Source organism: Pleurodeles waltl, chromosome 3_1 (assembly GCF_031143425.1).
Source record: "Pleurodeles waltl isolate 20211129_DDA chromosome 3_1, aPleWal1.hap1.20221129, whole genome shotgun sequence".
NCBI lineage: Eukaryota > Metazoa > Chordata > Amphibia > Caudata > Salamandridae > Pleurodeles > Pleurodeles waltl.
Window position 1 is genome coordinate 1,840,573,965 of NC_090440.1, and position 72,089 is coordinate 1,840,646,053.

General features: G+C 46.8%; 1 long non-coding RNA gene across 1 annotated transcript; it reads right to left on the bottom strand.

Moving 5' to 3' along the window:
- Positions 1-21,129: 21,129 nt before the first annotated feature.
- Positions 21,130-55,254, bottom strand: LOC138285671 (uncharacterized). The gene is made up of 3 exons (XR_011201626.1): positions 55,208-55,254; positions 24,088-24,147; positions 21,130-22,166 (listed from the first exon to the last, which is right to left on the bottom strand). It is a non-coding gene; the product is annotated as an uncharacterized lncRNA (long non-coding RNA).
- Positions 55,255-72,089: the final 16,835 nt, after the last annotated feature.

Consider the following 72,089-nt stretch of genomic DNA (forward strand, 5'->3'; position numbering starts at 1 on the left):
CTCTTCGGACCTCATGTGAGGAATGACATGAAGTTAAGACTTTATCCACAGGCTTAAAGGAGCGTTCAGGGAGGTAAGGGCCATTTATAAGTAAAAAGAAAACAGTCACAAAACCAATCTATAGAAACAATGCAAATAGTTCCATCGGTGAATTAAATAGTTATGTTTAAGCCATAGGTACAGCTTACGTGTCTTTGATACATTTTCAATTACTGGAGTGGATGTGTCTGAAGAAAAGTCATCAATTTAGATAAAATAACCAGAAGCAGTCGCTGCAAACGCAGGAACAGGTGCATTACTGATGGAGGCTCATAGTCAATGGTGCCGTCAGTCTGTGTAGTGTTGGTGTAGAAAACAGCCAAATCTTCTACAGGTGTTGTCGTTGAAGTGGTAACTGGAATCAGCAAGAGCTAATTTCTTGCCATCCCCACGGTGGTAGCACTGGCGGATGATATATCATCATGAAATTGCTGAAGCTCTTGTAAGACAGTGAGACGTTCATTTATGTCAAAAGGTGTCTCTGCTGCCACCAAACCAGAGCCATCAAGATCTGGGACAAACATAGGTATCCCAGAATGAACCTCACAGGGGGTGCATCCCCTCAAGGGCCGTCTTGGCAGAATATTCAATGCTGTCTGGACCCCATATAGGTGATAGAGACAACTGCGGCTAGAACCTAATACTCTAGCTATTAAGGACTGCTTAAGATCATGGTTCCTCCTCTCCACAACCGAATTTCCCTCGGGATGGTTTGGTGAGGAGTAATGGAGTTCAACACCCATCGTCCCCATGGTGTTCCTGAATGTTTTAGAGGCAAACGCAGGGCCCTGGTCCGAATGGAATGCTGCAACTGCATATGTACCGATAAAGATCAGCAAGTCTTTTATAGCAGTTCGAGCGTCACCCGACCGGTGAGCCCATACCCACAGGAATCTAGAACAAGAATCTACAGCGACTAAGATGTATTTCTATGCACCATCAGGTTGGAGTGGACCACAGTGGTGGCCTGCTGGAAACTAAGAGGGATGTCTGCAGTGGAAGTTTGATATTAGAGCCCTTAATTTGCTGGCAAATGTCACAACGAAGGACGTACTGTTTTGTCTGTTAGTATAGACCTGGCCACCAGAAACATTTCTGTAAGTGAGTTACTGTGGGCGAAATACCTGCAAGAGCAGAAGCCACACCCTCATACCCTACTTTTATTAGATTTACTCTCTGGTCTTGATTGGGGATCGCTCGATCTCCTAGTTAAATAGCTCAAATCCCGGTAACAATACGCTGAGAAAGGCTATTTTAGTATTTCTAAAATTAAATTTGTATCCAAGGGCTGCGAATCCTAAAACGATCCGATCGACCCTGGCAAAATGAATATTGAGGTCGTCATCTGTGAGATAGATGTCATTCACATAGGACAATGCCTCAGAATCAATATCTTACAGTATTGATGTTACACGGGCTGAGAACAGCCCTGGGCTGTTCTTGTAGCCTTGGGGCAAAAGGAAGAAGCGTTTTTGTGAGCCAAATGAGAATGACCTCAGGTCTCGGCTTTCATGTGCTAAGTTCTGGCAGAAGAAACCGTTGCAAATATCCAACGTTGTTTTGTATTTATATTGCATATATGTACGTGTATGACTCTTTAAGTGTCTGTAATCCAAGACTAATCTGTAGGATTGGCCTGATTTTGTAATGGGGAATAACGGGTTATTCATTGCAGAGACACAGGGCTCAGTTATTCCCTGGTATGCGAGCTGAGTAAGGATCTTTTTCATCTGAGCTTTTGCTTCATGTTTAACAGGATATCGTGGCTGAGGCTGGGGTGTAGACCTAATAGTTATTACATGACAAGGAGAGTCCTTGTCCCAACCTCCATGATTACGGTACAACGCAGGTGACTGCGCTAAAGCCCAATTGACAGCATAGGCTTGTTTTACCGCTTCTGGAACAAGATCAGAGAAAGAAGTCAAAATGACATCTTCATCTGTGGGAGCTTACGGATGTGCTCGGGAGGCTAGTCCCTTTCGGCCAGTAAGATATTACAACTAAATTCATCCCAGAATATCACACCAATGGTGCGCTCTACGTCTCCCTCAATTTGGATATTTAGATTATAAACCCTGTTGGGTGGGTAGACACGCCCGTCCGCAGTCTCAACTGCAATATAATCGTTAGGTGCTGTTGAATCCAGCTGATCTTTCAGACTCTGGCGACATATCTTAACCTCTGCTGCGCTGTCTAACAGTGTCACTGCCCACGTCTTATTCTTCAGCAATGTTCTCAAGTGCACTGGCATTTTTAATTGACAATGCTGCCACCTTTTTCTTTTTAAAATGTGGGTTTTATTGTGGGGACTTATCTTCTTTTTTGTCTGTAGACAGTAGTGAGTCTTTATTCTCTTTCACGTATTCAGGACGTCGATCATGACAGCCCCCTCTCTTGCTACATCTATCCAGTGCGTCCTGGAAAGAACAAGAGGGACGTGAATCAGTATATCTGCTAGGAGTGTTTATATTTTCTCTATTTCTGGGAGTGTGTCTCCTATCGGAGTTCTCTAGATGTGGAGAATATGCTCTCTCATTTCGTCTATCTTCAAATTGTTTTTGTTTATCCCAGCGCTTCTTAGAACCCTCCTGTGCTTATTAAGTACCTTCCTCAGGGGTGGTACTCTGTAATTGAAGCTTCTTCGGCTTGGCTTCCAAACTATCCCATCCTATACTGGTATAGGTGTCAGAAATAATTTTCGGTAGCTGTTTCTCCTGGTCCAAGTGTTGAATCTCTCAGAGACGCTGGTGTATAGCCAGTGCTACCGCTTCCCCTTTAATGTTACTGAGTATGACTGAGGAGACACCGTCGAAGTTACGCACTAATTTCATCCCCAAATCTAGGGCTGATGCAGTCCTGTGCTCATTCTGTATTTGTTTTAACACTTCCAGTAAATTGGCAAGTGTTAGGTTACCATGTGTGGTAGTATAAATTGCAGCGTAGACTGTACCTCATGTGGCACAGTCATCTACCGAGGGAACCACCCTGAAGAGCAAGTACGTCGGGAGAATTCTATGTTTTTCCTGAGGTCACGTATGCGGGAACACAGCTTCCAGCTGATTTGTTTTTTGTGCTATCGCAAGGGGGTCGCAAATTGCAACCCACCTCATTAATATTAATGAGGTTGGTCTTTGCGACCCCCTTGCGATTCGCAGATGGTGTCAGAGACACCATCCTACATATGGGTTTGCGACTCGCAAATTGCGAGTCGCTCTGACTCTCAATTTGCGAGTCGCAAACCCGTACTTACCTACATCTGGCCCCTAAACTCACTGCTTGTATTACGTGTGGTAGGGCACCATTAAACCAGTTCTGATGTTCTTGATAAGTAATCGTTATTTCAAGATAGATACTGGTATGCTTGGTACAGTTGAGGTACGTTTGCAATTCAGTATGTGTGGAATGTGAATGATCTTTGATCTTCCTCAGGAAAGGTGACCCAAGAATAGAATGTATCGGTTTGGTAAGCTTCACTTGCTTCTACTATGAATGTGACATCTCCCCCCACATCTGTTAAGCCATCTGCTACTAGGTGTAATGTTAATGCATGACTAGCTTTCTCAGGCATGTCTATGGCGTGAGACATTTTGTAAAATGGGTAAAAGAGATAGAACACTAAATGGGGGGCAAAGTCAAGAGTTCGAGCTAGAACAACCTACAGCCTAATTAGGTGCTCCCTGTTGAGCTCTAGAGGACCTTCCCCAAGACCACGGATGTCTCTGTATAATTCTTAGGCCCTCATTATGACATTGGCGGTAAGTCCCACTTACCGCCATGCTGACTGCCGCCAACATACCCATATTATGACACACACAGAGCAATCTGTCACTATACAGCCACACACCCAAGTCCGCCAGCCCAAAGGTCTGTGATAAACTGGCGGTATCCAAACTTACACCGTTACGCCAACAGAACTACGCCCACAGCATTATGGCCCATGAATCACTGTGGCTGACATTCAATAATGCTAAACCATCGCCGGTACATACCACTGCGCTCAAAATACACACAACCTAAGAAAACAACACTACATTGGACAATTCAAACTACACACACCTGACACACATACACACACCACACCTACACACCAACACCAATATAAAACACACAAACACCCTACCCACAACCCTTTATGACTAAAAACAATTGACAACAGAGAGAGAGAGACACCAAGAGCACCCACAGAACCAGAGCCACAGAACACCATCACCCATACACCATCCACGCACCTTACAGCACACACCCCAACAAATCACCCCACACACCCTCACACCCACCACACACATGTCACCACAAAGACACCCCAGATTCTTTGAGGAAGAGCTAAGGGTCATGGTGGAGGAAATCATCCGGGTAGTGCCACAGCTATTCGGATCACAGGTGCAGCAGACATCCATTGCTAGGAAGATGGAGCTATGGCGGAGAATCGTGGACAGAGTCAACGTCATGGGACAGCACCCCAGAACAAGGGATGACATCAGGAAGAGGTGGAATGACCTACGGGGGAAGGTGCGTTCCGTAGTAGCAAGACACCAGATGGCTGTACAGAGGACTGGCGGTGGACCCCTAACTCCTCCCCAGCAACTAACAACATGGGAGGAGCAAGTCTTGGCAGTACTGTATCCTGAGAGCCTGGTAGGAGTAGCAGGAGGACTGGACTCTGGTAAGTCAACTCTTTACTACTTTAACTCCCCCACCAGCATGCCATCACATACCCCCACCCCTACCTTCACCCCATCATTCCACTACCTCACATACACCACACTATCACAACCCACCCATCCCAATACCAAGCCCTGTACATAACACCAATGCACGGACCCCAATCACAGACTGCATGGACACACATCACTAAAGCATGCACATTAGAGAGAATCACCTAGCCCACAAAATCACTACTCACACAAGGCAAAGCTGACAGGGCAATCACAACCATAGAGGCCAAGACACCCATGCACAAGATGTCACATGCAGAAACAATAACACTTCATTTACATCCCCACAGATCCCCCAAACAACATCACCGGAGAGGAGGTGCCAGCAACATCCAGTCCCCCATCTGAAGAGGCCCATAGTGATGATAGCAGCTCTGGACACCTGGATCTGGATGACCAACCTCGCCCATCAGGGATCTCTGGACAGTCAGTTACCCATACCACCACAGAGCCTCCCCCCTCAGGAAACACCGTCACAGCACCCACCCAACCCAACGGGCCCATGCCCCTGTCCCCAGGACACGTCAATCAGCAGTGTGTCCAACACTACAGGGACCCCAGGCAACCCCATAAACACAGGACGGTCAGGGACCTGGGGTCAGTGGCAGTGGGCACATGGTTCAGGGGACAGAGGCACAGGACAACAGGGAAACTGGGAGGACTGCTGTGCGTCAGGGGGAGGACACGCCCAGGGAACCCACTCTGTCACCCTGTCCACCTTGAACTGCCATTACTCCCCTTCCTATGACCCATTGGACAATGCACCTGTGATACCGAGAGACTGGACTCTAACTGGACATTCCTCCACCATCACCCCAGCCCATTGCACATCCACCTCTACGTATGAGCACTTAAATAAACACCCTTGGAACAAATAAAAATCTTGAGTCTGTCAAATGATTTAAATATGCATTAGTACAACAGTCTGAAAACATTGCAAGTCATATGTACGGTAATATATACATTGGTATGACCTTTAGTGGGCAGCGGTAAACCTACCAGGAGCCAGAGTGGGGCACAGATATCTGAAAATAGAGATGCCAAAGGGTACAGTAAGTTGCTATAGACATAAGGAAATCAGGCTGCCATGTACAATGTCCAACAGAAAACTGAAATGTAAAGAGAAGTTACAGTGTCTTACCTGTGTCTCACTGGAAGTACTGCTGTATTATATTACTTCTGTTGTCCACATCTTATTTCTCTGCCTCCTCTTCCTCACTGTCCACAGGCTCCACCGCTGCTACAAGACCATCTCCAGGCTCATCCTCCTGCAGAAAAGGCACATGGCGTCTCAAGGCCAGGTTGTGCAACTTGCAACATGCAACAATGATCTGGCACGCCTTCTTGGGTGAGTAGTACAGGGATCCACCTGTCAGATGGAGGCACTGGAACCTGGCCTTCAGGAGGCCGAAGGTTCTTTCAATTATCCTTTTTGTTCGCCCATGTGCCTCATTGTAACATTCCTCTGCCCTTGTCCTGGCATTCCTCACTGGGGTCAGTAGCCATGTGAGTTTGGGGTAACCAGAGTCACCTGAAAATATCGACGGATAACTGTTAGACACACACTAACCCTTAGGGACAACCCCATACCCAGACACCAACTTATACAGGGTGGGGACCTTGGGCTCACCTATTAGCCACACCAGGGGCCTCTGGAGTTGGCCCATCACATATGGTATGCTGCTATTCCTCAAGACGAAGGAGTCATGCACAGAGCCAGGATACTTGGCATTCGCATGGGAGATGTACTTGTCCAGCAAACACACCATCTGCACATTCATAGAGTGATAGCTTTTTCTATTCCTGAACACTTGTTCATTTCTCCGGGGGGGGGACAAATGCCACATGTGTACCATCAATGGCACCAGTAATGTTAGGGATATGTCCCAGGGCATAAAAGTCAGCTTTCACTGTGGCCAAATCCTCCACCTGGGCTGGTGACTATCTTAGTAACTGGTAGTGCCTGGTCTAGTGCATAGGGCTGCTCCCTGTGTGTTGTGTACGCCAACGGTAGTGGTGTTGCTGGCATTGACCAAGTGTATCCTCTGTCTCCCCCCCACTTTTTGTTTTGTCACCCTATCCATGTGTGCATTAGCATCATCTGGCAGGGGAGCAGAGGCACTGGCGACGGAGGGAGCTGCATCCCACATGGCCCAGGAGGCCGAATCCACCGACGGTGGGGGCACCAGTGGGACGGAGGGTGAGGGGGAGCACCACAACGGAGACAGGATGGGACACCACAGACAGAGACTCCTCCTCTGATGGAAGCACCCAGGCGGTGGCGGACACCTCTGTGCCCACCCCAACAACAGGTACAGCCACCACCCCCCCTACCAGCACCGCCCTCCCAGCAGCCCATCAGTGTGTTTCCTGCACCCGCTCACCCAGGAAGGTGGCCATCTCCTTTGCCCTGCTGCCCTCAGTGAGGAGGCTATTGACTTCCTGAGATCCCTCACTGTTGGGCAGTCAACCATTCTGAATGCCATCCAGGGTGTCGAGAGGCATTTGCAACAAGCAAATGCATACCTGTAAGGCATTCACTTTGACGTGGTGGCCCAACAGAGAGCATTTCAGGCTCTGTCCTCGGCACTGATGGCAGCCATTGTCCCTATCTCTAGCATCCCCCTCCAACTTCCTCTACCCAGTCCCAATCACCTCAACCCCAGCCTATCCCAAGCACACCTTCAGACCAGCATTCACACAAATCAACACACAAAAGTGGCTCAGGCACTCACACAAGCACCATCCTCATGCAGACACACCAACATCCACTATGTCCCCCTCCTCCTTGTCATCCAGCTCTCTCCCAGTAGCGTTTCCACTCACACCTGCATGCACTACATCCTTATCCACTACCTCCATCACCAGCATACCCATCACAACACACCCCTCACTGGCAGTCACCACCCCCACATCCATGCACACGTCCCCTGTGTCCTCTCCCAGTGTGTCTGTGACCCCCTCCTCCCAAAGTAGACAAACGCAAGCACCCACCTCCCAACAGCATCCAGCCCATGCAGCTGCACCCAAACTCAGCAGACAGACTCCTCCTACAACCACTCCTTCTTCCTCCACTCCCAAACCCTATCCCTCTTCGCGCCCCAGTGTCCGTAAGATGTTTTTCCTGGCAAACATTGACCCCTTCGCTACCCCTCCCCCATCCTTCCCTTCAGGCCAGGGTGGCCAGAACCCAGCCCAGCACCTCAGCCACCAAGTCGACGTCCGCTGTGGTTCCTGCAGATATCGGAGACTCAAAGGGAGCACCCGTCAGCCCAGGCAGTGTGCCACCACCCCTGCCAAGGGCAAAGCAATCCCGCCACCTGGCAAGGTGAAGAGGGGGACAGCATCCAGCAAGGGCAAGGAGCCACAACCACCCAGCAAAGCCACCTCAAATACTCCAGCTGCCAGACCCAAGGTCACACCACCATCTGCCAAGGCAAAGAAGTGGCAGAAAACACCAGGCAAGGCACTTCAGCCATCCGAGGCTGTAGGTAAAGGCCTGGTGGCTACCAGCACAACCGCCAGCACCACCACCTGCACTGCGGCCAGCACCGCCAGCAGCTCTGCCGCTAGCACCGCCGCAAGCACCGCCACCTGCACCGCCACCTGCACTACCGCAAGCACCACTACTGTCAGCAGCAGCAGCCCCAGTGGGCAGCCGTCCGAGGCTGCAGGAGAAGGGCTGGAGTCTCCCTTCACCACTGGCAGCACCCCCACCAGCACCGCCACTACCACAAGTTTGCAGCCGTAGCCGCCACCGGATGGAGCCTATCCCTGCCTATCATGCAATCTGGTCCCTGCAAATCTCGTGCCTCAGACACCCAGGTGTTGCATCACTGGGCACAAAGCCCCCTCCAGAACCAGTGGAGAAAGGCATCCACTCACCCTACCCTTGACAGGATGAAGCACACTCGGCACAAAGCACCCTCCAGAACCAGTGGAGAACGGAATCCACTCACCCTATCCTTGGCAGGATGAAGCACACTGGGCACAAAGCCCCCTCCAGAACCAGTGGAGAATGGCATCCACTCACCCTATCCTTGGCAGGATGAAGCACACTGGGCACAAAGCCCCCTCCAGAACTAGTGGAAGAAGCCACCCACTTGAGAGACTGTGGCTTTGCACTCCCCAGACCAAGCAGTGGCAAATCACCCACTTGAGAGACTGTGGCTTTGCACTCCCCAGGACATCGCTGTGGGCATGGAGCCCCCTCAAGGAGCAGTGGCGTTATTACATCTTTCGGCTGAGGTGCCCCACCGACCCACGCCCACCTGGGGGTGCCTGTGTGTTTTAGACCTGATGCCCCAGCAGTGTTCTCTCCATATTGAGGCAGGAGTCAAGTGTGGGCTTGGCCTATGACTTTTGGCCCAGTGGTCCAAGGATATTTTGAGTGGACAATGTACCGCCTTATGTACATATTGTATATTTTTGTAAATACTGTTTTTTAAAATTATTATGTATATCTGAATATTTCTAAAATATCAGTGATTTGACTCTATTCCTTTTGTCCTTGCGTTCTTCCAGGAGTTTACGGGGTGTAAATGTAGTGTTGTTACATGTGTTTGTGTCTATGGTGTTGGGTTGAGGGTGGGGGTGTTGCGTTTTGCGTGTGTGTGTCACTCTCTTTTTCCTCCCCCCCTCCCCTATGTACTAGGTGCAGTACTCACTGTGGTCTTCGCCACCGCCGTTCGTACTCCTGGTAGATGAGGAGGTAGACAAGCATGGGGAGGACTTGCAGCTCGGGCTCCATGGCATCCTGGTTCTTCGTTGAGTGTCGAAAGGTGAGTGGTTCCCCTTCTGGGTACTGTTTCCGCCGTGCTTTTGATGGCATTGGTACCGCCCTGGAAAAGCTGGCGGATGGGCGGGTTGTGATGGGGTGGGCGGTACATTGACTTCTGCCTCTCTGTTGGCGGTTGCTACCGCCATGGCAGTCAGAGTGTTAAAGTGGCTGTATGTGTTGGAGGTTTCCACCGTGGTTGTGATCCCATTTTTTTAACCGCCGGCCTGTTGGCGCCACTTTAACACCGATCGCCAGGGTTGTAATGAGGGCCTTAATGTGCTACCTAGGGTATGTTCATCTTAAACAAGCCCAAAGGTTCATTGGCCCTTAAGGACATGTCTGCCTAATAGTTTTTATAACTAATTGTTTTTGCTGTTGGTTTATATATCATGACAATACCCAGATAGTGACTGAGAGGCCTGATTATGAAGTTGGTGGTCTGTCTGCCCGACTGCCAACACGATCGTGGGGAGGCAGCCACGAAGTTGGCGGCCTCCCCAACACAGTATTAGGATGTTTCTGCCAGGCTGGCCAGTGGAAACTGCAATGGCATTGACCTTGGCTCTCACAGAGAGCTGAGGCCAATGCTGCCACACACAGCACACTCAGAATGTGCACTGATTGTGGAGGTCAGGGCATCAAGGTTCCGGCAGCCCATCCGTCACCATGGTTACCTCGGTTCATGGACCACTGTACCTGTAATCAGGCATTGAGTTTTTACATAGCATCAAGAAACAACTAACATATCAAAACAACATGTTGAATGAACAATGTATACATGATTCTAGGAAATGTGAACTATATATGTACAATAATGAACATTGGCAAGTCAATAGGTCTAGCTAGTAACGTAGGCTGTTTGTGATAATGAAACTCTATATATAGAGGTGACATGAAGCAAGGAACTTGTGTAACTTGTTTCTATTTGCCTGAAAATTTGAAAAAAGAATGGAGAAGTTCAGGAAAAATAGAGGTAGCATGTTAAGAAAGAAAAGTTTTAAACTGTTGTAGTATACAAAACATTAAAGATGTATGCTTGTAGATATTCGACTAAAAGACCTATTTTTAGATTTTGAAAACCAGATCCATATGCAATCCAGAGTCTCTGTTGATAATTAGAGCAGTCAGCAGTGGGAAAAAAATCAGATGACACGTTGAAGTAATGATGACAGGTGAAGAAATATTTTTAAATACATGGAAGTCTCTGCTACTAAGGGCCACAATATATGCAAATGTAATGGAGGGCATATAACAATACAACAAAATGGCAATAACACAGGAACATAGGCAAAATGCCAGCTCTGGATGCATTTCTCAGAGATCTAATGTATGTGTACAACTAGTTGTAGCTCCTAAGTATGTTTTTCACTACTGTGAGGCCTATCCCTCCCATAATATAACACAGAGTTGCCTTAGTACCTTTATTAAGTGCTAATATTTGATCGGGAGCAGGTAAAAATATTATGTTTGGTGTCTAAGAAAGTTTAATTTGAAATGCTCTTAAATGTTAAAGTTGTGTTTTAAGTCACAATTTTGAACATGCCACCCTACGTAGTTTGTGCCTGCCACCTGTTCCTGGGTCATTTGCCTGGGTGTAGTTATAAGCTGGATTTTTTTTTCCCTCCATACAGGCCCACAATAGAGAGATTAGGTTGCCTGGATAGGCCATCACCAGCAGGATGGGGAGGTGGAGCTGAGCACAGCCCCACTTACAAGTCAATGAAGTGTGACCTGCATTCACACAAAGGACTTCAAACTACCTCATTTTCATGCAGACAAGCTGGGGCCAGGGCATGGAAGACAGCAAAGTAAATGCACTTCAAAGGTAATTCTCTAGAAACCACTCCTACATCAAAGAATGCACCATGTAAAAAAATAGGACCCATATTCCCGCTCTTCAGTTTACTTTAAGGACCTCTTGGTACAGAGGCCATCTGTGTACTTTAGAGTTCTGCTTTGCTGCAACTGGAAGGACTGTTCTGCTGCCGGAAGCCGTCTTTGATCTCTCAAAGGCCTACCCTGCTGCTTGAATCCTGTTCCATCTTTTCAACCTAGGACTACCAGCGTGATTGCAAGGGCTAGCTGGCTGGATTACCGATCAGGCCCTCAGGAACCAAAAAGGCTCCAACCATCTTAAACATACACGTGGACGTAGCCTGAGTCAGTTTTGACCCTTAAAGTGGTGTCCCTCCAGTACTGGACCCTTGAAAGTGGTGGCAAATGGGACTAGATAGACAACATCCAAAACATGGGACTTGGAATATTCTTGGCTAAAAACTGCTTTGGGACCTGAGAGAAGAGCAGGACCAACCCGCCCGTCTGTCTGCCAAAGATATATACCCTCTCTGCCTGACTTATTGGCAGCTCTTGCTTCATTCTTCTCCGCAGCAGAAAATCCTGTTCAGAGGTCCTTCACATAAGGGTTAGGCAGCCTTGTGGACCCCTCATTGGCTACATCCTCCTACCTCGTCCCACTGGAGTTTTGTCAACTCCCAAAAAAGAGACTAAGGCCCTCATCACGACTTTCGTTGTGTTTTCCAAGACCGCGGGCGCTGAAATACTGTCGGTTCTGGCTGTCTTAAGACCACCGTAATACGACTGATCTATGACTTCCACCCGAAATCCGGTGGAATTCCGAGACCAGTCATGCTGGAGGTCGGCGGTGCAGAGGTGGTACCGCCACTGGTACCATCACTCCACAAATAGACCACACAGCGTATTACACCCCGTAATACAATGTGGGGGTGTTCAGGTGGCGAGGCGCTGTTGGCGGTGGAAGTGTCAGACCCATCCCCTCCCGGATGACCTTGACAAATGAGGTAAGTGGATCCGACAGGGAAGGGTGTGTGTGTGTATGTATGTGTGAGTGTGTGTATGAATGTCGTGAAAGCAGGGCTAAAGGGGAGTGTTTGTGGGTGTGTGTCTGCGTGTGTGAGTGATTGTGTGTGGACGGCGGAGGGGTGAGTGTTTGTGTGCGTGGATGGGGAGAGCGGGTCAGTGCATGTATGCGATGCAGGGTGTATGTGTGTGAATGTATGTATGCGCATGAGGGAGTGGGAGTGAAGCCGTGCGTTTATGCAGTTCGCAGGGTGTGTGTGAATGCATGTATGCACATGGGGGAGTGAGTGCGTGCATGTATGTGGTGCAGGGGGTGTGAGTGAGAATGTATGTCTGCGCATGAGGGGAGAGGGGAGTGAGTGCAGTGTTTGCGTTTGTCAGAGTGAATGCGTGTGTATGTTGCGTTTGCGTGGGTGAGTGGGGATGTGTTTGTGTGTAGAAGTGTGTGAGTGCATGTGTGCAGGTATGTGGACGTGTGGGCAAGTATATCCTGGCGACAGGAATGATTATTTCTGTCGCCTGGGTGCAAGACCGCCAGCTTTTTCTGGCAATGCAACTGCCAGAAAAATGCTGTCGGTCTCCTGCCTCGTGATACCACTAGCGGTGCTCACCTCCAGCCCGGCAGAATTTGGTAATGTGTCAGGACGGGTAGAGACTCATCGGTTTGGCTTCGGTCGAACTGCCAAACTCCTAATTTGGTGGTATTCACCGCTGGCCTGTCAGCAGTAACAACGCCAATGTGGCCCTGGAGGTCTTCGGTCCGCCAGGGTCGTGATTATGGCCTAAGTCCAAACATGTCCAAACATGGAAATCTTCACTGCCACTTGGTCCAGTAGCTCCCAGACGATGAAGCCTCCTCTTCAGACACCAGCTGCAGCTTTCTCAGGCTGAACTTCTACATTAGTCTGAAGGTATGTGTCAAACAGGCTCAATCCATTTCTTTTATCCGACTCACACTCCACTGTGGTCGGCAACAGTTTTTTTACTTTGACTTTAATTTAAATTAAAAATACATAACTCCAGTACTGATCAGATTTTTGTCATTTTGGTGTCAAACAAATTATTTAAAATTAGTCTACTTTTCTAAGTTGGTGTAGGATTTATTTTTGCAATATGTTTTTACTTTATTGGTGTTTGTGTGCTGCAGAAATGCACATTACCTCTAAGTGAAGTGTTAGACTTTTCATTTTCATGGCGTGGTCTCCCTTAACTTTTTGCCTCTGTTCCCCAGGTTATTGATGTGTGCTGGACTCTGATTTTGCTGTTTTTATTACTCTGGGCACTTTACCACTGCTAACCAGTGCTAAAGTGCAAGTGCTCCTGTTTAAAATGTGTATGTAATTGGTTCTCCATGATTGGCATATTTGTTTTACTGTTAAGTCCCTAGTAAAGTGCACTAGAGGTGCCCAGGGTCTGTAAATCAAATGTTACTAGTGGGCCTGCAGCACTGGTTGTGCCACCCACACAAGTAACCCTGTAATCATGTCTCAGACCTGCCACTGCAGTGTCTGTGTGTGTAAATTTGCACTGTAAATTCGACTTGGTAAGTGCACCCACTTGCCAGGCCTAAACCTTCCCTTTTCTTACATGTAAGGCACCCCTAAGGTATGCCCTAGGTAGTCCCAAGGGCAGGGTGCAGTGTATGGTTAAGGTAGGACATATAGTAATGTGTTTTATATGTCCTGACAGTGAAATATTGCTAAATTCATTTTTCACTGTTGCAAGGCCTGTCCCTCTCATAGGTTAACGTGGGGTCTACCTTTAAATCTGATTAAAGTGTAGATTCCCTTTGGGAGCGGATGGACATGTGGAGTTTGGGGTCTCTGAGCTCACAATTTAAAAATACATCTTTTAGTAAAGTTGATTTTGAGATTGTGCGTTTGAAAATGCCACTTTTAGAAAGTGAGCATTTTCTTGCTTATACCATTTCTGTGACTCTGCCTGTTTGTGGATTCCCTGTCTGGGTTAGTTTGACAGTTGAGCTGGTTGCACCTCACACTAGACAGTGACGCAAAAGGAGCTGGGGTGTAGTCTGCATTTCCTGACGAGCCATCTGTGCTAGGAGGGAGGGGAGGAGTGGTCACTTACACCTGAAAGGGCTGTGCCTGTCCTCACACAATGCAGTCTCCAACCCTGGTGAGTGTCTGGGGCCTGGCCTGGGCAAGCAGGATTTCACATTCAGAAGAGACTTTACTTTGAAGTAGGCCTACTTCAAAGGAGAAATTGGGTATAAGAAGGGCACCCAAAACCACAGACTTTAGAAACACTTCTGGAACCAAGAGGAACCTCTGCCTGGAGAAGATCTGAATAGCTGAGGAAGAAGTGCTGCCCAGCCTGTGACTGTGCTTTGTGGAGCTTTCCTGCAGTGCTGCTTCTGCCAGAGTAAGAGGGCAAAGACTGGACTTTGTGTGCCTTCCATCTTGTGAAGAAATCTCCAAGGGCTTGATTTAGAGCTTGCCTCCTGTTGTTTGAAGTCTCAGGAACAGCAAAGACTTTTCTCTGCCAGCACCTGGACTTTCTGGAGAGACTCCTGCTCCGACAAGTGGTGCCCTATCCAGGCCCTGGGCCCTTGAAAGGAAAGCTGGTGGAAATCCAAGGAAATCGACTTCGGACGACTTCGGACCGACGCCGCTGCTGAATCCGGTGACACTGCCTGCACCCAACGCCGTGACCTTCGCTGGAACGCAACGCTCTTCGCAGGCCCGACACCGCTGCACCCTCACTGAAGTTCGCGACTCCGTGGAAGTCGCTGCACCACGTCGTGACCGACGCCGCTCGAAGTGCGTGGATTCAACGTTTCGCACAGACGCTGCGATCCCAGACTTCGCGCATCGCCTTGTTTTCACTCTTCACCAAAGGTACTGTACTTGGGGGTCTACGCGACTCCGTGCCCGGCGCCGCTGGTGTTGGCGTATTGGGAACGACTCCGTCACGACGCCGTGTTAACACCTCATTGAAGCATTTTTGTTTCTAAGCGCTATTTTTTTATTTAATCTTTAAAAATTCATAACTTGACTTGTGTATGTTGGATTTTTGTCATTTTGGTTTTGTTTTGTTTACATAAATATTTACTATTTTGCTGAACTGGTGTTGTGTCATTTTGTAGTGTTTTCATTAAGTTACTGTGTGTGTTGGTACAAATACTTTACACCTAGCACTCTGAAGTTAAGCCTACTGCTCTGCCAAGCTACCAAGGGGGTAAGCAGGGGTTAGCTGAGGGTGATTCTCTTTTACCCTGACTAGAGTGAGGGTCCTTGCTTGAACAGGGGGTAACCTAACTGTCAACCAAAGACCCAATTTCTAACATGAAGCCTGACTGATTTTGTGTCAAGCTACCAGAGCGTTAGGCAAAGGTTAATTTAGTGACTTTAATATTCACCCTGACAGGGATTGTGGCTGTGCTTAAGCATGGTTAACACCCTACTCAAGCAACAACCCAATTTCTCACAATTGGCATTTTGAAAAGGACATTGGGCCAGTTGTCAGCACTTTGTGCCCTTCTCCTCCCACATGCCCTTGCAGGAGAACGAAGACTGTAAAAGTTGATAGTTGTCATGTTGCGATTTGCAATTGTGAACTGGAAAGTGGGCCAGCTTCCATTCCCTGTCCATGAGCTAGATTGTGGGTATTTCAGTGGGGCCCTTGGGCCTCATGGAAGGCCTAAAAGGGTAGGGAGAATCCCTACTTTGTGCTTTGGCCAAGGTTGGAGGCATTGCATGTTCAGAGTTGTGCAGGGTGAGCCTACCCTCCAAAGACCCTGGGCAAGGCCAAGGGGAAATAATATTTGGGGGGATGTGAGGTTCAGGACAGGACTGAGTGGCTCATAGGGAAGGCAAGTATGGTGTTAAATTAGGATGAATACAGGATACCAAACGGGGTAGGACAGGTAGGATTTCCTTGCCCTTTGAGCAAAGATGGGGGAATTCTGTTTGGGGAGAGTGAGTCTATACATCCCTACTGGGCCACTTGAGAAGGCTTGCAAGAATTGGATTACATTCCTTGGTCATTTGCCAAGGGTGGACTGATTTAGGTACACCCTTTGATCCTAGCCAAGCCAGAAGAGATTAGGGTGAAGTACTTTGACCCATATTTATACTTTTTGACGCAAAACTGCACAAACACAGTTTTGCGCCAAAAAGTTTAGCACTGGCTTGCATAATTTTTTAGCACCATCTGGACGTCATATTTATACTATGACGCACAATGGCACTAAAAAATGGTTAGAATCAAAACTTTTGACATTAACCCTTGCGCTCTGTCGTAAGGCAAATCGATGTTAATGCTGCAAAACTGACTCTAACCCGTTTTGCGGCACGTAAACCTGTCGCAAGCGGGTTTGCACCATTTTAACCGCGCATTAGCATCAACTTTATATGCTAAAGCAGGAAAGGTGGCAAGGCAGAAGGAAGATGGAAGCAGCAGGCAAGTAGAGACCCCACGGTGACCCCACATACCCAGGAACCAGCCAGGAGGACACATTGAAGACTCAGGGGAAGGAAAAGAAAAGGTGCAAGTGTTGGTTTAGTGAGGAGGAGCATGAGATCCTTGTGAGAGAGGTGACGGACCACCAACACCAACTATTCGTCACCTCCAAATTGCCAATTGGTTAGAAAGAGACGATATGGCAGCAAATAGTGGACAAGATAAACAGTGTGGCAGAGGTGGAGCAAACTGTCACCAACTGCAGTAAATGCTGGCATGATTGTAAGTGAAGAACTAAGGAGAAAATGGCCAGGAACAGGAAGGCAGCACTGCAAACTGGAGATGGAAGTCCAGCCCCACAGAAGGATCTGGATGAGATGGAGGAGATGGTTGCAGCAGTAATCCCGGAAGAGCTGGTCACTGGAATACAAGGACAGGACAGCTCAGACTTCTAACAACCACCACAAATGTAGGGTAAGTTGCATGGGGGAAATAACTGCCATGTTTAAAATGTTAGAAGGGGGAGGCACATAGGACACACTCATTGCATGTGTAAGGAGTCCAGTGGGACACATTGCACATGATTCAAGTTGAACCATTCAAATATAAACAACACATGTACACATGCCTTGGTCGTACCATGCATCACAACACATACACAACCTGGACATACGTCAATCACCAGGGCTATATACCAACATGTAAATATGCAGCACTTGAATGAAAGGCACGTCTAATTACTGTGTCTATGTCATCACAACACCCCTTGCATACAGTCAAACCTACCCTACCCACAATGTCCTGGTGGTGTCTCTTGCAGAAACACTTCGCAACTGTCATGTCCCATTGCTAAAACACGTGTGCTGCGTCATACAGCACACATTAAAATGGCACCTTTGAAACATTACACAAACATGCGCAGGAACCAACACCACCCTGCACATAACAAATGCTCATAAGGTAGCCAGTTTTCCACCATGCTCCAACAATGCCTGTCTGGGTGCAGGGAGAACTAATCTGTGCAGCTGCTGGGGGAATTGCAGGGTGGTCCCGCATCACAGGAAACATGGCACTACCCTGTGTAACTAACCTGGTGCTGTGTGGAGCCACACATATTGACGCTGATCAGAACTCTGCCACTAGAGAACATATGCACTACAGATTGCAATCTGTAGAACACAACACATACAGGCTGACCTCACAACAACTCTGACACAACCATGGGAGCCACATAGAAATGGGGAAACAATCACACAAACACAACATATGGTGTATGTCTCTGAACATCACAGTGCACAATATCACTTTGATGGGCGGGGGATGGTACATGGGCAAGTCTGCCGTTGGTAAAACTGCTGGTGCAGTATACTGTCTGTGGTTGGCAGTATGAGTTACACACTGGGATGGTGGGTCGAAATCTGTCTTCTCATGTCAGCTCTGTGGGGCAGTTACCACAACATTGTTGCAGGATCAATACAGCCAGTACCAATCTTGGGGTGCATTGGGTGTGACAGCAAACATTGCACTTGTCACTGCAAATCAGGCAGTTGAAATTGCAAAGGGTCTGGCCATGGGTTCCCCTGCACTGTCCATGCCAGGTGCATGGGATGTGCAGGGGCACCCAGGGGCACACACCACACCACATTACCACCATGCAAAGGCTGGCGGTAGAGTGGAAATGTACTTGGAGGGTAGCGCTGATTGTAATGCTGGTCTGATGTCACAAGACAGGTGGCATTGCCAGTCTGTAAGCTGACGGCAACCTGCCAGCGCCAGGCCATTGACCCATGGGGCATACCCAATGGTCTACTTGTGCCACTTCCACCTGCACTGTTGGCGGTGGTCAAATTGGCATAGGCAGTCTGTTGGTCATAGGACAGCCAGACTTGTAATGAGGGTCCATGTATGCACCAGTACATCTAGCTGCAAAATCTACCTCAAACTAGCTTGAGGCCCTGATCAAAGTTGAAAATTAGTAAACTGGCTTTGTCCATATTTCAGTGGCATCAGGCAATGTGATGTAGAAAAAGATGTACAGATCAATAACTGATACCCATGCTACCCATCCCTGGGTCCACCCCTGTGCCAGTGTTAAATTAGCTGTACTGTTACAATGCTGCCTCCCTTGCTCCATAATGCAAGTTTGGCTGCATTGAGGGGGAGACATTAGTAATGTAGGAGGAACACCTTCCAGCACAACCAGAAACTTAAATGGCAATCTGCCAGGTCCATGTGCGCTGTGGAATGCAACACACATACACATGCATCAACATGAGGAGCAATCAAAGGAAACTACAATATTGTGCCTTGGTAATGCCATCCCTGGGGTGGTGTAAGGTTTTGGTGCCGCCCTGGTGTATGAAAAACATGTAAAACTGGGACAGAGGCAAATTGAAATGTGTGTTGGTGTGGCTTGGGCCACAGCAACACCCATTGGAAGGCTCTACCATGCAAACTGATGCATAGGAAGGGGCCACAAAAACAAGATAGGGTCAAGCCACCGAAAGGAAATATATCCCACCTTGTAAATATGACACAGAGCATTGTGCCACCTGAGCTTCCCTTAATGTGACACTCAGGTGGGACAAAGGGCTTATACGTTGCTCCATACTGTATAAAAACAATGTGTTTGGGGTGTACATTGTCAGGGAGCCTCCAATTGCAAATTAATGACGTGACATGTCAACTACCACAACATAGAAAAAATGATTTTTACACCATCGCATTGCAGAGGGTGTTGGCTCTCCTGCTGATCTGTCTGTCCTGGAGTTCTCCAATGACCTGGATGACCAGATGGCAACCATCAGCCAACAGACCCTCCAGGATGTCCTGGTATCCCTCCAGACACCACCTCCAGTTGCAAGGAGGACACCCAATGTAGTAGCCATCCCAGATGACCCACCAAACATCCAAAATCTACAACCTGCCTGCACAGACACAGCTCAGACTGCGAGGACCCAGGGACAAGCTTCCAGAGGACAGTGGTAGGAGGCTGTGGCGGCCAGCCTTGAGGGAATGCTCACATGCCTTGAGACAGCTAATGAACACACAGCTGCCAACCAAGGCACACACTCCCCACTGTGTGCAATCCACCAGTGTCTGAAGGACATAGATGCTGCCATCAGGGAGATGCTACAACAACTGCCCTCCCAAACTGGCAGCAGTATGATGAACAAGCTGGATTCCATTTAACGTAAAGTGGCCTCCCTTAGGGCAGAGACGGCGGCCTACCACTGGGATGTTGCTGCTATCCTGAAAAATCAGCAGTTCCTCCTTGCTGCAGTGATGCCATATGAAATAGCACAAATGGCAGCTGCCGGGAATTGGGACTCCACATCTTCACCCACTGAAGTATGTGTGGCCCCTTCTACGTCCCCACAACCCCCACCAATGGCACAAGACACCACACACATCACAGGATGAAGATGTGGAATAGATCACCTTTTCTCAGAAGAGTACCCGGTAGCACCAGTCTATGCCACATGGGCAGTGTTCTCCTTAGTTCTGTGCTAAAGATCATGCCAGTGTTTTCACAGTAGGATATGTGCACTCTTTACCCACACACTGTTGTCCTGTCTAATATGGACTGTCATTGTCTCTCACTTATCAATTGGCACTTTTTGTTCCTCCACAATTATTGAAACTAATCTGAAGGATGTCTCAGGACATGTCCCTAAACCCTGGACTCTGATTGTGTCAAAAAACTGTTATTCACAAATGAGGTATCACACCTGGACATTATTGATATATCACATAGACTTTTTCAGCTGTAAATAAACACTTTGTACACATTTTCCATGTCAACATTTTCTGTGATCTATCTACTCAGCAAAATAATAGTATTGAGTAAAACCATGTCAATGACTTCAGAAGATCAGAACATAAGTGCTGAACTCTGGGGCCACAAAGCTACACACAAGGATCCAAACATGACAATAATGTATGATGTAGACTTCTCAAAAACTGATGGATACATATATACGTTTGCCAAGATATATGGCAGGTCAGGCAGAAAACCAAGTAAAAGACAATGTAGCCAGCTGGGAGTACTAGAATAACTCATTGGTGTGGTACAGAGGTAAGTAACCTCATCAGTTATGGGCACCGGTATATGTTTAAGGATAGAGTACCATTTGGGCAGGATGTCAGATCTGTCACAATTACCAACATTGTCCAAACAGGACCCCAACAATGACAGCTGAAGGACCAGAATTACATGTCCAAGAGAAAACAAACATAGACATAATGAATGGTGGCTATGCTGCATGGCAAATGCATGGACTAGTAGATGTGATGTTAGAGCCAATGTGACAGCTCTGTTGTCAATAGGCGTGCACATGTTAAGAGAGGGATTTGAAGGCAGAACAGAATCCCTAGACGGACCCCCAATTTGCCCCGTGCACTCAAGGGGAGACACTGAGACTCAAGCATATTACTCAAATTGTATGGGAGAATGCAAAACTATTTATTATAAATTCCAGTAACCTAAAAAAATAAAACCTACCCTATCCTAAACTAACCAACAATAACTATACTTATCCAACAAATAAAGCTATCTACCCTATGCTAAACTTAACTTACACATTGAACACCACACTCTAAACATTGGCCCGCCCCCACCCCCTTAAGTTACAAGACACATGCAGGGCAGCAAATACGAATACTACACCTTTACTAACTAATCCTAAACAAATAGATATTTTTTGTATTTTTTTATTTATTTATTGTTTTTGATAAAACACATAGATACTCCAACATGACCTCCCACCCAACTACCCACAAATCAACACATAAGAAAAGAAAAAACACCCCCAACTACACTTATCCTACCTAATCTATATACCTACATAAACCTAACATTAACCCTCTAAAACCCACAATAAAATATCAAATAACTTCATAAGGGAGGGGACTGAACTGGGAGGTTGCAAATCACAAGGAAAGTCACAGTTTGGCCTTCTTCATCTTCTTCTTGATGTATCTCAACATCTTTCTGTTGTCTGCAACTTCCTCCTCCAAATTGTCTAAATAAGTTAGAATGAGGGACACGTCCCTCTGCAGATGCTGCAGCAACTTCGTTGAAATGGCAGCAGGTGGTGTGAGCAGTTGTGCTGGTGTGGTGACTGCTGCAGCCAATATGGTTGGGGTGGTGTTAGCTGTGCCTCTCTGTACTGCTGAGGAGCCTGAAGCTTGGTGGACCTTTTTAGGCAGTGTGGGGGCCCCATGTGGGAATGCTTGCCATTCCCCTGTAGCCTTCTCTGCCCAGCAGCAGTGACCCATACATCGGTACCCTGACTCCACTTCCAGGATGTGGCGGTACCGTACTGCCCTCTTCGGGAAGTCATGCCTCTCCTCATTTGTCATGTTGGCATCTGAAATATGAAGACAAGCAACCATCAGTGTCAGCATTGGGTGGAGTCTGTACAGATTACTAGTTTACACTGCTACATCTAATAACACAAGCACTCCAACACACATTCCAGAAAAGAAAAAGGGCCTGATTTATGAAAAGTCAGCTCCACCTCTGCGCCGTATTTTTGATGCAAAAGTGGCACAAACATACAAAATATTTTTATATTTTGTAAGTTTGTGTAGCTTTTGCGTAAAAAAATAATGCAAAGGCTGCGCTAATGTTTCATAAATCAGGCCCAAATTTCCTCCTTATCTGTGTCTATTTCCAACCATACATCACCAGTATCTTGGACATGTCAGTGAGAGGAGGGGATGCTGTTGGCAACCATAAGGGGTCTGAGCTGATAGGTACACATGAGAGCCTGATCAACATAACTGCCACCTACACTGTGAGCATCACATCTTCCTACAAATTTGGCATTCCTCTCCCCCTGAGCCTAGGGGGGGATGGCCATGCTATCCATCATCTCAACAGTCCTGGTCATCCACCAAGGCCTGACTACTCATTCATGGAGTCAAAGAGTGGACCATAGGTTAGGAGGGCTGCAAACTAGGAAGCTGGTTTCCATAGGTCAATCACATCTACATTCATGTGTCCAGGTGTAGACACACATCAATATGTGATCTGCCTAAACCATTCCTTTTACACACAGTTCCATTCCAGCACACGTTGGCTCTTGAACTGCATGCAAGCCAAAGACATTCCACAAAAGTGGAACATACATGGAGTGCAAAAGACGGAGCACCATGCTGGGGGAAAATTGGCAGCCCAGTCCTCCACCTTCATAACAATACAGGGATGTACCAATTTAAATTCAATATGGTGCACCTCTGTGTTTCACCTATCCTATGGCACATATTGCTTACATGCGTCAATCCAGGGAGCCTTGCCCCATGGTGCATAGTTGGCTGCATTGAGGGGGAGTTTGATAATGTGCAAGAAGGGACACCTTCATACACAATAAAGTAACCGACAAAGAGGATATCCAATTTAGATGTGTGCTGCCTAATGCATCTGCCATTGAATGATACCAAACTGAGGATACATAAGAGTATTCATACTTATTGTGTGTATTGCTAAGGCTAATGTTGGGGTGTGTGCTGAATTTGGCACTGACTCTGGTGTGAGCAAATCTGTTAATCTGGGACTGCTGCAGTTTATCATGCTGCCCCAGATATTTGAGTCCACTTACTTGAGTCTGAGCAAATGTGGCTAACCCCATGCTAGGGATGGCATTAGCAGGGTGAAATGAGGAGAAAAGTTGGTATATCTCCTTGTTTGTTGCTCTTTCTATGTGAACTGTACTCTGCAACACGCAGAGTAAGAGCAAATCGCATATGGAGATATTTTTTGTGGAGGAATGTGTCCCTCCTGCACAACAACTATTCCCCCTCTTAATGCAGCCATCCGTGCACCATGGCACTGTCGCGTAGGCTCTCATTATTCTAATGAGACTACTGGATTTTGAGCAGCAAGATCGTGGCTTGGCTACAAAATTATTAACAACGCAGGGGACAACACAGGGGTGTACTGTATATGAATAAATACGGCACATTCCTGTGTTGTGAACATGACAGAATGCGTCACTGCCAATTTTCCCACAACGTTGCACTCTGTCATTCTTAGTTACATAAGGCCCTAAATGGGACTTGTCACCACCTTGTATACACAATGCTGGCCATTGCACACCACGAGCCTCACAAGATGTGAACCTCTGGTGGTGCTTGGGGCGCTTAAAAATGGGCCATGATATCACCATGCAGCTTACTATGATATCTGATCATTGGACAGTTCATAACATCTGGCATTGTATTCCGTAAACATGACTCACTCACACCAAACCGTGGATTACTTCACAGGACACACATCCTCACACTTACTGGATGCATGAGGGTCTTCAAACCGTTCCACTTCACCAACTGAATAGGGGGCTTGTCCACCTGTAAGACATGAATGGTAAACCATGGTTAGTGTGAAATCAAAGTCACTGCAAGTGGACAACAAATTTCAGTGTAAAATAGTTAATAAGAGTGAGCTAGTTATCCTAGTAGAAGATCAGTGCAACAGACACACCACTATGAATACTCAATGACACATACACTCTGATGAGGTAGAGCCAAACATCTGAACACTAGCACTGGGCCAAAGACTCCTGTGGTGCTAAACCCTGCAACATTTATATGTGGCATTGTCATGCAGCTGTCCGTGGGCACGCCACCTCCATTACCAAATGGGACTGTTTGATCATATATTTTCCATCTGAGGGCCATGCTATGGTTGTTGCAGAGGCAGGACCATTGTCACATCCATAGACTTTCTGTCTGCAACAGATGTAGGAAACATCTACGTCATCATCATAGCTCACAGACATGCTACTATCATGGGTTTGTGTGGGTATTGCAAAGTGTTGGGGATTTGCGTTATACACTTTGCAATGAACAAAGTTAAATGTATGTGCCATCACAAGGCAGACACACTTAAGGAATTGCTATGGCTGTGGACTCATGTGCAGTTGGTTTACCTACCTGCACATTGACTGAATTGTGACATGTATGTATTGAAAATAGTGGGTGGCCTGCCATTGTTGCCATTGTATACTATTGTTAATCCAGTGAGGGAGAAGTACATGGGCATAGAAATAGCGCTCAACGCAGACACACTTGCTCTGTGGTCAGAGGATGCATCTGGTTTTGCAGGTTAGTGAGTGATGTGGCAGAGATGGAGCTGATGCAGTGCAGCCTCATACTGTCATTGAGGAGTTGTAGGTTAGTGGAACAGACTATGCACATGTGTGTGGAATGGGGGCGGTAGAGGCTGTGTGTGACAGAACATGAGCTGGAACATAGAACTGCCAGTATTCTCTTCCCAATTCATGTTCAATCTCCCTTACATGGCCTTGCCTAATGACACAAAGGGGCCAATAGGATAACAGTTGTGCACCTGGGACTTGATTAATGAAAAGTGAGCGCTGCCTTTGCGTCATTTTCAGACCCAAAAGAAACGCAAAATTACAAATCATGAGTTAATTTTGGGCTGCATATGCATCACACAATGATGCAAGGGTGTTGCTAGCCTTTCATGAATCTGGCCCCTAGTGCTGCCTCACATGAAGTGTGCCCCTTACTACACACCTGACAACACCATGTGTGGGCGTCTATACAAAATGGTACAACATGGTGTAAGGGGGAGTTGTGTTGAAAATACATGACACTACTGTGGCGTTTTGCAAGACTTGCATCTCAAGTACTTAAGCTAGTCCTGCAAGGCCCCCAGAGGCTATTTGTAATTGAAGTGCAGCTCTTTTGAATGTCTGGAATGATTATGGGTTGAATAGTTTGTGACTCACAACATTCGATTGAGTTTCTGGGGCTAGGCGTCATTCTGGTGATAGGACTTGTATTGTACATGCGTATGTGTGAAAAATAACAATGTATGACGGTTATATGCCGATTTTACACAAGGCTGCATTAAGAGGAGTGTGAACCTAGAATTCCCTCTAAGGGCCCATGTGTCATTTTCTTCATATTGGTGAATGTTTTTGACACATCTGCATCGTATTTTTTGCCTCATTTCTTGTTTGCGTGTTTGTTTGCATTGTCCATGAGTGCACCCTGATTCACCAAAAATATGACATGGGCTGTGCTGCAATGTGGCATATGGGGTATGGCTACATGTGGAAGTCCATGCAGCAATGTGGTAAGGGTGTGATTGGTCGATTCCACCAATAAATGTTTTCCGGAGTCAACAGCATGCAATCAGTATCACGTCGTGCTTATATATGAATGTGTATCTACAGTGTATCCACATATATTTAGCACACGTGTGCTCTATTTGTAGATATGTGTAGGTATCTGAATGTGTGCGTGTACCACAGAGTAAAATCTGTGAAAATAGTGCTTAGACATACCCATAACTGATTATATGAGATGGCCTGACTCCAACACATGATCAGTTACCTGTCACTCATTACAATTTGGACTCAGAGTATGCAGTGTACCTGAACTGCTTTAACATCACAGTTCTACTGATGAGTTATGTTGCATTGTGTTTTGACTCTGTGTTTTGTAGTTGACTGTTCCGTCTTGTTGCTCAGGTACACGTGTTATATGTGGCTACCCATGCATCTCAGTTGCTGATAATGTCATGTACATCTATGTTAGTGATATATGTTATAAGGCATGTGTGTGTAGAAACAATTATAAGTGCATTTTGGTAACACATTATGAGATTGGTGTCTGAAGGGGATGTTCAAGGTCACATTACAATCTTACAGCATGGGCAGGTATTGGAAGTTGACTACTGCATATGCAGTCACATCACTGGCAACTATACAATTTGTATGTGAGAACACAGGTGGAGATAATATATGAATGTCACAAGTGCTACCTATGCCATCATTGTACTGCTAGGTTGTTTTCTGTCCTGAATCCTGACTCATTACAATGGCAGGGCCATTATGGTTGAAAGTGTGGTGAGATTTGTTGTTTGTGTGTGCTAGCCTCCAAATGGACTCCTGGTGCTCCACTTTGTTCTTGCCCCTCTGCAGATACACCAGGCATATGTCATATGTTGATGTAGTCAGGACAGTGATCTGCTGCTTAACAAAGATGGGAACTCAGACATTAATGACTGGAACTCAGCAGCAAAATGCTGACTCCCCAGCGGTTCTTCACATGCACAAATGTGTTCATACAAACCAGGATGTGCTGCTTTGCTATGCAGCAATTGATGTCAGGCCTTCCCCTCTCAGGTACAGTGCTTGGATGCTTGCACATGTAGGACATGTATCATTCATGGGCCTCATTATCTGTTTCCATGGGCAGGATGTGTAGGGGTTGTTTGAGTGTGGTGATATCAATGATCAACTAATGGTATGATAATGGGATGGTGTTGTACGTAAGAAGCTCATATCATGGTGGCAGGTGAAGGCCAATTATCATGTTATGATAGTGCCAAAGATGTCTGGGTCATGTACGTACCTGACCAGCCTCAATATACATATGTGAAGGATAGACCTGCAATCATTGATGTGTTGTACTGCCTGTTTTGGAGTATCTTTGTTCACTTCCATATTATTTTCTGGCATTACTGTTAAGTTATGTATTATGTCCTCCATCAATCACAGATAGTTGGCAGCTACTGCTTTGTACGCATCTCCTACAACGACATTGTGTGGTGATGTGGGCACAGAATCCAACATATAACTTGGATGATGTTGGGATCTTGCCTCCTCCTACTACTGGCAACTTGTTAGTTCCCGTTCCATTAGTGGTATTTGTGAGATGTAATGAGTGCCACGCAGTCATATCATAACTTATGGCACAGCACTTGTGTAGTCTCTAGGTTACATGGCATGTACTAGAACTATCAGTGGGTATCTCTCAGCTGTCCATCCACGCCCTCAATGGAACATGGTCATGCAATTCTTCCAGCATCCCACAACCTAGCTGACTCTAACCATGACTGAATGTTGTAACGGTTACAAATCATCTCAGGTCTGTATTCATTTCTTGGAACAACCTACCTACATGGCTGGGTATGCTCGGACTCAATGTGATGTTGAATATCTGATCATATTGGACATTGCAACACATAGTAGCGCACCCACTACAGATTGTGCTTCTGGAGTCCAAAACATGTATGGGACACATTTTTACAGTTGGTACCAAGCAATTGTTCTGTATTGTGAGTGAGATTGTGTATTGTGTTTTGGTATGTGATATGTGATGTTGTCATAGAGACCATAGTATTTAAAGCTGCATACACAGGTCAGGCATTGTTGATGATGGGCGAACTGTTGCTACCTAAGAAAGACAACCACACATCTGTCTCCATATTTAGATATGTATTTTCAGGAGACGTGTGAAGACAGCATATTTGTCTGACATGTGTTAATCTTTGGCACATAGCGGGTGTGACACACTTTACCTACATTCCACCCAGAAAATGCTTTGATCACACATTTTTGATTTAACTCATTGCTTTTGCCAATAGTTGTTGTATTTGTATAGTGGACCTGCAGCCCTAGCTACATAAATTCTAATCCAAACCAATGTGCATTCCACATGCATGTGTGTGCAATAAGTGAGGTCAAGTTTATCCTGTGTCCCGGTTATGCCCCATAGCAGTGGCAGGGCATCCCATGAATAGACTGTGAAGGCTTGACTACTTCCATTTGTTACTATCCCTGGGCAAATCACAATGACCATAGTTACCAATGAAGCCCCCCCTAGTGACACATGTTCCATGCAGCCATTGCAACTATCACACGGAGGTGTAACAGTGTTCAGTTCCAACATTACTTAAGTTCAATTTTTTAACATCCCCCACCTCATGTGTGGGCCCCTTGTATACATCCTATTAGGCCATGATGTAGTTCGGTGTGATGGGGTATTGAATAGCAAGTTGGCAATGTGAATGTACAAAATATGTAGTGGTCCATGGATTGTGTCCTTCAGTTGTCACATACCAGTGATAAGGCTGTAAGTGATATGTGTGATGGTGGCAGTATGATCAATAACATCACATAGGATGTCGCTACAATACTTGTCAGTTTACTGTGTGTTACATGCTCCCTGGGGCTAGACTCTCTTCCCTATGATATATGTTGTGGAGATTCAATAGACCAAGGCAGGATTGGTGGAAACATGTGAAGTGTTTATTTTCAAATTTTACATGGTGATTTCTGTGGTTCTAATGTATGAAAGTTGTCAACAATATGTTGTCTCTGGTGTACCACAGCAGCTGTATTGTGCTGTTACCCCTCCAAATTATCTGCACCATCCTCCTCCTCCTCAGGCAGGTCAGCAACCTGGTCATACAATGGCACATTAATTTTCACACATATGTTGTGCAGGATGGCACAAATGAGGATTATTATACACACAATGGGTCCAGGCACCTGAATCTGGATTTGAGGATGCCAAATGTCCTTTCAACCACATTGCATGTCTGACGGTGTCCCTAATTGTAGGCACGCTCTACTGCTGAGTTAGGGTTTGCAAATGGGGTCATCACTCACGGCTCTATGCCGTAACTCTGATCCACTGCAAAGGTAAGAGATGAAAGTTGTCATTAAAGCTTGCAACAGGTTTTGTATGTAGCATGGCAGTTGTTAGTTGGAGATGGTTGTCACTCAGATGTGTTTGTGGTATGGTGTGAGTTCCTGGACTTGTGGTAAGTTTTACTAGCACTGTGGTGTTGGACATGACAATCTTGGGTAGTGGCTCAAGGACCTGGGACATGTAATTTGGATTCCTAATTGATGCTCAGTATGCATGTATGTACCATGTGTTGTGTAGTGCATCTTTGTAGCAGTGTGCTATCACTAGAGGGGACATAACACATAGTTGCACCACAATGGGGTCAGATGCAGTGACAACATGGTAGCCCTACAAACCATGGACATCCCAGCCATTTTAACATATAGCAGTACAGATGCAGTGCAACACTTAGGCCCATTTTAAAGAGTTAATGACAGAGTGCAACACAGCTCCAAAATAGGCAGAGCCGTGCTGCATCATTTTCACTATGCAGGAATGCACTGTGTTCAGTACAAGGCAACTCTTTGTTGTCCCCTGCGCTTTCGTCAAATATGCAGCCATGCACCAACGCTGCCAACCTCATACCAGGGTGCTTAGATGGCAGCCCTGTGGGGGAGGATAAATCTGTGCTGGAAGGGACACATTCCTATACATACATTATCTTCATGGGCAATATGTTCTTTCTATGGGTACAGCAGTATGCAGCATGCATAGGTGGCACATTCATATGAGGTCAAGTCACAGTATATTTGCTTATTGCAACCTGCAAACGCCACCCCTGGGGTGGTGTTTCATGTTGCCACTGACTCAGGTTTTAGGAAACACCTACATCTGGGTCAGCGTTATCATGCTATGTGTCTTGAGGTGATACACCTCTGGCAACATACATTGCACGCCCCTTCTGCGCAAAGTGCTGCATGGGAGTGGGGACTATTTATAAGGTGGCATTAAGTCACAAAAGAGTGGTCCTCCGCCAACTTGTACATACAGTGCAGGGCATGACAATGGCACTAGGGGCTCTTACATATGGCCCTTAGTTATCTTGAGTGGCAACTGATGTTTATGCCAGCCATCGGGTGTACAAGGGTGTGTATCCCATTGTTTCAGTATGATCACCATTACTACTAGTGTTTCTACTATCTTCCAATACATGAATCAGCATTTATACAGTCAACACATGCAGAGTGAAGGCTATGGGATGGGGCACAGCTACTTTACAAATGTATCCCTTAGCACAGTGCATGTAAGGTCAGTGATGTCCTCTATACTCCTGCAGGGTCCCACTATGGCATCCATGGTCTGCACTGTCTATCAGTGACTCTGCCCTATGGTGGACTATTTATTGTTTGCAGTGCAGACATGATGGTGTTGGGGGTCAGTAAGTGGTGCATGCGAGGTGGCACTACAGTAGGTGTGGTGCCACTTCTCACACATCTGGCACATGGTATGTAATGGCTGTTAATTTGGTATTCCTATGTGTCTGACCCAATGCATCAGGCAGATGTATATGCACACTACAGGTAAGTCAGGTATGTGTAGATGAGATGTAGTTGGCATTGGCACCTGTTGTCTGGCATTTGATGTATGTTTTGCCAGAGACTTGCACAGCATGATTTAAGGGGGCTGTGCCTATGTGTGATTTTCTTTACATGACCATGGCCCATGCCATTGACATTGCTGTGTTATTCTTTGTTTGGTGTAATGTGTGTGTGACGTGTATTTAGTAGGAAACCTGTGGGCACTTGTAGTGGATTGTGAAAATCTTCTGTTAGCAAAGGGTACATAGCTCCGCCGGTCCTTCACATGGTGTGCCTGTCAAGTTGTGGGTGTGTTACACACATGTGGGTGCATGTGATTGTGCTCTACTACAGCATGATGCATATGTAATGTTACCTGCACATCTGTGTTACCCTGACCATGTGTTTTTGGAGTGGTGTATGTCTTGTGTGTCCTACAGGGTTGGTGTGTTGTGTGTATATTGCTAGGTTTGTTCACTTACCCACAAGTAGGCTATTGCCATATTGGCCGTCCTAGAAGTGTTCGTTGATCCTGCTGTGCCTGAATATGTAGGCATCATGGACACTACCAGGATACTTGGCTAAATGTTGTTAAATAGCCCACAATGGTCCACTATGGCCTGCACATTAATGGAATGCGTATGTTTCCGGGTCCTGTATAAATGTACTGTTGCTGCAGGTTGGACAAGTCAGGCATGGGTGCAGTCCATTGCACCAGCCACATGCGGAAACCCAGCAATATGGTAAAAGCCTTGTTTTATCTCCTGCTGCATCCACTGGGTGTTGGGAAAGCAGATGTGGCGGGGTGTCAGGGAGATAATTGCATCTAATACCTTTGACAGGAAGACAGAGAAAGACAGCTGTGACACACCAGTAACCAGTGCACCCCTTGTCTGGAATGAGCACTTGCCAGCATATGCAGGACAGCTAGCAGCTTTGTGACAGGTGGTATGTAGTATGGTGTCTGCAGCCTGGCTGTGATCTGTGTCTCAATGTGGTGCAGCAGGCGTAGCATGGCTTGCCGGTTGAGATGGTAAGTCCTGATGAGGTCTTGTTCCCTGAGGCCAAGGATGGTTGTCCTGTTCAAGAATATTCTCTCCTGCCTTCTGCGGTGCCTTTGTGGGTGCTGTGTTGGTGGTTGCTGCAGTAGTGGTGGAGGGTGCTATTGTGGTTGCTGTTCTCTGCATTGTGTCCCAAGCTGGAGCAGTAACACTTCCATCTTGTCCTGTGGGTTGCCAATGTTGCTTCTGTGAGTTTTCCTCAAGTAGTGGTATGCGGGCCTCATTTTAACGCCTGGTCTGACCCAGACAATACAATTTTACAGTAATTTGGGTTTGCATAATTTTTTTGCTCAGCTTCTTAGTTGCGCGTCGATTTTTGCATCGGGGGTAAATATGGCGCTAGGGTGTTAGTGTAATTTTTTGGACGGGAACGGCTACCTTGCATATCATTGTCACAATCAGACGCAAGGTGTTTTGGAACATCCAAAAAGTGACACTAACTTCTATATTTTGTCGCCAAACAGGTCAAGCGCCAAAATATAAATATGGAGTTAAGTTTGCGCTGAATTAGCATCAATAAAAATGACACAAATTCAGCAGAAACTGAGGTTAAATATGCCCCTTTGTATTTTTCATCTCACCCATGCCTCTATGATAGACTGTAAGAGATGTGTGGTAGTAGGCAACATCTACACTTCTATAGTTAAGGTTGACACAACACCACATAGAAAATAGTGTTTGAGAACAAAACATGCAGATTTTGTTGTTTTGTGGATTTTCATAACATTTTTGGCAACGTTAATAGCAGTGGATTATGTCAGAAACTGAAATATTTATAAATCGATTCAAATAGAGTAATATTCTTGAAGAGATTCCACAAAAAACACTGGGGACAAGTTCAGATGGGCAAAGACTCTGCATGGTTTAATCAAGTTCCTGGTTTTAAAGGGTTACAATCAAAATCACAGTTCCTTTGTGGGGATGCTGGGACACTGAGACTGCTTCATCTCACCCATCTTGTTGTCTGAGTTAGCTAACTAAAAGCACCACCCAGGAACACAAAGGGAAAAAGGATTGGGAAAAGCACATGTGCTGCATAGCACTCTCAAATAGACCTGATAAGGATTCTTCCCTGGAAGTACTGTAAGATAAACAAGTCAACATAAACTCAATATTCTACATAATAGTATTCATAGTATTCCTTAACACAATACCTTAAGCAATCAGTCTGCAGTTACATGTGCTTAGTATTGACAAGAATGCTTCTATTGTAATATAGAAAGCAGCAATCAATAGAAGCTGTACAATGTCTCTCATTTGTATGTGTGTCCTGCATAGAATTATGCAAGTACATTTACTACCTGATAATGAAAAAGGATCTTCAATGAAGAGTGTACTGTGCTGAGGTTGTTAAGCCACAAATCTTACATGGCTACATCTGAATTCAAAACTTCTCCGGGAGAATGAGTTAAAAATGTCACAATTCAACAAAGCTCAGATTTGCAAAGACCATTCAAGAAGAACGTTCAGTCACAGTATTGTCTTAGCAGGACCTTCCAAAGTCCATTTTGATAGCAATCAGGGAATCTCGGATGATCTCTGGGTATAGTTGGGAAGTTCCACAACACTGCAAAAACAAGGACATCTAGAAATGTCAATTGAGCGATACCTAAACTATAATTTCTCTTTGAACAAAAGGCACGCATAGACCTCAAAGACGACAAAACAACAGTAATCAAACCAGCAAATAAAGGAGAGTTTGCTGAAAAAAAGTGGACAAAGATACAACATAAGCCACAAACTACTCCTACACCTTGAGGCAAGCCATGAGCCAGTTACGTATGCGTGTATGAATGCATGTGTGTATGTCGGGATATGGGTGTATGTGTAATCCCTTGGGGGCCTGACGTCTCCTTGTGTGACATTAGCATAATTTTTTTATGCTAATGTGGCCCAACAAGGCCAAAATCAGCACACCAGATTTACAAAGTGGCGCAATGCATGCATTGCACCACTTTGTAATCCCTTGCGCCACATTATGCCTGCACCAGGCATAATGTATGCTGGGGGGCCGTTCCCCAGTTAGGGGAGTCGAAAAAATCACGCAAAGAAATCTAAAAGATTTGTTTGCACCATTTTTTGCAACATCTTTAATGCCTGTACAGAACAGGCGTTAAAAGGAGGCACATCATTATTTATAATGGGCCTCAATGTGCTTTGAGGGATTAGTATCAACACTTTTGTTGCAAAGCACCAAACTAGCATCAAAACTTTTGACGCTAGTTCCCTAACTACCTTGATGGTGCACTGTATCTTAAACACGGCGCCCACATGGTGGCATTAGGGGGACACTAAGGGGAATTGGATTCAGCGCCACTTTTCTTAAATCTATCCCTTAGAGTTTGCCAGCCCAAAGCTCCAATAGGCTAATTAGCATTAGCCTGCCTGCAGCTTCCCTCCCTCATCAGTGCTTTCCAATTGAAAACTGCTCCCAGAGCAAAAGCAATCACTTTGGAATGTGAATTTTCATCGAACAGGAAAATCAGTTGGGATAGGTTCAGGAACTTAATTAACTTGAAAGATTCCAGGGGGAGGCCTGCCCATTTTAGTTAAATGTGAAGTGAGATCTAGGAAAGTGAGGCCTTTTTGGGCACAATGTGGTCATCCTGGCATCATCCCAGGAGGAGGTGGAGCTTGTCCCAGGGCCAGTTTAGTCGGGTGAAGGAGGAGAGTACTGCTCTTTTCTCCAGATACACCCCTAGCAGGGCCCACATACTGCTACAGGGGCAGAAGGGTTTTGTTATGTTGGATTTCCTTAGAATAGTGCACTGTAGGACAGTTTGAAATACTGCAAACAGGATGTGCTGCAAATGAGGAAAGAGGTTGCACCTTGGAACTTTTGCTTATTGGGTAGGGAGTGTTCAGTAGTCACCCCACCCAATAGCTAGTGATTCCTATAAAAGTGACACCTCACTGCAACTCATCAGAACCATGCTGATGGTCAACAGAAGAAAGCCAGTGGTGGCGGCAGGCATTCCGTCGCATAGTGATGCCTGGAGCCTCACTGCCATTGATGGTGGTGAAGGCAGCCAGGCATGATGCTGGCTGTCAGTGGCAGGGGTAGATGCTGCTCCACCCTCACTGCCACATCATCAGTCCAGATACCGTCACACCTATAATGATTCAGGTGTGGCGGTGTATGAAGACACAGTGATGCTGGCGGAGCAGCATCCTAGGAGCCCGTTCCCTCCCGGAGCAGGGCCATGGAACAGGTAAGTGCTGCCCGAGAGGGAAAGGGGGAGGGGAGTGTGTGTTGAGTGAGTGAGTGAATGCATATGTGTATGTCGGGATATGGGTACATGTGTATATGGGGGTTGAGGGGGACCTGAATGGAGGTGTGGTGGGAGGGGGATGCTGACGGGGGTTGTGGAGGGCCAACAGGGAGATTGGCAGGAGGAGGGATGGGGTGGATATTCAGGGTTAGGGGGTTGGGGGTGGGTCTAGTGGCTTGGGGGTGGATGGGGGTTGTGGCTGGGGGCCTGGCGTGTCACATACAGGTGACAGGAATGAGAATTCCTGTCACCCGTATGCTTTCCGCCATGGCGGGGTATACCACCAGGAAATTTCTGGTGGAAATGGGAACATTATCCCACTGCCGGTGTGGCCTCCACCGCTGGGACGAAAGTGGCTACTGTCGGCCGGCGGTCAAATCTGGCTTGGCAGTGGGTAGTAGTGAACTGGCTGCTGTGCAGCGAGTTCACTACTGTTTTTATTATCTGGCGGTCTGAACCACCATGCCGTCCACGATAATTACTGCCACCGCCGGCTGGGCGGTCTGCACCGCCAAGTATAAAATGAGGGCCTAAATCTGCTGTCTGTGACCTGTGTAGAGACGTAAAGGATCTGCTGACGCTTCTACTAATGACCAAGATGTGGACTCCAAGAGTCAGTTAGCTGACCTCCTGTTTGGTATCAAAAGCTGCATGAGGCATTTTTCTAAGAGTGACCGATTGACTAGTTATAAGTAGACATAGACTGGAGCCTGCAGGTAGCCTCTTCAGGATTGAGTCCCGCCCCATAAGTGCTGCCACTGAGGTCCTGGGAGCTTCCATGACCTCTTGAGTTCCATCGGGACCACACAGCAAAGGTACTTAATTTCAACAAGAATTGTTCAGATCGAACTTCAGGAAATGCCCCACACATGGATTTTGAGCTCCAAAAAGAGAGTCCAAAGGTCTAAATTATCCAAGCGATGAGAGGAAGGAATTCTCATTTTTCTGCTAAAAAATAAATTAAATTATATAAACTTATTAAAAACATAAATATAATTTACTGTTACAAATTGTTAAATAAAACATTTATTATGAGATTAATATATATATATATTTTAAGTTAAATATTAATGTGCCATTAATTTGTAGTTAAATATAATGGAATTACTTTTATTAAATATTAATACATATGTAATCTTTTTTTTTTGCTTTTCCTTATACTTTATAATAGAGAGAGTTCTCTGACTGGGACAGAGAGCTCCATTTGGTAAAGTATATTGATCAATTTAAAAGTTTATTAAACTTCAAAACAAATTAATAAAAAATATTTTCATGCTTAATACTAAATTAATTGTGCATGTTTATTTTAAGTGTAGTACCAAATAAAAACGCTACACACTATTAACTTAATTTTGAATTAAATACTTAATTAATTTAAATATATTACATTAAATTAATTTCATTTTTTAAGATTTATTTGAAACAAATCACACCTAAAGTATAATATTTATATTTATTTATTATGTATTAAAAATTCCAAAATGTTTTTTTATATTGGTTACATTTATTTTTCAAGTTAAAAAAGGTTCTTAAAATATTTCCAAATAATATTTATTTTCAATTGTATTTACATTTCTTAACATTTAATTAATTTCATTTTTATTTTTTAAAAGTCAAGTTGCATTTTTTTAACTTTATTTACAACGGGGTTCTAGTTTAAGTCTCTGCATCCATTATTTTTTATGGGAGAGTATTGCAGTAGCATTAGGTGGCCAGATGTGATGTTGGACTTACTGCTGCTCCTTTCTGGCTGTAGTAACTTTCATTCAATTTGGCACCACCACATGTTTCAGGGGATGGAGACATGTGGGTCTACACTTTGAGCAACTTTACACTTGTAAATGATTAATAGTTAAAGTTGTAAAGTTACTAAAAGTTTTAGAGTAAGCTTACACATGTAACTTATTCAAAGGAGTAAGTTACTATTATGTATTGACCGATTTTGCTACTAGCTGATCACTTTTATTTCATTTTCATTAAACATAGATGCATACAGAGTAGGAGACTTTCTCACATATTCTGTAGCTGGGTGATCCATTTGATTTTAGTTGTTAATTATTTTTCCATGGTTTTGTGGGGGATTCAGTTCATAAACTTGCTTTGCTTGCCTAAATATGAGAAACAACTTTCTGTGTACTACCATTCTTTTCTGTTATATATTAGATGTGATTGACAAACTTTTCCCATTAATACTACTTAAATGGCATCCCATTACTCCACCTGCTGTTTTACTTAGTGCTAGCTAAGGCAACAAAACCCTATAATTATTTTTGTTTTGGGGATGTTAGTGCAGTCTGATGGTTTGTCACTAAGTATAGTAAGAGAGGCTGACTTAGTACTTGATTTTGAGCTCCGCGGACAGCATGTCCCATCGACCGAATTTCCAACAGGGAGGCTCCCGCCATATTGGCTACCTCTCTGCCAATCCATTACAACTTTCCTGCTTGGCTCAGGGCCGGAAACCAAGGTTTCCGCTCATCAAACCAGCAGGTAAGTGGCAGCAGGATTGTCACTGGCTCGTAATAAAGCCGGCAGCAATGCTGCCGCCCGCAGGGTGCACCAGCACCCTTGCAATGCTCACTCTCTGCACAGCAGCAGACAGTGAGCATTGAAAAGATGCTGGGCAGGGGGACCCCTGCACTGTCCATGCCAAGTCCATGGGCAGAGCAGGGGCCCCCCTGTGGCCCCCTGCACCTGTTCTCCGCAAGCATTTTCATGGCAGTGAAATCACCTTGAAAAGGCTGGCAGTGAACCAGGTCATAATCAGCAAGGCGGCGCTGACTTCAGTGCTGCCCTGGCTGATTCTGACCTATGCTACCGTCAGCCCATCGAAATCGAAGAGCCCAGTGCAGACGGTGGTAAGTTGGCAGGGATGCCTGCCAACCTTGTAATGTTGCAGTCGGACTGCCACAACCGTGGTGGTCTGACAGCCACCGCGAGTGTGGTGGTCCGAGGACCACCACACTCATAATCAGGCCCTAAGAAATTAAAACCAGTTACAGTGTACAAATAATATACCTAAAACAGTAATCAAAAATATTAATTCAACTCAAGATATCTGTATACAGATTATAGGAATAGAGAAGTAATGGACAATATTCCTATTTACTTACAGATGCTAGTGTAAGCAAATAAACCACAATATAGCCACCATAAATATGAAATCTAGATCTCAAGACACAGACTTGTTACCCTATCAGGTGTAGAAACACAAGGAATGCCATCAGTAAAAGGTGTTGTGAACCACTAGGGTTGCTAATTGTTTCATTACTGTAAGAGACATAGGGGGTCATTACAACGCTGGCGGACGGTGTTAAAGGTGCGGTAATACCGCAAACAGGCCGGCGGACAAAAAAGGGAATCATGACCGTGGCGGGAACCGCCAACAAAGACAGACACTTTAACACTCCGCCCACCATGGCGGTACAGACAAGCAGCGCGGCGGTCACCGCCAACAGACAAGCGGAAGACAATGTACCGCCCATAGTATCACAACCCGCCAATCCGCCACCTTTTCCGGGGTGGATTCACTGTGGATAAAAACACGGCGGAAACAGTTTCTGCAATGGGAAAACGCTCACCTTAACACATCCCACGAGGAAGGAGGACACCATGGAGCCGGAATTACAAATCCTACCTGCCCTTCTCTTCCTACTAATCTACGAAGACCAGCGCCGGCGAAGACAACGGTGAGTACTGCACCTACGACATAGGGGAGGCAAAAGTCAGGGGGACGCACACGCAACACCCCCACCCCCACCCTCGCACATTACAACACACACACCAATGCATTTACAAACATCACAGTAACAACCCACAACCCCCCGGAAGAATGCAAAGACAAAATGAAATCAGTTCAAACATTGTAATGTATCAAAATACATGTGTCAAATATATAGAGATATACAGTATATAAACTCATACAAAGGTATATACATTACGAGAAGTAGTGCAGATATGCACATCTCAATGTCCGTTCACCACTAGGCCAAAAATGCATGGGCGAGGCCCACACAAGATACCTGTCCACAAACGGAGAGAACACTGCCGGGGCATCAGAGAGAAAAACAACAGGCACCTCAGGGGGAAGGGAAGGGGGTGGACCTCAGCCGGATTACATCACCACACCACATCCACAACGGGGCTCCATGCCCATTGATGTATCCTGGGGAGTGCAAAGCCACAGTCTCACAAGTCTCTACAGTGGGTGGGTTGCCCACTGTTCAATCCTGGGGAGTGCAAAGACACAGTCTCACAAGTCTCTACAGTGGGTGGTTTGCCCACTGTTCAATCCTGGGGAGTGCAAAGCCACAGTCTCACACGTCTCTACAGTGGGTGGGTTGCCCACTGTTCAATCCTGGGGAGTGCAAAGCCACAGTCTCTCAAGTAGATAACAGCCTCCACTGGTTCTGGAGGGGGACTGGTGCCCAGAGTGCTTCATCCTGTGAAGGACAGAGGTAGTGGATGGATCTCTCCACTGGTTCTGGAAGGGAACTGGTGCCCAGAGTGCTTCATCCTGTGAAGGACAGAGGTAGTGGATGGATCTCTCCACTGGTTCTGGAGGGGGAATGGTGCCCAGACTGGATTAGTCTCCCCGTGACAGTTCCTGTCCCATCACTGTCCCAGCTGCACATGGGATAACGATGCTTGATGTGGCGGTCTTTTCCTTCTTCAGCGGTGCATGCCCTGTTCAGCGGTGCTTCGCCATGGCGGTCTCGGGACTGTTCATCGGTGCTTGCCCTGTTCAGCGGTGCATGCCCTGTTCATTGGTGCTTTGCCATGGCGGTATCTGGACTGTTCAGCGGTGCTTGCCCTGTTCAGCGGTGCATGCCCTGTTCAGCGGTGCTTTGCCATGGCGATCTCTGGACTGTTCAGCGGTGCTTTGCCATGGCGGTCTCTGGACTGTTCAGCGGTGCTTGCCCTGTTCAGCGGTGCATGCCCTGTTCAGCGGTGCATGCCCTGTTCAGCGGTGCTTCGCCATGGCGGTCTCTGGACTGTTCAGCGGTGCTTTGCCATGGCGGTCTCTGGACTGTTCAGCGGTGCTTGCCCTGTTCAGCGGTGCATGCCCTGTTCAGCGGTGCTTCGCCATGACGGTCTCTGGACTGTTCAGCGGTGCTTGCCCTGTTCAGCGGCTCATGCCCTGTTCAGCAGTGCTTTGCCATGGCGGTCTCTGGACTGTTCAGCAGTGCTTTGCCATGGCGGTCTCTGGACTGTTCAGCAGTGCTTGCCCTGTTCAGCGGTGCATGCCCTGTTCAGCGGTGCTTCGCCATGGCAGTCTCTGGACTGTTCAGTGGTGCTTTGCCATGGCGGTCTCTGGACTGTTCAGCGGTGCTTGCCCTGTTCAGCGGTGCATGCCCTGTTCAGCGGTGCTTCGCCATGGCGGTCTCTGGACTGTTCAGCGGTGCTTGCACTGTTCAGCGGTGCATGCCCTGTTCAGCGGTGCTTTGCCATGGCGGTCTCTGGACTGTTCAGCAGTGCTTTGCCATGGCGGTCTCTGGACTGTGCATTGGTGTGTGGCATGACGGTCCCTCATTGCCCAGCGGGGCTGTGGCTGCTGGGGCCCTCCTGGGCAATGACTCTGGCGGTGGTCTCCTGACCAGTGACGATACTTGTGCCCTCCTGGGCAATGACTCTGGCGGTGGTCTCCTGACCAGTGACGATACTTGGGCCCTCCTGGGCAATGCCTATGGTGGTGGTCTCCTGACCAGTGACGATACTTGGGCCCTCCTGGGCAATGACTCTGGCGGTGGTCTCCTGACCAGTGACGATACTTGGGCCCTCCTGGGCAATGACTCTGGCGGTGAACTCCTGACCAGTGACGATACTTGGGCTCTCATGACCAGTGACGATACTTGGGCCCTCCAGGGCAATGCCTATGGCGGTGGTCTCCTGATCAGTGACGACGGTGCGGGCGGTGGCGTCCCGGCCGCCGGGAAGGATGCCGCCCTTCTACGCCGTGATGCTCACACCAGGCTGTGCAGACTTCTTCTGGCCCTTCCCCACCTTTGGAGGAATCACAGCTGACTCTGCAATCCCCCTGGGACCCCTGTGAGTTCTTTTGCCTCCAGGAGTCTTCACCCGGTACTGTCGGCCACTTTCCAACTTCAGAGACTTTACAGGGGGTGGACTGGCAGTGCCTTGGCTCTGTGTCACACTGCCTGCCCTGGCTCGGTGCACTCCACACACCTTGAACACGCACCACTGGTACTGGAGGCTTTTTGGCTGAGGCGCTACGACGGGACTGATGAATTGGAGGGGTGGGGGCAAAAAGGTCAACTTTGCTGAGGGACAGTTTCTGACGAACACTGGGATGGGTAGCTGGAGGGGGTCTGGGAGTGGAGGAAGACGAGGTGGTTGTAGGAGGTGTCACTTTAGGTGTTTTGGGTGCAGGTGCAGGTACTGGAGGCTGTCGTGAGGTGGATGGATGTTGGGTGTGTGGGTGCCCGCGTTTGTGTACTTTGGGCAGGGGCGTCACAGACACACTGGGAGAGGACACAGGGGACGTGTAAATGGGAGTGGAGGTGGTGAGTGCAGGTGAGCGGGGTGTGGTGCTGGGTGTTCTGGTGTGAGTCCTGGTGCCTGTAGATGTAGTGCATGCAGGTGAGAGTGTAGACGAGACTGGGAGGGAGGAGGCAGACGATGAGGAGGGGGACACAGTGGAGGCAATGGATGTTGCTGTGTCTGCATGTGTGTGTGCCTGTGGGTTGTGTGGTGCCTATATTTGCCTGAGCTACTTTTGTGTGCTGAGGTGTATACATGCTTGTCCCATGGTGTGCTTGGGACAGGCTGGGGTACAGGGGATTGGGTCTGGGTGGAGGAAGTTGGAAGGGGGAGGCTGGAGACAGGGACAGTGGCTGCCATCAGTGCTGAGGCCAGAGATTGCAGGGTTCGATGATGGGCAGCCTGACCAGAATGAATGCCCTCCAGGAATGCATTAGTGTGTTGCAACTGCCTTTCTACACCCTGGATGGCATTCACAATGGTAGACTGCCCAACAGTGAGTGACCTGAGGAGGTCAATGGCCTCCTCACTGAGGGCAGCAGGGGTGACAGCGGCAGGGCCTGAGGTGCCTGGAGCGAAGGTGATGCCCACCCTCCTGGGTGAGCGGACACGGGGCGAATGCTGAGGGGCTGCTGGGAGGGTGGTGCTGGTAGGGGAGGTGGCGGCTGTACCTGTAGAAGTGGGGGGCACAGATGGAGCCGCCACCACAAGAGAGCTCCCATCGGCGGACGAGTCCGTGTCGCTGGTTGGTGATCCGGTGACCGACGTGTAGCTCCTCTCACCCTCCGTCCCACTGGTGCATTCTGAGTCCGTGGTGTGGCCCTCCATGGCCATGTGGGATGCAGCTCCCTCGTGCCCCGGTGCCACTGTACCTCCGCCTGATGATGCTGATGCACAAAAGAACAGGGAGAGCAGAAAAAGGGGGAGGGGACGACAGAAGAAAGACAGGTTGAGTGCATGGCTTACCGCTACCGTTGGCGGACAATACAGAGACAGCAGCCCCCTGCACTACGCCGTGCTCTTGGCCTCTACAGAAGCAAATCCTGCGATCTGGCCTACATGCCTATGGTGGACATCTGCACACATGGATGCCACAGGGGCATCTATACCTGTACTTGGGCCACTACTGAGGTGGGGTGGAGTGCCACATGCCCTGCATTACGGAGGGGCCTAGCCTACGTATTTCTGCCTGGCCTAGGTACACCCACAGCCCTCCTCCCTCAGCCAGCCCCTCAACTGCACGCCAAGTACCCAGAATGAGGTTGTACTCACCCCCTTGTGTCTGCTGTGATATCCTCAAGCGCCCATCCAACTCAGGGTAGGCCACCGCCAGGATCCTGAACATCAGGGGGGGTCATGGTGCGACGGGCACCCCTCCCACGTTGGGAGGCCATCCCCAGCTGAGCCTCCGCCATCTTCTTGCTACAGCGGCGAATGTCCTCCCATCTTTTCCGGCAGTGGGTGCCCCGTCTCTGGTGGGCCCCCAGGGTCCGGACTTCCTTGGCGATGGCATGCCAAATGTCCTTCTTCTGGTGGGCGCTGACCTACATGACATGCACAAGGGAAGAAGAGAAGTCATTAACAACTGCACCGTCGATGTAAGTGTCCCCCCTCCCTACCCTTGCCATGTGGCACATGCATTCACATGCATTCATGTTCCCTGAACTCTGCCCCCTTCCCTCTTACAACCAGCCCTCTCCACCCAGGCCTAGCCCATACAACATCTCCCTGTGTACTTACCTGTTGGTCTGGAGGACCGTAGAGTAGCGTGTACTGGGGGAGGACCCCGTCTACTAGTTTCTCCAACCCCTGAGCAGTGAAGGCAGGGGCCCTTTCCCCAGACGCAGCAGCCATTGTCGCTTCCAGACCGAGGTCACAGCAGCACTTGCAGTGTAGGTCCTCTCCTGTCGAAGGTCAGGTATCGAGTGATTGAACAGATAGAAAATGGCAGTGACGTCCGTGGCGGTGACGTCCGTGGCAGTGCGTATCATCAACGCCGGAGCACTTGTTCATTGGCTCCTGGGACCCATAGGGTCCAATGTTAACCAATGCAGCATTGCGCCGCGTTCTACGACCGCCTACCGCGACGGTGTGCAACGCCAGCGCAGTTGCCTCACAATACCATTGTCCCAGTTTAGAGGTCAGGCAGCCGCCATTTCAGGGGCCCACATGGCTTCATTTACTTCTGCGTCACACATAGCTAGGCCTACACTCAACACACATACAGGAAGGGTTTTGTGTTTGGTGTTGTGTTCTGTGTATCTGTGGGTACATACCTGTAAATTTGTTGACTCTGTGGTCGCTGTTGTCCTTCCTAGGCACCGTCAGCTGGGACAATTGAGAAGATGGCGGAATCCTCTGGTGTACCGACCGCTGGTGGACCTGTTGACAATGGAGGAGCGACATTTACTCGTCACCTACAGGTTTGACCGTGCCACTATCCAGGAACTATGTACCCAGTTGGAGCCAGACCTGATGTCACCAATCTGCCATCCCACTGGAATCCCCCCTGACGTGCAGGTGCTGTCAGTGCTCCATTTCCTTGCAAGTGGGTCTTTTCAGACAACAGTGGCCATGGCAACAGGGATGTCCCAGCCTATGTTTTCCAACGTGTTGTCCAGAGTGTTGGCTGCCCTGCTGAAATACGTAAGGAGATACATCATTTTCCCTGAGGTGGAAGATTTGGCTACAGTCAAAGGTGACTTCTATGCCCTTGGACATATCCCCAACATCATAGGTGCTATTGATGGGACCCATGTAGCTCTGGTCCCCCCCCACAGGAGTGAACAGGTGTACAGGAACCGGAAGAGTTATCATTCCATGAATGTACAGATGGTATGTTTGGCCGACCAGTACATCTCCCAGGTAAATGCTATGTTCCCTGGCTCAGTGCATGATGCCTACATCCTGCGGAATAGTAGCATCCCTTATATGATGGGTCAACTCCAGAGGCACCGTGTGTGGCTAATAGGGGACTCTGGTTACCCCAACCTGTCCTGGCTATTGACCCCAGTGAGGAATCCCAGGACCAGGGCAGAGGAACGGTACAATGAGGCCCCTTGGCGGACTAGGAGGGTGATTGGACGCACCTTCGGCCTCCTGAAGGCCAGGTTCAGGTGCCTCCATATGACAGGTGGATCCCTATTCTACTCACCAAAGAAGGTGTGCCAGATCATCATCGCCTGCTCGATGCTTCACAATCTTGCTTTGCGACGCCAGGTGCCTTTTCTGCAGGAGGATGGTCCAGATGACGGTGTTGTGGCAGCTGTGGAGCCTGTGGAGCCTGTGGACAGTGATGAGGCAGAAGCTGAGGAAGAAGACATCGACAACAGGGAGTCAGTCATACAGCAATATTTCCAGTGACACACAGGTGAGAAAATTTTCATTTTTACCATTACATTCACTGTCACACGTCTTCCTCTATCCTGTGTGTAATTTCATAGCATTATTTGGTAACTGAGTTGTACCTTTCCATTACGGTTTCACAGGTGTGGTTACCAACGTGTGTTATCTGCTTGCATCCTTCAAGGACTTGTGATGTGTGACATAGGTATGTTGGCTTTACAACTAGAAACGCATTTTGACACTGTCATTGATAATATATTTTACCAAATCACAGACTGACTCCAGATTGTTTTGAGGTTCAAGGGTGTTTATTTAAGTGCTAAAAAATGGAGGGGGGTTGTAATATGGTGATGGGGGATGGAGGAGGAATGTCCATGGCAGAGTCCAGTCCAGTGGTCACACAGGTGCACTGGCCATATGGGCAAAGGAAGTGGAGCTGGGGCAGTTAAAGTATGGACAGGGTAACAAAGTGGGACAGTGGGAGGACAATCAGGGTGGTCTCATTTCCTGGTGGGGGTCTTGCCATCTTGCTCTGTCCTGTTCCTGGATCTCAGGGACCGCTTGCATGGTGGTTGTCCGTCTGCAGGGGGTGGGTGCTGGTGTGGTGGTCCTGTGGCGGGGCGTCCTGTCCACTAGCGCCGGCAGAGATGGTGGGCAGTTCATCATCCAGGCTAGTGTCAGGGGCCCCTTGGAGTGCCACAGTGTCCCTCAAGGTCTGCTGTATGTCCTGCAGCACCCCTACGATGGTGCCCAGGGCGGAGCTGATGGTCCTGAGCTCCTCCCTGAACCCCAAATACTGCTCCTCCTGCAGGCGCTGGGTGTCCTGAAACTTGGCCAGGACCATCGGCATCATCTCCTGGGAGTGGTGGTATGCTCCCATGATGGAGGAGAGGGCCTCGTGGAGAGTGGGTTCCCTTGGCCTGTCCGCCCCGTGTCGCACAGCAGCCCTCCCAGTTCCCCTGTGTTCCCGTGCCTCCGTCCCCTGGACTGTGTGCCCACTACCACTGCCCCCAGGTCCCTGTTGTTGTTGGGCTGGTGGGTTATCCTGGGTTCCCTGTAGTGGTGGACACACCGCTGATTGACGTATCCTGGGTACGGAGGTATGGGCCCGCTGGGTGGGTGCTGTGCCGGTGTTACCAGAGGGTGGAAGGTCAGTGTTGGGCTGTGCCTGTGCAAGGGGAACCGACTGTCCCGAGGCCCACGATTGTCCGGGCTGTTCATCAGGATCCAGTAGGGCAGAGCTGCTATCGTCACTGTGGGCCTCTTCTGTGGGTGGAGTGGAGTTGTCTGGACCCTCCGGTGTGGTGACGGTCCTTTGTGATCCTGCAGGGGCATAAGTGCATGATTATTGCATGTGTGTGTGTCATGGTGTGCAATGGGTGGCTCACCGTGTACACCAGTGCAAGCATTCCTGTGGGGGGACTTGTGTGATGATGGTTGGGGGGTGTTCTGGGTATGTGCAGTGAGCATGCTTTGGTGAGGGGTGACCATGCTTAGTTGTGTCATGGAGGGCTTGGTGTTGAGATGGGTGGTTTGTGTTATTGGTACATTAGTGAGGAGTTGGAGTGATAGGGGAGGGTGTGAGGGTGGGGGTGTGTGATAGCATGCAGGTAGGGTGGGGGATATGATAGTTAAGATTTGACTTACCAGTGTCCATTCCTCCACCGACTCCTCCGAGGCCCTCTGGATGCATGATGGTCAAGACTTGCTCCTCCCATGTTGTTAGTTGTGGGGGAGGAGGTGGGGGTCCGCCACCAGTCCGCTGAACCGCGATGTTGTGCCTGGAGACCGCTGAACGCACCTTCCCCCGTAGGTCATTCCACCTCTTCCTGATGTCCTCCCGATTTCTTGGATGCTGTCCCACAGCGTTGACCCTGTCCACAATTCTGTGCCATAGCTCCATCTTCCTGGCTATGGATGTGTGCTGCACCTGTGCTGCACCTGTGAGCCAAATACCCATAGGATTTCCTCCACCATGACCCTGAGCTCCTCCTCGGAAAACCAGGGGTGTCTTTGGCGTGACATGGGGTTGTGTAGGTGATGTGTGGGGTGGTGTATGTGGTGATAAGTGTGGTGATGTGTAGTGGTGTGTGGTGTTTGGTGCGTGGATGTTGTGTGGGTGATGGTGTTGTGTGCCTCTGTGTGGTGGGGTTGTCTATTCTGTGCTCTCTCTCTGGCCTTTGTCTCTAATTTTTGGTCGTAGGGGTTTGTGGGTGATGTGGGTGTGTGTTTTATAATGTGTTGGGTGTGTGGGAGTGTTGTTTGTATGTGTATCAGGTGTGTGTATTTTGAATTGTCCAATGTGGCGGTGTTTTGGAGATGTGTGTGTATTTTGAGCGCGGCGGTGTGTACCGCCAATGGAATACCGCGGTTGAAAGACCGCCGCGTGGATTTGTGTGTCGTAATAGCATGGGCGTGTTTCTGTTGGCGTGGAGGTGGAGGTTTTGTTTTCGCCAGTTTAACACTTACCTTTGGTGTGGCGGACTTGTGTGGGTGTCTGAATTTCAGCGGATTCCGAGATGTGTGTCATAATAGCTGTGGCGGAATTCCGCGGCAGCGGCGGTGTATTGGCGGTCTTCTGCACGGCGGTAAGCGCCTTTTACCGCCAATGTTGTAATGACCCCCATAGGGTCAACTAACTTCACATTCTAATTCAAAAGTATTACGTAATTTTGTATTCAAAACATAGCTTTATAATGAAAAGATTGCTATTTGTAACTGTGTACAACAGAAGGAAATTCTAATGTAAAGATGGTGAGCATATTTTAATGACCAGTAGAGAGCTGAAGTGAATGACACAAGAAGACATAGGTAACACAAATGACATAAAAGACAATGATTATTCTAATGATAACAAGATTATGTACAAAAGATTCAAAAACAAAATGTTCATTTTTTCTAGTTAGATGTATTTATATTTATATGAAATATAATTGAGATAAGATGTATGCACTTTCTTTGGGACTTTAGCCAATCTATGAAATAAATGGATTATATTGGTTACATGAAAAGTATTGTTTGTTTTATTATGATACATGTTTATTTTTAACTTTATTTTGATTTTTAAAAAGTATTGTTACTTAAACTTTTGATGAAGCAACAGGGTGGGTTCTATTCACAATAGATTGCTTGTGTAGATCTCTATATATGTTCACCATTTTAATGCATAGATTTATATGTATATGTGACCTACCAGTCTCCACCCACGGTATAATAAGGAACTGGAGACTTCTATGACTATGGGGCTGATTACGAGCTTGGTGTCTGACAACAACCGGGCTGGAGGAGCGGATTGCCATATTGTGAGTTTGACAGTGGTGCACACAGAAGATCGCCAGCGGTCAACTGGCACCGCCAGCCAGCCCAGACTGCCACGGTCTGGCAGAGCCGCTAACAGGCCGGCAGAGACCATGTTTCGGCTGGACCCATTATGAGGAAGCACCCTGCCAATGTGACCACAGGATTCAACCACCACATATCAGGAGACGGAAACAAACAGTTCAAAGGGAGAAACTCACCTCCAGGAAGCCTTACAAGTCCAGAGTCTTCATGGATCCACACCTAGACGTCATCCTGATGGTCGCAGAAAGACAAAGGAATCCATGCGGATGAAGATGACAACAACCATAAGTAAACACACACTCCCCTATGAAATGCAAAAAAAATTAACATAACAAACCATAACGCAGGGAGGGGACACACACACTCATTACAGAATTACGGAATCCCACACATACCCAACATGCACACGTCAGCAAGCACGCATACAAGTTACATGTCAATACCAAACATATATGCACGGAAACACGATTGGGGTAGGGGTGGGGAGGAGGGGTTTTGGGCTTATGCTTGGGAGGAATGGTTTAGATTTGGACTTGGAAGGGGGGAACCTTCTTGGGAGAGGTGGACTTCTTCTTGGCAGGGGGAGGGACATGGTGCTGGCAGGGGAAGTAGGGGAGGCTTTAGAAGTGGAAGGGATAACCTTTGGGTGGGTGACCGATCTTTTGGGGATGTCACGGGTGGGCAGCATAGGGAAAAGATCAATATTACAAAGGAAGAATTTCTTAGACACACAGGGACGTCATCAGAAGGGGCTTTTGGTGTGGAGGGTGAGGGAGTGGTTGTATGATGTGTAGGTGTGGATGTTTTGGATGCATGTTTGTTGGAGGTGGGCTTGTGTGAGGTAGGTTTATTGTGCAGGTGTGGGATATGTGGTTGAGAAAGTTGGAGGGGTTCCTATTCTTTGTTTTGGGTATTGTTTCTTACCTTTATCTGTCTGTTTGTGGCGTAGTAGTTGTAAAGGATTGTGGTTTGTGAAAGGCTGTGTTTTATAGTGTGGTTTGTAGGTCTGTCAGGTGCGTGAATCTGTGTCAGCTGTGTTGTTTTTAAATCCATTCAATGTTGTGTTGTACGGGAATGACCATGGACCGCCATGGTTTGGACCACCATTGGAGGACCACCATTGAAAAACTGCCTTTGTGATTTGTGACTCGTAATGGGCTCAGTGGTAGGTTGACGGGCTGGTGGTGCTGGTGGTTGGATTGCCTATTTCCCACCTTCCTGAGTCCTGTCAGTGTCAGTTTTTTGGCTGCACTTTGGTAGTCCTGGCTGTGTAACTCGTAATATGCCCTTCTGTGTAACCGTCAACACGGCAGTCTTTTGGAGGCCGCCACCATGGCGGTCTGGCGGTCAGACAGTCAAACTTGTATTGAGGCCCTATATATATACACAATTGTAAAGTTATCATTAGAAACCTTCTAACTGTTTATGGAAATCACTGCCACTGAGGCAGAGACTTCCCTATAAAAGGTTTTGAGAAATGTTAAAAAATAATTTTCAATGTAAAGAAACATAATATTTAACTAAAAATAAATAAAACACATCTTCCCACCCCGTATTCACCTAGAGCTATTACAGTAACAAGAGACAGCACACTTGCACTAAAATGTAACATATGAATACATTTGAAACATTTTCCATGCTGATATCTTATACTATCATATATCTGAAAGTGTCAAAATCCTAGTTATAAGCTGTGTATTATTTTAATTGTGACATATTTTATATATTATGTCAAAATCCTAGTTATAAGCTGTGTATTATTTTAATTGTGACATATTTTATATATTATATCATTCACGTTATATTGTACTAGCGTGTGATGAATATTCAATTTCATGTAGACATTTTTGATGCAGACATTTTTGATTAAAAAATAATAAAAATATAATTACTTCAAATACTTTTATTTCAAATGTTATGTAATTTAATTTGTATTTACCTTTGTGTTAGTGTTATTCCCGTATTCCCCTCCTCTATTAATTTCTATGGGAGTACCAGTGATTGGCAATGAGGGGTGCCTGACTTTTTCCAGGGATTGGGCTGCAGTGTATTTAAACCTCTTTTATCAGCAACACTACTATAGTCGATTTAAATGTGTGTTTGGTGTTGGCATGACCCTTCCTAAATCCCTCCATCAATTTCCCTTAACCTATTAACCTGTTTTGTAGTAATTATCCCCATATTCCCCATCCCACCACCTTGTTCCTCCCATATTTAGTAGTAAATCCTACATTTACGTGTTTGAAGATTTTGTGAATAGATTCCTAATGATCACGACACATAAAAAGACTCATTGTTTACAACAGGATGTTAATGAATCAAAAATAACTTGAATTTTAGAAAATTAATTTGTATTACGAATCAATTACAATAGTTGACTAATGCAAACAAGGCAATTGAGACTTTTAATATCCACTAAGACATTGAAAGTAATGAAGTGTTTAACTGAAAAGCAAATACAGAAACAAGCCAACGGCAACTCAGTTGTCCTGCACCGGGAGGGCGGGAGGGAACTGTAAGGGAGGTGAGGGAGTAGGACTAGGAGTAATGCCATTAACAATAAGTAATGGATGCATTACCTCCCGTCCCTCCCTCACCTTCCTTAGTAACGAATGAGACATTGCAAAAAATCAGGAGACAGACAACTGAGTTGCAATGCAGAGAAAAACATTTAATTACAACCCGTCAAGACACATAAATACCCTATTCCATCGTAGAGGACAATACCCTCTGCCCCAAAACAGACTCCAAATCTCCCAATTCAGCAATTCGGTAGTATTAAAAGTGGAGGGAGAGGCCCAAGTAGCAGCCCTACAAATCTCCACCACAGAAGCGCCCTGCAACTCAGCCACGGTAGCAGCCATACCCTGAGTAGAACGACCCTGAATCCCAGGAGGAGGCACCACCTCTTTCAAAGCATAGGCCAAGAGCACCAGAGACTGGATCGAGTGACTCAAGGAAGCAGTAGACGACTTTTCCCCTTTCCGAGAAGGACCAAAATGAACAAAGAATCTCCTTTCCGAAAGGCAGCAACCACCTTCAGGTACCACAACAAGGCCCAACGCACATCCAAAGCATGCAACCTGACCTTCTCCTCCGAGAAAGGGTCGGAACAAAAGGCATGAAGGATCACTTCCTGTCGACCATGAAAAGCCAAATTCACCTTTAGGACAAAAGAGGGAGCTGGAACCAGAACAAACCGATATGGAAAAACTTTGCAAAAAGGAAAAGAACAGGATAAAGCACCAAACTCCCCTAAACACCGGGCAGAAGTAATAGCTACCACAAAACAAGTTTTCAAAGTCAAATGCTTCAAATCAACATCCACCAGAGGTTCAAAAGGTGAATCCATCAAGACACCAACTGGAGACTCCAGCCAGAAAAAAGAACATACAGGCCACAGAAACAAGTTCACCAGGCCCTGAAAAAAATGTGGGCATCAAATTACCATCATCCTTCAAATTCCACCAAGGACCCCTAAAGGCTTGGATTGCCACCCACTGTACTCTTAAAGTAGCCACAGACAACCCCATACGGGCCCCATCCTGCAAAAACTGCATCACCACAAACAGAGAGGCTACCGTGGGGTCAATCTGTTGCTGCAAACACCATGAGGAAAAAACCTTCCACGGACGACCATAGGAATACAACGTGGACTTACGCCTAGCAGCCTGCAAAGTTACAGCCAAAGGACCAGGCACCCCAGCCCATCAACCCCTGCCGTTCTACCTCCAAGCCGTCAAGTGCAGCCTCTGCAAGGCCCCCCAGGAGAGGCAAGGAAATATCAGAGGAGAGGGATGGAGAGGAAGAACCTACTACTCCCCGGAGGCCAAACTTGGAAGCAAAGGAAACCAATTTGCACAAAGCGAACGGAGAGCAATCAAAATCACCCAAGCCCCCACCCTACGGACTGGGACAAGAAAGGAGCGGATCAACTGAAAAGGGGGGAACGCATAAAGAAGAACCTGCGGCCACTGACAAGTCAGACCGTACAACGCCCAGGCCTGAGGACACTGAAACTGGGAGCAGAACCTCTGCACCTTTGCATTTCCTGGGAAGGGAAACAGGTCCACAACTGGACAACCCCACCTTCGCACCAGACAATGGAACAGAGACAACCAAAGGGAGAAATCCCGGGAAGAAGGAACGATTCTGCTCAACAGATCTGCCCGAACATTGTCCAACCCCCGAATGTAGGTGGCCCAAAGAGACAGAACAGAATTCTGAGCCCATAAGAAAATGTCCTGAGCAATCAGATTCAGAGAGCGGGACCTGGTACCCACCTCTCTGTCGATGTAAGAATTGGCAACCAAGTTGTCTGTCTGGACCAGCACCGCTGTCCCCTGCAAGAGCCCCTGAAAATGCACCAGAGCCAGCAGAACAGCTTTCAACTCCCTCCAATTCGAGGACCTCCCTGACTCTCGGAGAGACCAAAATACCCGAACCTGCTCTGACAGCAGCAGTGCCACCCACCTGAGAGGCTGGCATCGGCCGTCACCACCACAGGTACCGGAGGAGACAAAGGCACCCCTATCCAGAGATGAGCCGGCACCAGCCACTAACCCAACTCCCTGCGAATGGAATCCGAACAGGAATGCACAACAGAAGTTTGCAAGGATCCGGAGACCAATGGGGGAGAATCCAGTTGACCAGACAAAGGAGAAGAAACCTGGCCAAAGGAACCAGGAAGAGCACCAAAGCCAAGTGACCCTGGAGCCGCATCCACTAAATCGCTCTGGGAGCCACTTGAGACAACACAGCGCTCACTTGGACCTGAAGGCCCAGCAACCTCCTCTCTAATACAGTCACCAACCCCAGTAGAGTCAGAAACCGAGCCCCGATGAACACCAGGTCCTGAGAAGGTTCCAAATCTAATTTCCCCCAATTCATCAAAAAGCTGTGACCCCTGAGGACCTGCAAAACATGTGCCACAGAACCTTCATGAGATCGGCGTTGGGAGCCTGTACCAAAAGATTGTCCAGGTAAGGATGCACGAACGCCCCTTCTGCATGCAGAAGAGCCATCAGTGGAGCAAGTACTTTCGTGAAAACCCTTGGAGAGGATTTCAGGCCAAAAGGAAGAACACAGAACTGGAAATGGTCGGGACGGATTGTAAAACGCAGAAACTTCTGAGGGGATTCCACGACAGGCATCTGTAGGTAAGCATCCTGAAGATCCAGAGACCCGAAAAAATCCCCTAGGGCAATATGAGGAAGAATTGCCTGAATGGTCAACATCCGAAAGTGCACAGTTTTGATCCAGGAATTCACCCATTTGAGATTCAAGACAGGACAAAACCAACCAGTTATTTTTGGAACAAGGAACAGGATGGAATAAGCCCCCATTCTCCCACAGGCACCCTGGAGATGGCCCCCTTCAACAGAAAATCCTGGATTTCCTCGAACAAGGCTGCCCTTCTGCCTCCTTCCACGGGCAAAGGTTTCAGACAAACACCAGTATCGGGAGGCACAAGATCAAATTCTATGGAGTATCCATTATACACAATGTTCAGGACCCAACGATTGGTGACATCTCTTCGCCCAGCAGACAGAAAATGCTATAATCTTCCACCAACCAGCCAATCACCATAACTTTGATTGTCCGGAGCGCCCTTTGTAGATGGAACAGACCTCATAGGAGAAAAGTGGTGCTGAAACCTACACTTCCTGGAAGAAGAGGACCAAGAGTCAAACTTGGGAGAGGACCTACAATGTTTCTTCCACCCCTTGCCAGACGCGGAGCACTGATATATAAGGCAAGGCATGCTTACGGTCTTTAAAGGCCTTAGAAATCATGGCTGGCAACTGATCCCCAAACAGAGCCTGATCCTCAAAAGGAAGTCTCAGAAGAGTCGCCTTCTCCCCAGGGTCTGCCTCCACTGTTGCAACCAACGAGACGTTTGTGCCCCAATCATGGCCACAGACGCCATAGCCGATGTGCGGATAATATCCGCCAACAAACGGGCCTGCTGTTCCATAACAGACAGCAATTCAGAACATTCAGATCCATCTTGCACAGACACAGCAAGCCTATCAAAGTCCTGAACCAATAACTGCACAGAATATGCAGAAAAAACACCGGCCTGAAGAGCCAAATTCCCTGCAGAAAAAGCCTGTTTCATATCAGAGTCAACCTTCCGGTCAGTGGCATCAGAAAGAGTACAATCTTCAGGATTGACAGCGGTTTTATCAATCAATGTAGCCAGCATGGAATCCAAACGCACAGAGGGAGGTAGAACACCCTCCCCTTCCAGCAAATACAATTTCTGAAGAACACGGGGAACCTGGGCTTTGTCAACCTCTTTCCATTCATGGAAAACCATGTCCTTCACTGGCTCTTGGAAAGGCATAGCAAAACAAGACGGGGTAACATACTGAGGAAACAAGGTAGATTCTGCCCCGCAGGTTGAAAAGAAGGAAATCCTAGATTGTCCAGCACATGAGCCAATATGTCCCACATCTCCTCATGAGACACATATTTGTCCCCAGAAGAAGTAGAAGGAACATCCCGCTCTGAGGAAGAGGAGCCATCAGCCACCACAGAAGCTTGAGAAGTAGAGGGACGACTGGACCGGAAAACACCAGCCTGGAGAGCCCTGGAGACAGTCACCTCAATCATGTCCTGCACTTCCTCCCGAGACATATGAGGAGCAGTCCCATCGACAGCACTCCTGGCCACACGTGCCGACTGGAAGGGAACAGGAACCCCCTCAGAGGACGAAGAGGAGGAGAGAACACTTCTCTGCTTTACACCCTTCTGCTCTGACATAATGGAACAAAAGACTGTCCAAAACCACTATCACACGCCTTGAAAAAGGGATAAAGCACCACCCCCTTACATCAATGAAATTGCAGCATAAGGAGGCCCCCAATCGAAAAAAAAAAAAAAAAGACACAAAAAACACGGGCCCAAAGCTCACCTTACCACGCAGATGGAGAAAATTTGCAGCCGGGAGCACGTCCTGCTCCGCGAAGTGTTGACCCGGAAGCACAGCCCCAGCCGTAACAGAGTCGAACAACTACGTCAGACGACTCGGAAGCTGCAGAGGCAGCCAAGCACTCCTCCAACTGCTGCAGCCCTGCCAAGAAATCGCCTCAAGAAATCGCCTCCAGAAGCCCCGCAACTGGCAGTGAGCAAGCATTGCGCCACTTTGTAAACATGGCGTGGCGTTTTGGGCCTTCCAACTCCACATTAGCATAAAAAAATGATGCTAATGTGGCGTTTGAATGGCGCTAGGCCCTCTTAAATCTGGGCCACTGATTGCAATTCGGTTATTTTGGGTTCAGATGAGGGCCAACAGTTGCTCCTTTCAGGCGTTTATGCTGTAGATTCATTTTACAATCTAGCTTCCTTTATTTGGGTCCGACGAGGACGTTAATTCTGGGGTCCTCACTTTAAGGTAATGCATGAGGTTTAAAATGAATCTATATATGAAAGTAATAGGCGTCACGTTTAGAAAACATACACCTACTCTGAACCATATCGATATCTGTAGGTAAAAGACATAAACGTACTTTTGCTACAGACTATTGACTTCCAGGACTGCCAATGAGATTGGAACATACCAAGCTGGCAATAAGAAGTTTAGAAAATACCGCGCCATCGGTTCTTCACATATTTTAGGAGCTCCCTTTAACGCAAGAAAAATAGTTGCAAGTGGAATTGAAAAAAAGGGATAAACTGTCCAGGTCTTTTCCGCAGTGAGTAATATATTATAACTGCAGCCTGCCATCAATAAAATTCCATTTGAAGAAGGGAACGTCCTGTAAAGTTCCTCACACTGATGCCCAGAACTGTTACCCGCTGGAGAAAAATCTCTTTTGTCAGATTGAAATTTGAAGCAATAAGGGCTGTTTAGTAACCACCGCCAAGATGATTTTTCAAGAGCAACTGCATAGCCTTCAATAATCAGCTGTTTTGATTATTTAACAAAACCCATTTCTTGGTTTTATCCAAATCTAAATCTTTATTACTTATCCATGGTTGCATACAGTTTTTAGGTCAAAGTTATTTTCGTGCGTGGAAGATCCGTGCTCCTAAGATATTTGTGTGATTGCATGGGTCTTGCTTTAAAAGAAGGTATAACACACTTTTGTGATGGCTCAAAGGAACATTAGCACAAAACGTTCCGATTTTTCTATAAAAAAGGCAGTGAACGGGAGAAAACTTCCATAGAAAGCTGCTTATTTAGATCATTTTAGCTGTTACAAGTAAATTAGAATCGTATTTACAGCTGGGTTCATATCCCTTTCACCCTATTACAAATATATTGTTGTCAATGCACTTTGTACATAGTGGACCTGCCATCGGCCACTCTTTGGTGGATATCTGAACAAGCCAAACTATAAATAAAGTCCCTAGCAGTTATGTAGTTTTAACTCGCTCGCCAATGCTCAAACCTTAATTTCAAGATAATCATGAAAATATTCTGTGCAGGACGGACTAGGTTTGGCTTCCAAGAAGCCAAATCACAGGCACGCAAAAGCTGGCCGTGATGCAGTGGAATTTTAGAGTGACGTTTTCCCTAACCTATGCTGCAGATTTTTTTTTTACCAGTGACAATTTGGGGTTTTGGCATTTGTTAGTTGGCAGATGTAATTTTTGATTTACTCGTTAAGTGCCCAGATTCGAAGCACCTTAGTAAATGTATGCACTTTAACCCCATAAATAGAAGTAAAATAGCCAGACTGTCCTTGGATTTTATTGAATATCTGCCTTCGTGTGGGAATGATCCTTCTATCCTCTTCCCTTCCCACATCTGTCCTGCTTAGTTGAGGTTCCATGACATAGAAGAACAATTAAAGCTACAAACCTTAATTTGCACCTGGGTTTGGAAAGCAGTAATGGTGGATGCTCGGACAGATGAACAAGTTACACTTGAAGAACCCTTCTGCTTTAAATAGTCACATTGGATAGGGTGATCCTCTGAGAGAGATCATTGGTGGACCCCCAGGGACACTCGAAGGTCAAAAAATGGCAGTGAGCCTGAGCAGCTAAGCATTCCTGCTGCCCTGCAATCCTGCCAATACCCTCGGTCCCTCAATTTATTGGTTCTCTTTGAATGGCTGTCATCCCAGACTATTTGCTGGCATAAGTAGTGGATGCATAAAAGATGTAAACATGAAGCTAAAATCTCAGAGCTCCCGTGTTTTCTGGATCATGCTTGAGTTGATCATCCAGTCCAGTCTTTTCTTTGCACTCTGGTACTTGTAGCCTAGTGGCGGGGTGATGGTTGGAAGAAGCCTGCACTCAATAAGCCTCTTCGATATGGACCAAGAAAACTTGAGCACTCTGATGTAGTTGAAAAGCCTCATCCTCAGACTCTGGAAGATATGTTGTTGGACTTTTTTGCTTATGCAGGGTCATACCCAATCTTTTTGCCTCCTGTCTCCTATTTTTTCTGACCTGTTGCTGTTGGCTTTTGAACTCTGAGCACTTGACCACTGCTAACCAGTGCTAAAGTGGATATGCTCTCTGTGTAAAATTGTATGCAATTGGTTTATCCATGATTGGCATATTTGATTTACTAGTAAGACCCTAGTAAAGTGCACTAGAGGTGCCAGGGCCTGTAAATCAAATGCTACTAGTGGGCCTGCAGCACTGGTTGTGCCACCCACATAATCAGCTCTGTAATCATGTCTCAGACCTGCCATTGCAGTGTCTGTGTGTGCAGTTTTAACTGTAAATTCGACTTGGCAAGTGTACCCAATTGCCAGGCCTAAACCTTCCCTTTTCTTACATGTCAGACACCCCTAAGGTAGGCCCTATGTAGCCCCAAGGGCAGGGTGCAGTGTATGGTTAAGGTAGGACATATAGTAATGTGTTTTATATGTCCTTACAGTGAAATATTGCTAAATTCTCTTTTTACTGTTGCAAGGCCTGTCCCTCTCATTTTAAGGCTACCTTTAAATCTGATTAAAGTGTAGATTCCCTTTGGGAGTGGATGGACATGTGGAGTTTGGGGTGTCTGAGCTCACAATTTAAAAATACATCTTTTAGTAACATTTATTTTAAGATTGTGTGTTTGAAAATGGCACTTTTAGAAAGTGAGCATTTTCTTGCTTATACCATTTATGTGACTCTGCCTGTTTGTGGATTCCCTGTTTGGGTCAGTTTGACAGTTGGGCTGGTTGCACCTCACACTAGACAGTGACACAAAGGGAGCTGGGGAGTAGTCTGCATTTCCAGATGAGCCATCTGTGCTAGGAGGGAGGGGAGGAGTGGTGACTTACACCTAAAAGGGTCCTCACACAATGCCGTCTCCGACCCCCTTGTGAATGTCTGGGGCCTGGCCTGGGAAAGGTAGGATTTCACATTCAAAAGAGACTTTACTTTGAAGTAGGCCTACTTCAAAGGAGAAATTGGGTATAAGAAGGGCACCCAAAACCACAGACTTTAGATCACTTCTGGACATCAAGAGGAACCTCTGCCTGGAGAAGAGCTGAAGAGCTGAGGAGAAGTGCTGCCTTGACTGTGACTGTGCTTTGTGGAGCTATCCTGCAGTTGCTGCTTCTGCCAGAGTAAGAGGGCAAAGACTGGACTTTGTGTGCCTTCCATCTTGTGAAGAAATCTCCAAGGGCTTGATTTAGAGCTTGCCTCCTGTTGTTTGAAGTCTCAGGGACAGCAAAGACTTCTCTCTGCCAGCAGCTGGAGTCTCTGGAGAGACTCCTGCTCTGACAAGTGGTGCCCTATCCAGTCCCTGGGGCCTTGAAAGGAAAGCTGGTGGAAATCAAAGGACATCGACTTTGGACGACTTCGGACCGACTCTGCTGCTGAATCCGGTGACGCCGCCTGCAACCAACTCCGTGATCTTCGCTTGAACGCAACGACCTTCACAGGCCCGATGCTGCTGCAGACGCGCTGAAGTCCACGACTCCGTGGAAGTCGCCTCACCACGTTGTGACCAATGCCGATCGAAGTGCGCGGATTCAACATTTCGCACAGACGCTGCGATCCCCGACTTGTTTTCACTCTTCACCAAAGGTACTGTACTTGGGGGTCTACGCGACTCCGTGTCCGGCGCCACTGGTGTCGACCTGTTGGGAACGACTTTGTCACGATGCCGTGTTAACACCTCATCGAAGCATTTTGTGTTTCTAAGCGCTACTTTTGAGTTTAATCTTTAAAAATTGATAACTTGACTTGTGTATGTCGGATTCTTGTCATTTTGGTCTTGTTTTGTTTAGATAAATATGTCCTATTTTTCTAAACTGGTGTTGTGTCATTTTGTAGTGTTTTCATTAAGTTACTGTGTGTGTTGGTACAAATACTTTACACCTAGCACTCTGAAGTTCAGCCTACTGCTCTGCCAAGCAACCAAGGGGGTAAGCAGGGGTTAGCTGAGGGTGATTCTCTTTTGCCCTGACTAGAGTGAGGGTCCTTGCTTGAACATGGGGTAACCTCACTGTCAACCAAAGACTCCATTTCTAACATATGTTAATAAATTAAAAGTGGATGGAAGCACTGGTGCAGAGTTTATACCCAGAATATACTAAAATATGTTTAGTTATCAGTATTCAGATGCAGCCAGATTTGCACTAATGTGGCAATCTGAATCCAGCAGGAGGTTACCATAGTGGTCAGCAGTGAACCTGGGAGAGGGGAATGGGACAAAAGTGAGGGAGAAACCGACTCTGGGTAGCTTCTCTCTGCCTGTTCTTACTGCTCAGTTCAAACTGCACTGCAGAAGAGGTGGTATGTAAACAAGAAATATTTTTTTTAGTATTCCACCCAAGTTCCAATGCAGGATTCCTAATATGACATGTGACATGTGGCATGCCTTGTGACAACTTCTGCATTTCTGATTATAGTTGGGTTGAACTCTGGCACAGCCTAGACCTCAAATACAAAATAAACTTTCTGTTATAGATGCAAGGGAATTTCTGTACTACAATACCCATTTCCATATTGATAACTACTTCACTGATGTGTAAATTAAGTCTGGGTATTAAGCGATGTTTAATATAACAACTGCATCAATGGTAACATTAGTATTGTACCTTTCCTCTTGACAAGAAGCATTCTCTTCCCCTCAACTGTTATTACATTATTATCATATCTGACTTAAAGAAACATATAAAAAAAAGTCTGTACACATTGAGAATTGTTTGTGTTCCTCTCAATGAATAGTAAATACATGAATACAGTCCTTTGGGGGTTTATTTCAGTAAAAAGTCCATGTATCAAAAGTCTAAATCATCAATCTCATTGACTATCCAGAATAATTATGTGTGTGCAGCATGTCTTTGAATTCTTCGAGGTGTAGCAAATTGAACTCCATGCTTTAAAAAAAAGGGTCTGGATGCAGAAACTTAGGATCTTGATTGCCTATCAGGAAGTACTCCATGAATCAAAGATGCACACTATCATTAATAGTTTGGTGAGAGTCTGATGGTGCCCCAGGACTTGTAGTCTGCCTTGGCTCCACCTTCATGTTCTGCATAGTGCACAAATTGCGGACACCAAGCCTCACACCAAGCGGCACCCACACTGTGCCTGCACTACTCCCCTCTCCTAAAGTGAAACACCCATGCACCTATCTAGTTTGAATAAGCACATCTCCTTGCGTATCCAGTATATGGGGATGACCAAGTTCAGCGGATTATGACAGTTGCCCTACCACCCTGGAGGTGATAAGGCATGTAGAAGTCTTTAAATATAATATTTTGAACTCTGATATACTCACACAAGATCCACTGTAGTGTAGTTTACGTTGCATTTATTTTTGACCATTTGCATAGCCCTTTTTGGCACTTTATGGTTGCCTCATTGCACCTCCAGGAGAAAGAAGAAGTAGAAAAGCTGGATGAGGAGACAGGAAACAAGCGGAAAAAATCAAGGCACTGTACTTTGCTCTGAACTATGCATACATCACAGAGCCCTGAGAGAGGACTGTTAGTTAATCGGACACCACGTGTATCAGTGTCAGTTCTAAGGATATTCTGCTCTAACAAAACAAATCAAATATGAGAGACCAGCCACCACATCAGTCTGAAGATCTGATCTTTGGCAATCATTTATGGCAGAAGCATCTTCTACCTGGAAAGTTTGCTTCAATAGCAAGTACTTTCAGTGTAACCACTCCATCACTCTCATGGAAAGACACAGAGACCTAAAAAGACAGAGACTTTGGGCCTCATTACCAGTTTGGTGGTCTGTGGACCGCCATGACAGCGTTGGCAGTACGACTGCCAACAGGTTGGTGTTCAGACTACCGTATTACAAGCCATTGGGGCCTATGGAGCAAGGACCTCTGCTGTCCTGCCAGGACTGCCAGGCAGCACAAACCGCCGGTCATGAAGCTGAACAAACAGGCCGGTGGAGCCTGTATAGCTACTGGACACATTATGAGGTAGCACACCGCCAATGTGACCATGGCAGTCCAACCACCATGTTTTAGAAGGTGGAAACTGGGAGTATCAAGGGAGACACTCACCTGCAGGAAGTATCACACATCCAGTGCCACCATGGAGCCCATCCTGCCGGTGAAGATGATCATCGATGGAGCACAAAATCCATGCTGCCATGGGAGCAACCAACAATAAGTATACACACCTACCTGTGTCATTAACCTTAGTAACAGATCATCGCACCGTCAGCCACATTATATGGAGTGCACTCTACGGGCATCAAGTACAATTATCATTGTGTTCCACATCAGAATCAAACACAAAGAAGGACACCATCACAATCACAAAACCCCCATTTGGGCAGGTCACTCACACTGCACCACAATTCTACACAAAAACACACATCTGTTCATCTCAGACACAGGGACAGTGAAGTGTACACAACATTGTCTCACACAACACCAACAACGACCAACATCATATCTACAAATACAACTTACACACTCACATTCATCAAATGCCGTCGGCTGTCATCACATTCAACACACATATGTAGTGTGGCATGGAACACAACCGCCACTACCATCAAACAGCCCTGCAATGGACACACACACATCACCCATATTGCAACACAAAGGACAATGGGATGCACAATAGACAGTCAAATATACAAAGGTCACTATGCAAACAATACCTGCACAATAGGGATGGGGCCATCAGGAGCTGTCGTGACCACACAAACTTGCCAAGTCAAATCAAAGAAGTGCATGAGAAAAGCAAAGAGATATCCTCAGTGGAGACAGCAAAGCCCAAACTGGAAGAATGTTTGCAGAGTAATCTTGCACTTATTTCAAAGGAAGAATCAAGAAGAGAAGATCCAAGATGGCCGCTGTGAGTCCTGAAGGTTAGTTACAGTTCTAGTCTTGCAATCGGTTGGTTGCTAGGTTACGAGCTCTCCAGCTGGAAGCCTTGCACTTCAACTGAGGTCTGACAGGAATCAGCTGTGTGGAGAGAGAGCGCGCTTCAGAACAGAAACTCCTGTGAGGTAAAATTACATTTGAAGATTATATTACAGAAAACGGATAAATATTGTCAAGGTTTATTCGAAGAGTTTGATAGTAGACCGTTCCCGTGGATGTCGGCAAGGCTACAGAGTTAATGTATGAATTAACCTTATGTTTACAAGGTTCTTGTTTAAGATATTAAAGTCAAAGAAAAAAAGAACTTTAAAAGAGCAAGTATCTACAAATGTCAAGGTTATAAACAAAGGCCAAGTTTAAAGGAGAAACAAACTGTTAACAAATAAGCATTTACAAATTCAATGGTAATAAACCAAAATAGAGTTTAAAAGAGAAACGAACTTAAATAAACAAGCATTTACAACTACAAGTTATCGACAGATGTCGAAGTAAGGAAGGAGAAACTAACTGTAATAAACAAGCATTTACAAATACAAGTTATCAACAAATGTCGAAGTAAGAAAGGAGAAACAAACTTTAATAAACAAGCATTTACAAATACAAGTATTGACAGAAGTCAAAATAAGACAGGAGAAATTAAATAACATCAGCTGATTTGAAGAACGCATTATTACCAACTATATATATATATATATATATATATATATAGCAACATAAAACCAATCTCTAACAAAGGTTGAGAAGTTCTTCCAGAATCAGTAATAAGCATTTTTTTAAGAAAAGCTATCATTTATAGAGAGAAGCAAGGCTACAGAGAACTCAGGGTGAGTGAAGAAATAATAGAATTAAAGAGAATTAAGTGTTGAAAGTAGAAAGTGAAAAACTGATGTTGTATGTCCCTAGTAATTGCGACTCTTGCAGGTGCTGAATCCAATCTTAGATGTGAAGAGGCAGACTGAGTACTGGCGTTCATCATCTCTGTGGCAGTCTCTCTACCATCCCATTCCCCTTTCCCCCTCCGGGGTACTCAGCACGAAGGATTAATATTCGTTGTGAGTAGCTCGGGTCGGGACTGAGGAGTTATCTTCTGCTTCTGAGGAAATCGAATTGAAGTATCCTGACAGGAGCACTCAGGGAAGGATGCTGCACTGGGACACATGTCACTTTGCACATGCCCCTCAAAACAACATTTGCACAGAAACCAGTCCTACATGAATATCAGGGACAAACAATCCTAGACCCAAAAGACAAGCCTAGCTGCACAATTTGCAAACACATAAAACTCCAACTGCATAGGACATACCTCTACATGAAGTAGCTGCAAGGTCTACACAGCTAAATGGGCACATGTAGAGTCTAATGCAAACAAAGCTAGCACAACTGAACACACGCCATGTCTGCACAAACAAAACTCAAGCTGCCATACATTAGATGAATCCATAATCCAAATCAGGAGGACTTGTCTAGCACCATACATGCTCACATTGGACAACACAAGATGAAATACTTACCATACCAAACAACACACAATTCCATGACACCACTGTTGCGTTTACACCCACATAGCAATACATTCAACATATACCCTTCTCTTGGGGACACCAGCACTATCCACAAAGTCAGATACTGCAAACAACAGTAAATGGATAAGCAAGCAGGCTGAAACACACATAACTGTAGGCAGACAACACAAGACACCCAGAAACAACATAAAGGTGGAAAAGGAATTGCAAGACAAATGTATACTCAACAACAACAACTATTTGGGTTTATTACCTGCAAATGTTCTTAAGCCCAAGTCCATTGGCCAGTCCAATTGTCCCAGCACAGCCCACATGGGAGGGGTGGGATTGGTCTTGGGTTTGGGAGGGGTAAACTGCTTTTTGTGAGGGGTGGGCTTCTTCTTGGGGGGAGGAGCATGGGTGCTCGCAAGGGGCAGGTGTGGCAGGTGAGGACTGGGAGGTGGAAGGGAGGGATGGGGAGGTGGGTCATGGCCTCTTGTGTTTGGGATGGGGGTGGAGGGAACAGGCAAAAGTTCAAGGTCAAACATAAAAACCTTTTTAGGGACACAGGGATGGTCAGCAGAAGGGGTGGGGATTTGAAGATCGAGGGAGTGGTTGTTTGCTACAGGAGATTACCCATTCAATCAAACTTCCACAGGAGCAGATGCCTTTTACCCAACTCCCTCCAACAGATGTGTGCTCAGACTTTACTGATGATCTGAACCCTGCATCCACTAGGGGGAAGGGGGAATGAGAAAGGAAAAAGAGAGACCACCTCCAGATCCAGTTCCAGCCTGTGTTTCACACTTGAACATAGGATATTCAGTGTGTGCTTCTGTATCCCACACCTTTCTTCTTATTGGGATTTCTTTAAAGGAAGGACCTGCAGTCGGGTGATAAGAGCATAGATAAGTACATTCCTTCTGCTCATTCAACTGTTCAGCCATTCACATTCACCCAATTCTATTGTTCTCCTAACCTGGATATTTTGAGAGACTACTCTCTCTCTAAGAGAAAAATGTTAACTTAATATCTTCTTTTCTCCAGGAGTCAGAGGTATCCAAGGTCCTCTGGAGAACAGTTTAAAGGTTCACAAATATACAATCTACTAATGTATTTGACAGGAAATGAAAACTCCTTCTCAAGGTTCAGTTTTTGCAATCACAGTCTTAGGAATTAGTCTGAGCACTGAGGTTTGTCTCTAGGACTGGCAAGTCTGCAAGGCGAAGAGTTTTTGAATATATATGTACATACATATATTGGCAAGTCTGGAAATCATACAAAATGATTCCTTACCGTAGTTGCTTGAAGTTCTGTTAAGACAAAACAAATTCTCCTCAAAAAGCCTATAGCCAGTTGTTGGAAGAAGGAAGAAATTCAGCTTCTCCAGAAGGGAAAAAATAGCTGGTGGGCACACCATAACAAGAAAAATAATTCATTACTCAAAACTAGAAGAACTCTCTATAAAACAAAGCGCCTTAGTAACACTGCTCATTCTCCTCAGGATGACAGTTGAAGTGCAGAGCTCCCAAAGAGAAAAAGCTGGAGGGAAGCTTCAGCACAAGACTAAGGTAGAAACACTAGAGCGCTGACCTCACAAAGATTTGCGGCCACCATCTTGAGTGGCAGTTAAACCCCAAAGAAGCTAGCTATACGAACAGCCTCTGCAAGAGCTACCAGGAGTGAGGACGCCGCTGCAACCAATGTGGGTACAAGGAAAAGGTGAATCATTTTTGCTGTGGGAAGAACTTAACAACACTGGCAATAGTTTTCCTGACATCTGCTGTGTCGGTGTGGATTTTGTGGGTCCATGCATGTGGATGGTATGCTTGTGTTTGGGTGGTGTCTGTTGCCTGGGTGAGTGTGTGTGTTTGTGTGTCTTGGGGCCTGGGAGGTGGAGGTGCTGGGGGATGGAGTGGTGGATGTGTGTGTCTGTTGGGGTGGTGTCTGCCGGTATGTTGGTAGTGGTGGATGTCTGTTTGTCTGTTGGGGTGATGTCTGTGGGTATAGTGGGTGTGATGAATGTCTGTGTGTCTGTTGGTGTGGTGTCTGTGGGTATGCTGTGTGTGGTGGATATGTAACTGACTGTTGTGGTGGTGACTGTGGATATGCTTGATGTCGTGTGTGGGATGGTGGGGGTGTTCGGTGAAGTAGTGACTGATGTCGTGTCTGTAGGTGTCTGTTTTTTGCTTGCATGATGGTGTGTTTTGTGGTGCTTGTGTCTGTATGTGGTGCTCTTGTGTGACGAGGTGGGTACATGCGGATCGTTCTGTGTGCTTTGGGTAGGTATGAGGATGGGGAATTTGGATTGGGAAAAGGAAGGTGGAGGGGGGACAGTAGGTGGGGGATGACTGGCTGCCATTCATATGGAGGCCAGAGCCTGAAAAGATCTCTGTAGGCCAGATGTTGCGCCATGAATGCCTTCCAGGAATGCATTTGTCTGCTAGAGTTAGGTTGCCCATTCCTGGATGGCAATCACAAGGCTGTCTGACCCACAGAGATACTTCTCAGGAGTTCAATAGCCTCCTCACTGAGGGCAGCAGGGGTAACAGGGCTGGGGGAGGTGCCTCTTGGGTGAGCGGGCACAGCCAACTTGGGGGGGAGCAAGAGGGAAGGTGGTGATCGAACGGGGTGGCAGAAAAATATGGTAAATGAGTATGCCCCAGTGGGTCCACCACCACTAGGGAGTGTCCACTGGAGGAAGATGAAGAGGATGTTCCGGTCTCCCCCGTAGCACTCACCTCGCCCTCAAAGCATCTGGGTCCGTCTGTGTCCGTGGTGTCTTGACCTGATGTCCAATGGCCATATGCGTCCCCACTCGCTTCTGCCCTGTCTTCTCTGCTTGCTGGTACTGATCTGCAAATAGAAAGAGAAATGGGGTCATCACATGTCCATGATCACACTTGAACAACAGCTCTGATTAGCAAAAAAAACACAATGTCAAGTAGGCCCCAGCAACAAACTCCACCTAAGTGGCCCATACATATGCCATACCATATGCATGTATGCCCACAGAAAAATCAGGATCTCAGACAATTACAATTGCATGGCTGAAGTTGTGCAATCACAGTAACCATTGAACAAGTAGGAGATCTCATCACCCTTAAAGCTTTGCCCCAGGTAGTAGACATCAGTTACCTGCTGGCAAACAATAGTAGGCTAATGCCAAATGCATTCCCACAGATCCCACACAAGGTCATGCACACATCTATTTCTCACATACATAATGACCCAACAATAAGAAATAATGCTCCAAAAACGTGCAATGTTGCTGTAAAAAGTGCAATAGCCTGGAGAAGGTGACATGGACATACTCATGTCACACTGGAAACACTTTCACAATGCACACTTCACCAAGTCATACTCGTCCCAATAGAGTCATGGAGGTAGTACTAATGTTGTTCAGAAAGGCCACACATGTGGCATGGAAATTGACACTGAAGACATCATGTGCAAAATGTGAGGGAGAGATGTCCCTAAAATACACAATGCAATGAATCATCAAGCACATGGGTAATCAACACTTATGCCTGGCACCCCTTACAATGACATACTTTGAGTTTATCAGAAGGCTCCATTAGTCCCTTGGATGTTGGGGAGGCCATGAGACTTACAAGTACTTGTTGAAGGCCCTCAACATGTTGCCCAATTGAAAGTTACATAATTGTCTCCATTATGGCCATGCAGACCCAGATGTATGTCTGTGGATGAATTCTTGTACCCAAACACATGTGATTTCAACAGAACTGCAAATCACTCCATGATGCATGCCAACAGTTAACTAACAAACCTTACCCATTACACATGTGCAGTGCACTTTGCTACATGCAGCCACATCATTGGCATAGAAGTGCCCCTCATTGCTTCTGCAGTTGTACATGCCAAATAACACTCTATGATGAATGAGGGAATGTGCCAGCCAATAAACAATGGTGACACACTCCTGTGAGGTACAACATGAAATGTACTCCCATTGCAAATGGCTTATTCCACACAGAGGTTACCAGGGGCATAAATGTGAGGGAATACAGACATCATCCCTTCAGCACAGGTAGACCATGCATGAAACAGCAGCTTACAAATGTTTTGCTAATGAGAAAGGGACACATGCTGACATGTCGGCACGAGGAAAGTTGTCAACTGTGATCACACATAGATCATGTCAATGGACATTCCCCACTTACCAAGTCAAAGAATTGATCTGTAGCTGCACCCAAAGTACAATGTAGGCTCTGTCACATATTTGATGGCCATCTTCACATTACAGACTGAAGTGATGCACCAGCACCTGTCATACGCTGAAGACAACTAACCTCTGCAGATGTCAATATACTAATTGACCCAGAAACATGGCTGGGGACAGTGATCCATCACTTACTTACCTTTGGCCTGTAACATTGAGGAGTGGTGGTCTATTGCATATAATTTACACACACTACAACAACAAACATTCCTTGATTAATCACTGTACACAGTCATATGTCATCCCTGGAGAGCAAGTGGTTTGTGGGTAGTACACAGTTGTGTCCTAGGTCCCTGGGCAAATAGGCAAGTAATATCAGTATACAACACATGACATGCCTACACAAAGAATCACTCGTCTCCTCTGTGATACATGGGTCATCCCTAAATGTCAGAGGGAGCTGTCAAAACCCAACACATTCACTTGGTGATGTGACAGGCAGAAATATGTCCTGTACTCACCCACTTGTGGCTGCTCTGCTGTCCTCAAACGTCCAACAAGCTATGGATAGGCCACCACCAGAGTGTGGCTATTAGGGGGGTCTTGGTCCGACAGGCACCCCACCCACTTTGGGAGGACAGCCCCAGCTGGACCTCTGTGATTTTCCGGGCCCAGCATCTCCGGTCCTCCCATCTTTTTCTGCAGTGGGTGCTCCACCGACTGTGGACCCCCATGGTCCACACATTCCAGACTATGGGGGTCATTCTGACCGCGGCGGACGGCGGTCGCCACGCGGTTCCCGCCGAAAGACCGCTCCGCGGTCAAAAGACCGCAGCAGTCATTCTGGCTTTCCCACTGGGCTGGCGGGCGACCGCCGAAAGTCCGCCCACCAGCCCAGCGGGAAACACCCTTCCCACGAGGACGCCGGCTCAGAATTGAGCCGGCGGTGTGGGAAGGTGCGAAGGGTGCAGTTGCACCCGTCGCGAAATTCAGTGTCTGCTAGGCAGACACTGAAATTCTTTTTGGGGCCCTCTTACGGGGGCCCCTGCAGTGCCCATGCCGTTGGCATGGGCACTGCAGGGGCCCCCAGGGGCCCTGCGGCACCCCCTACCGCCATCGTGTTCCCGGCGGGAGAACCGCCAGGAACTGGATGGCGGTAGGGGGTGTCAGAATCCCCATGGCGGCGGAGCGCGCTCCGCCACCATGGAGGATTCTCAAGGGCAGCGGAAAGTCGGCGGGACACCGCCGACTTTCCGTTTCTGGCCGCGGCTGAACCGCCGCGGTCAGAATGCCCAGCGGTGCACCGCCAGCCTGTTGGCTGTGCTACCGCCGACCTCCGCCATGGCGGTAATTACCGCCAGGGTCAGAATGACCCCCTATGGCTCTCCATAGTGCATAATTTTCAAGGGTGTTGACATGCATGAATGCAAAAGACAGATCTAGAAATTATAATCAGAAGTTTCATCACAAATGATTGAGTCACATACATGTCAGTAACATCAAGCTAGGGCTTTTCTATTTGTCAATACTCCCCAAGTGTGAAATACACAAGCCAATAAGTACAGGGACATGACTACAGACATATATGTTTCCATCTGTAGACTAACCCACTACCCTGCTCATGGCCTACAATGACTAAGCAAGCTTACTGACATCAGGTATCCCATGCCTCAGCAAGATGTACTGTGATGTTAGCCACAATGTAACACTACACATCTATTTGGCTTCTGAAGGGTAAACTCCTTAGGCAAGAATGAACCAACACATGCACACTCTGTGAGAATGACTCACTGCATGCAGTCCCTGCCAACGTACAAACTGTAACATTACACATGAGTAACAATGAAGGGGCTAGCATGGTGGGTACAGAAAGCGTCCATGTGTGGACATGAGAAATAACAAATGCAGACTCACGCCACTTCTGGGGGTGGGGTTCTGTGGTATGTACCTGTACCACAAGACCCTTCTTTAGACATATGTGTTCATCCTACAGAGATGGCATCCAACAAACAAAACCATGCATTGTACAGTTTCTGCTATGTGACAAAGCTACTAAGTAACATATCATGACCTCCCAGGAATCAACACACTATCAGCACTGTGGGAATGTCAGTTATGCAAAATGTCTGTACAGGACAAATGTCACCTTTGTGGTGAGTAAAGTACATTTCGTGAGTCCAAGACACACAATGACAATGATGCTAGATGCACATATGGACTAGATTAATGTTCTACATCTGTACCCATTGCTTATCTAGTCAAATGAATGAGGCAGGTTTTGCCACTACAGCATCATATTGGTGACAACAGGATCTGTTGGAGTACAGGGAGTGGGCACAGTGCCACAGTTGCATAGCCACAGTGACTCTCCCACAGCCTAGACTAGGTTCCATACTGGGAGATACATGTGACAGGCCCTGGTCTCTGTAGGCTGAGCTGACAGAACCTACAAGAAACTCCATTCCCATCACTTCTGTGCATGACAGTGCATTCCACACAACAGCAAATGCAGATGAGAGTTCAAAGATCTGTGGTACTATACACATTGCTCACATGACTCTGAACTGACTCATACAATATGCAAACACATCTCATGCTGTCATGCACATACATGTTGTCTGACATTTTCAACAATCATGAGGAAAAGTGTATCAGTGGATGGCAGTAATGTCTTCTTACCTAGTTATATGCGTCCAACCCAAGGATGATCTAGGATCCCAAAAACCTTACACAGCAGAGTGTGAGTGAACTTAACATATGGCACTGGCTAACAATACCTGCACATTGTCCATCCTATTGATACCACACAGACTGCAACAACAGGAACATGAGTAGTCTAACAGGCACACGTGGGCACATTCTATCCTATGAGGAGGGGCAGGATGGTGAAATACAGAGAAAATTATGATGTACTTACCTGCTCCTCTGGAGAGCCATAGAGCTGTTCATACAGGGGCAGGGCCTCAACAACTAGCCTCTCCAGCTCCCCTGGCGAGAAGGCTGGGGTCCTGCTGGACATGGCATGATTGCTCAAAGAGGCGGCGCACAGCAGCTCAGGTCATGGAGGTCTTGCTGGTAGCAGTGTCAGGAGTCAAGTGAGTGAATCTGCAGAACATGGCGGTCACATCTGCCACATACACGGTCATAGCACTCGCAGACACAGCCATTGGCCTTGACCACCAATGACAACAATGTTAGCCTTTGGCTGTATTCACCATGGTTGCGACTGCTTAACACCATGATGACTTCTGCCCGCGGTCACAGGTGGTTCCTAATGTCCAGTGGAGTAGGTCAGACAGCTGCCATTTTAGCAGCCTGAAATGCTGCATTGGACTATATAAACTGCGTCACACCTGTGAAAATTGATTTTTGTACCTCAGAAACATGCTTATCCTATCTTGTCATGTAGGTCCAACTACTCAAACACTATTGTACTATGTTGTAGGTCACAGATGGCATTTGACAGTGGGGCACAGTCCACCATCACCAACGGTCATTTTGGCGGTAGGGATATCCAGTCACATTTCGAGGGGCAATTGGGTTGCACATATTTGAGTTTGTGCCATATACATGTTGTTCCCACATGTGTGGAAAACCATGATGGGCACATGTGACCTTTGTGTTATTTACAGCTGTGATTTGTACGGGTTGCCATGTATATATATTCAGAAATACCTTGTCACATGATATCATTGACATGCATCAAGTATGTTGCTGTGGAAACACTGACTAATGTTACAAAGCATGTCTTGTCATACATAGGTACCCAGGGAGAGGGAGGTTGCAATAACTTCCTGTCTACCGTCCACTGCCTGACCTATAGATCATGGAAGAACAGCACATCATC